The sequence below is a fragment of the Castanea sativa genome, chromosome 9 (genome assembly GCF_040712315.1).
Source record: "Castanea sativa cultivar Marrone di Chiusa Pesio chromosome 9, ASM4071231v1".
NCBI classification, from domain to species: Eukaryota; Viridiplantae; Streptophyta; class Magnoliopsida; order Fagales; family Fagaceae; genus Castanea; species Castanea sativa.
The window spans coordinates 9,162,726-9,233,926 of record NC_134021.1 but is presented as its reverse complement, the minus strand read 5'-3'; the positions used below and the strand labels follow the sequence as shown (position 1 = coordinate 9,233,926).

The following is a 71,201-nucleotide window of genomic DNA, read 5'->3' as shown; positions in this document are numbered from 1 at the left end:
CCCCATTAATGCGGCCAGGGAGGTAGGTGCAGGGTCTTTAATATGGAGGTAGCAGCCTTTTCCTAAGATATTTCTTTCACTCCGTAGCGTCTAGAAAGTATTTAGATCCCCATCTTAACCAACAGTTCGTCCAGAACACTGCCTATAATCTTCTTAGCGAATCCCAGGGTCGTCGCGGGTCTTTCCGAGGGGAGATTAGTCCTCGGACGAATCCTCAGACCTTCGCCCCGTGGGCCGACTTACAATCTTAAAGGCATTTAGTAAAAAACGGTCTGGAACTCGTCAATGAAGCCCAAGGCCCAAATACTTGCTCAGGTCCCTTTACTCCCCACATATACAATATATTTTTTTGTTAGCTTAGTACTTTAATTTATTTTTAAAAATATTTTTTTTGTACACTCTGACTTAAATTTTGCACATCTTTATTACAAGTATTTTCGACTTTAAGAATAAAGAGTAATTTTTTTTTTTTTTTGAGAAACCGAAGAAAGAGTAAATGTTTGTGAATTGTAAGTATAATTTTTTTTTTTTATAAATTTATATTATATGTGTGTGAGTGTGTTTAATATTAATTGTATACATTACTTTTTGTTATAATGTTACGAATTTGTGTAAATTATGATGTGTGTGGATGTTTGTATGTACAATATAAATATAATATAACTTTATATAATTTAATAATTAAGAAATAGATAGGGTTTTTTTTTTTTACATGTGTGTGTATTGTTATCATTTTATAATAACTTTTTTTGTAATAAAGTTAGTAAAATTCAAGAAAACAATTGTAAAGTTAATGATTGTTCAAGCATTACCACCGCACACCCTTGGTGCGATGGTCACTCCACATGTATAAGTACTTGTGGGGTGTGGGGGGCAAGAGTCGGGGTTCAAGTCTCCAGAAGGGAGTTTCGCACACATATACACTAAGATTAGGCTATAGTAGAATTTTTATCTTGTATAAAAAAAAATGATTGTTCAAGCATTTAATTGGTTAAGTAGACACGTAGTGTATAATCTATGTATGAATAAGTGTGACAAACTTAACAAAATAAAATGATCATAGACTCATAGCTACCCACATTGGCAATTGATATTCATAATGAACTATCATGTAACATTCAAAATTTGAAAACTTGTAGAATAAAATTGTAAAACTTTATGTATTATTTTTTTTCAATAATTCAATATATTCAAGTTCTCTTTTTATTAAAATTTTGTAGTGACCCCCCTAAACAAAATTTCTAGAGTCGCCGCTAATTGAGGTTCAAAATATTATTGAAATCGAAAACTAACAAGCCCTCAAAGATAGGAAAGACCCAATCCGTGAGCCAAGACCCATTTAAAATAGGTAAAAAGAAGCCCAAGCTCATGAATAGGTAAGCCTTAGGCCTTAGAGAATGAAGAAAAAGCAGAGGAAGCTTGGCCCAACCTCTGTGAGAAGAACCCCTAAGGAGCCCAAAAAGAGACCAGACTAGGATACCAAGGAGCTATCAGAACCAGGGAGGAGATCCTCAGGAAGTGCAAGAAAGAATTAGCTAGGAATTGAACAGCTCAGGGAAGCATGGTCATGGGGACAAGGAACGAAGAAAGAATTCTCATTAGCCGCCTGAAACTCAGAAGAAAAGGCTTTGGAAACAAATGATGACTTAAGAACCAACACTTATGATGGGAAGCTTGGTACCTCGGGAAAAGCAGCAAGGTAAACCATGAAGGAAGGTGGCTGGGGATTATTCAACCTAACAGGGGGGAATCTGCCTATTTAGAGAAAAAAGATAAAGGATAAGGCAGCCAAAAGAAGAGTTCTGAAAAGTCTCTCTAGAAGCCTTGGAAAAAGAGATTAAAAGTCAGCCTCTAAGACCCCCCCAAAAGAGAAAGGTCAACTGAGAAATTTTTGAAGGAAAACCTCAAAAGAAGAATATAGTGAAAAAATAAGGAAATGACTAGCCACCAATGTTGCTAACACAACATTGGTTCTGGTAAATGAAGCAAATGGAAGGAATCAATGGCACACTAAAAACTCTAGGAATGTATCGTAAAAGGGGGATCAAGCCATCAGTAAAATTCATTTAGCAATAATTAATTAGAGCAAAAAGAGCCTTTAAAAGACTCATCTAAACCTCAGAAAAGGGGAAAAAAGAGGAAAACACTGTGAGGGATCTTGAAATAAGTGCTAGAGAATACACTTGGATTCAAGGGGATTCAAACCTCACAAGTCTTAGAAGCCTACAAAGAGCTATCTAAGTCTGTGACTTTTGAACTTATTTGAACCTTGTGACATATCCTAGTGAGAAGTAAGGTCCAATGTACTAAAACTCAATATAATGACATATCACTTCATTTTTTTTAAGGATCCCTGACGTCCCTACATGCTTTTTCTTTATTTCCTTACTGTTCTTTAGCTATTTTTTTTACAATATGTATATGTTTTCATGTATGGATATGTATATGTTGTAAGGCCCATGTTTTGTGCACAACTTGGTTCATAATTAGCCCAATATAGTTGCGGTGAATCAAGTCCAGTCCACCAAATAACAAGTATAAAATCCTTTGAAGGCCTAGGATCCTTGTTTCTACTTGAGCCTAGGTACTGTCCAAAATAAGAACTCACACTATGTTATCAATAAATTGTTTAAAATGCAAGTTTTTGTAGTTTAAAATTATGCATAAAATATAGACTCATAAATCATATAGTAAATAATATCTAATTGACACAAAATTTGACATGTGTATTAAGAGTTTAAAGAACATGCAATTCAACGATCAGATTTTCAAAATATGTAATAATATTTATTTTGTTGAATAAGATTGTAATCTTAGGTTATAACCAATTTTGTAGCTAAATTTTGTCCTTTTTAGGTTCCTGTTCTCTCAATCACTGCAATCCACTCTAGGATTTATGGGTGACAATTTGATGGGAAAAAATGTTGAGAGATAAAAGGTAGGGAAAGTTTGTTATTTAACTAATTGGTAACCTGCATGATGCGCCAAAAAAAAAAAAGTACATAATATGATTTTTTTTTTTTTTTTTTTTGTGTCTAACTATGAAATTTGATCATTTCATTATAATAGTTATTAATAGGTGTTTATTAATTTTATATATGTAACTATATATGGAATTCTATCTTGTACATAGAGCTTTGTGGCTATGTCATGTGTTTTTCATGGAGTAGTCTTTTACTCTTTTTTATTGATATCTTATCTTACCTATAAAAAAAAATTTCTATATTCTACAATTTAATAAAATTTGATGTGCCAAGATTTTAATGGGGTTTAAATATAGAATGTAATTTAAATTTCAAATATATATATATATATATATAAAACTTATAAAACTGTAAAATCTCAAAAGCTTATGGGGTCAATAAAAAATTAAACTGCTTCGGTTTTAAAGATTTGGGCAATGCGCAAAAAAAATCTTGACATGAAATAAAAGTACAAAACATATGTGGTTGTGTTTTATATTTTTCCTGAATTTCTTTTATATGCATACAATCGAAGTTTAAATATGGGATACTTTGTACAATAAAAAAATACTGGAACCTCTTTTTTTTTGTTACGTGTGATCTCTCATTTCTTACACAATAATTAATTACAAGGAAAAATCCCTTAGATGGTCCTGAGATGTTGATTAAAATAACTAGTTAAAATAGTAAAAATTGTCTATTGAAAAAAAAAACAAAAACAAAAAAAGAAAGAGAAGGTTGAAAGAAACTTCACATATAATTATCGAGTCATGCACATGTAACAAGCATAAAGCAAACAAGAATGAGAAGTGGGTTGTAAAGAAGTGCTCTCCTTTTCCCTTTCATTACAAAAGCTCCACTCAGCACCAAATATCAAACCCCATTATGGAGCTATTCCCACTTCCTAGCGCTTGAGGAATGTAAGTAATGCATTCAAACTAAGGTACTTGATCTCGTACCAGATGTAGAACGATATATTTTGATACCGGTCAATACAAGTGTACCATTTTAAGTTTACCTCTATTTTGTATATTTATAGATAAATAAATATATATATATAATACTAATAAAATTTTACCAGAAAATATTATCTCAATTCCAAACGAATTATTCATGGTTTTAGACTTTAGGATCAACTAAAAGAAGAAAAAAAAAAAACACAATATAAAAAACAAAAATTTTAATTATTCATTACATACTAAAAAAAACAAATAAAGATAAGTAAATTATCATTTTACCCTTACAAAAATTCAAAAATTACAAAACTAAAAAAATAAGGTTTTTTGGTACCGTACTGTATGTACTGGTACAGTACGGTAACCTCTTCCTTGGTCAACCAATATATATATATATATAATGTAAGATCTTATAGCTGGGATCATTTGCAAACAGACCTCTTGAAATTTTAATTTAGTATTTATCCATTTATTGGTTTGAGAAATGTCCAAATTACTCCGAAGACCTCAGTCCTCGCTTCCATATGGGTCACAGAAGTGAGGATGGCCATCCTCATTGAAAGGAAATTTAGACCCCAAATTTATGGGGTACTGGCGGCTATCAAAATTAAGTTCAATCATCCTGTCAACTAAGTTTTAAACAATCAAGATAATTTAAACATACATTAGTCACCAATTGGAAAGCACTGAATCAAAATAAACAGGAGACACGTATGTGGTGACCAAGTGAAAAACTCAAGGAAAACTTTTCCAAGAGAAGAACCACTACAAGGTAACTTACCCCAAACAAGAAATTTACTACAATAAGAGAAGTCTACAATCAAGTATAAAAGTTACTCTATCTGGTAGATGGACTTATTGCAAAAACCTTCTATATCTTCAGAATCTATGAACTCTTCAAGTATATAGTCACTCCACAAATGATGCACTAGCGCATCATGATCGGGCACTCCAATAACCCTTTTAAAGATTTGATGGATGGCAGTAACGATTGGCACTTGTAATTTCAACTTGATCACACCATGACTTCAAATCTATCTAGAATAATCTCTCTCTGAACTCACAGGTTATATGGAAATAGGCTTGGATGATGTTTCTCTCTAGGGTTCATAGAAAAGTGCCTCTCCAGCCATATGAAGGTGAGTGATAACAGAGCTTTTTACACTTGATGTAGGCAGGGCACAAAATTTTGAGTAAACAGCCGACTTCAATTATCAATGGCACATCAACCCTAATTCTCGATTGAGTGGTAATCAAGTTTCGATCTACAAAAGAGCAATCAAGCCTTGCTTTTCTTGCTAACTTGAGCTATTTCTTAAAAAAACTGTCTTGAACGTGGTATAGCTTGAATGAACTCATTACAAACATGTTTGACCATTACAATTACAAGAAAATTTCATTCTTTGATGGAGATATGTGTAAGTTGGATTTGATTGATTGGCTTCTTGATTTGAAATAGTACTTTAATTTTTGGAAGATTTTTTACGAAGAAAAAATGCGGCTTGCATCTATAAATTAGACGATGAAGCAAAGGAATTGTGGGAAAACATTCAAATCAATAGAAAGCGAAGAAGTAAGCATCCAATCCACTCTTGGAAAAGAATGAAAAATGTATTAATTGTTTTATGGTTTCCTAATAACTATTATGATATACTAGATTATACAAGTGTTGATTATAAATTTGTATATTCATATGAAAAGCAATATGTTCAAAACATGAAAGGTCAACCACAAAATCAAAGTAATCACAACCAAGTCCATGTGTCAAGTAAAAGAAAGGGTTTGAGAGTTGACAAGAAGCAGCCAATTTCTAAAGAAAAATTTGAAGTGCTTATAAAATATCAAGACTTGCAACAAGTTATCGAATAGAAGATTGAAGATACTACTTGTCAAAAAATTGATGAAGAGGGCAAATAAAAGAAGGTTGAGTTTATTGTGGATAATGACAGAAATCAAGAGATGGTAATTATTAAGAATATTGTGGAAGATCCAATTGAGGTTAAATATGATGATGAGTCCATCATCCACAACCCCTAAATTCCAGTTGATTTGTTGAAGATGACTACACAATATGTTGATTTTCTTGTAGTAGAAAATTTTAATTTTATTATCAACCCTTTGTTGATTGATGTTGTAAATAAATTAAAGGTAGATGAGAATAAATTTTATGCTACACTTTATGAAGCATTCAAGTTTCAAAACCGAACCAAGTTATTAAAGAGTTCAAAGAATTTGTTTATTTTGAGCGGAAGATTTTAGATTCCAACCATCAACTCGATGATGAGTTTGTTTCAAGTGGAAAGGTATGATGTAAGACATAGTTTAATATTTAAACCGTGCAATTATTTAATTTGAGTACTTTTATGTAATTTTTGCTATTTTAAGTTTATGTTAATTTCTGTCTTTTTAACTGCTTTTAATATTGTTTAGTCAAATTAAGATTTAATATGCTTTTATAGTCGCTTAGAATTCCTAGTTGCTCTAGGTTTTGTTTTTATTATTTAAATGCATCGTAACCTTTATAAACAATTTAGTTTTCAAATCTCTAAAAATACAGACTTTACCTATATCTCATTTGAAAATTTTAAGATCTTATTACTTTGTAGATTCAAAGTACTCATAGTAGATTTTCAGACTTCCACGACATCAGTATCAAATAATAAATTTTCTCCCTCTATATGCAGAAAGTGGACACTTAACTTGTCATTTCTCGTTCCTTTCAGTCACAGAAAGTCACGTCGGGATCACTGTTATATATAGACTTGCGTGAGCAATGAGCATAGATATGTAAGTATGAGAATCCATTAGTGGGGGACAGCGAAATTGTAAAACAACATTAGTCTTTAGAACGGAATTTACATAGCTTTGAAACTTTACAACTAAAGATTATCCTCATCGTTTCTCAAATAAATAAAAAATAAGAAGGAGATTACTCTTACCAAAAGCTTTAATTAAAAAGTAGTTTTTATCTTAAGGTAAAATTCTATATTTCTAACAACCGTGGAAGGAAAACAAAATAGTGGCTGCAACTTGCAATTAGAATAGAAAAACAGGGGTAGACACTTGTGGAACTCGTGGAAAGTATGGGAGGAACAAATTAAAATACGGAAATGGGAAACAGCTGTTGGACATGGCAATCCACAGGTTGACTTGGTAAGTAAACATGTCCCACTGTATTCTCTTTCGTTTTCCTAGTAGAAAATTAATGGGGTAGCAAAACTAGAAAATAAGGGATGGTGCGTGCAGCTTCTTTCTTTCCCGAGTTCACATTCTGCTTTTGTATTTTGCTTTTTTGAACTCATTGGACCACCATGACAATGACAAGCACACGTATGCACATACTTCATGTCTCTCCGTTGATCTCTCTTGGACTTGTATGCCACGGTATAAACCATGTAGTGATCTGATGATGCTCTTTGTTAACTTAGCAAAGTCAGGGTCCGTTTGGATACTAATGAAAATTGAAAATTAAAAATACTGTAGTAAAATAATTTTTAAATGTGTAAATAGTACTATAGGACCCATTTTTAATTTTAAAAAAATGGCTGAAAAATGCGTGAACAGTATATGAATAGTGCGTGAACAGTAACTCTTGTCCCCCAGAACCTCATGCAGAGGAAAGAAAAAAAAAAAGCTGAAATGCATCCTCCCAAAATGTAAACGCTATAATTCCTATCCAAACAAACACTTTTTTTTTTTTTTTTGTCGTAACTCTTGCACAATTCTGATGTAGAAAATTGTGAATAGTAAAGAAAATCTAGCACCATAATATATGATGATGCTCTTTACTCACAAATGAGTATAAGATGAGAAATTTTAGCACCGTTAAACTTTTTAATTTTGTCATAACTCTTGCATAATTCTGATGTAGAAAATTGTAAATAGTAAAGAAAATGCAAAAATGCAAAACTGATCCTCTAACTTTCACTCTTTTTTATTTCAATCCTCTAACTTTCAGTTTTGTCAATTCAGACCTCTAACATTCAATTTTTTTCAATGTAGGATTCCGTCAAGGCTACCGTTAACTTTTAGTTTTTTTTTTTAATTTTATAATTAAAAGAAAAAAAATATGTGAAAAAAAAATTAAGGGGAACGACCTGAAACCAAAACCGAGGAATTACAACAAATTGCAAGTGAATGGCATCACCATGTAATCCTAAAAGCTTTCAATCTATCTGTTGCTACAATCTGGTGGGATCTAAAATTTGATGAACCCACCTCCCCAACAGCAAAAGTAATAAAGATGCTAAAAAAAATTCAAAAACGTGTTTATTCCAACTACAAAGTCAAATTCATGTGTAGCTATAATGGTAAGATTCAACCTAGGCCTCACGATAACCAGCTCGCTTATGTCAGCAGCAAAACCAAAATCCTAGCCGTCGATCGCAGCATCAAGTTCAACGCTATCAAGTCTAAGCTTTCTACGATTTGCAACGACGCTGATCTTTGCTTCAAATACCAACTCCCTGGCGAAGATCTCAACGCTTTGATTTCTGTGACGAATGATGAGGATCTCGAGCACATGCGAAAATTATATCTTGCACCCGGCATATATGCCGGGTGCAGGATATACCGGCTCCGAGCACATGATGTTAGAGTACGATCGGCTGCTTCGCGATTCGGCTAAGCCTGCTAGGCTCAGGTTGTTTCTATTTGCGGTAAATTCTGCGCCAGCGAGTTTTTCTACCGACGATCTGAAATCGGAGTGGCAGTGGTTTTTATTCCCCTTCTAAAAACTGAGTGATTCCTCGGTTTTGATTTTAGGTAAGGGGAACGATGACGTTGTTCCCCTTAAATGTTTTCTTCTTCTTCTTTTTTTACAGAATTTTCTTTTTTTCTTTTAATTCCGAGATTTTTTTATAAAAAAAAAAAAAAACTGAAAGTTAACGGCTACCCATAATTGAGTTTAACGGAATCTTACATTGACAAAAATTGAAAATTAGAGGACCGAATTGACAAAACTGAAAGTTAGAAAACTGAAATAAAAAAGAGTAAAAGTTAAAGAGTCAGTTTTGTATTTTTGCCTAAAGAAAATCTAGCACCATGATATGATGCTGCTCTTTATTAAAAAATGAGTATAAGATAAGAAAATCTAGCACTATTAACTATTTTTTGTCATGCTGCTCTTTATTAAAAAATGAGTATAAGGTAAGAAAATCTAGCACGGTTAACTATTTTTTGTCGTAACTTTGGCACATTTCCTGACGTAGCAAACTGTGAATATAAAAGAAAAGAATAATGAATTGATGCATTTACCGCCTCTTACATCGAGAAGTTGTGGCAAAAGAAATTGTATCGGAAGAACTCGAGAAATATGGCCTCATAGGACATGAAAGGGATAGGACCCACCATCTGTTTTGGAAAATTGTTTGTCTTGTTTGTAACTGCCATGCTTGGGTCCTCCACGTGACATAATTGCAGTACACTAGCATTTTTCATCTTATTTATAGCCCAAGCATTATTACCCTTCCTTGTGCCTACACAAAAACACTTAGTGAAAGTGTGAAACAATGAGGCCACAAAATGTTCATGTATCTGTCATCTTTCTTTTTCTTTTTTGCTCTTTCTTAGCATCTGCTCGTCTCCTACCACCAAAACAAGGTAGCTAAAGCTTCTTTTCTTACTTAATTTTCCTCTCCATTCGTTATATATACATATTTTGATTGTTATTTTTGGTTTAATAGGTTATGAGGAGGTGAAAGCTAATGGGATATCTCATGCTGCTGGGTCACTCACAGACTTGAAAGATATTTCCGATGTAAAATTACTTTATCCTTCTCTCTCTCTCTCTCTCTCTCTCTCTCCCTCTCTCTCTCTCTCTAAAAACATCTTCTATTTTTTAGGCTTTGAAAAATATAATCTTGATTTGGCTGGTCGATTTTTTGTTAATTGGGTTGTGTGCTTGTCTACAGCTGATGGGGCTAGAGGAGTGTGGTGACAATGATGAAGAATGTTTGCAGAGAAGGATGATTGCTGAGGCTCACTTGGATTACATCTATACCCAGCACCATAAGCCTTAGATATATATATATATATATATATATATATATATATATATATATATATATATATATATATATATAAAATACCCTATGAATAATATATATGTAATAATTTAGCTCTATCAAAGAAGTTGAGTTTAGATAAGAATTCCCATGTAATCCCATGTAACTATTACATCTTATAGTACTTAATTACTATATAGAACAAAGTAAGTTTGTTTCTAGTTCTGTTTTTTTTTTTTTTTTTAATGTTTATGTAACAAATAGCATGATTTGGAGAATATAGTATTTATAGACAGACTTAATCTTCTGCAATATCAAAAGATACTTAACCAGTTACTACCAAAATAAAATGTTTTGCTTCTTATAGCGAGAGAGTGTGTGAAAAGAAAGACAGAGACAGAGCTCTTGACTCTGGTTGGAGGAAAGGGAAAGACCTGGTCTTGTGATACAGTGACTACATTGACATGCGCAGATTGGCTAATTTTAAATCGAAGATCGAGATTACATCATGTTGGTAACAAATACCAAAAAAAAGTGTCATTTTGTAGACAAAAACATTGATATATTGATGACCTACATACCTCAACTCAATTTTCCAATACCTACTTTATAGACCCAGTCAATTCTCTACACTTGGCTCAAGAACTGGTTCCTCTATAATTTGTAGTGTATTAGTATTACATTCTAACATCATTATAATTCTTCAATTAGTTAGATTGAAAGAATTGCCATATGATAATGATATAATAGACCCTACAAATTATGATATAATGAAATAATTATTTTAGGAGAATGGTCTCGGTAAAGTTGACTGGGTCTATGAAGTAGGTGTGACAAATTGGAAGAACACACACAGTAGAACTATTTGATTTTTTTGGTGCAAAGTTAAGAACTATTTGATTTTGATAGATAAATTCCCCTGCGGAAACCCTATTGATCACGTGATTCTCTCAACTTTGACGTACTGATGTGTTACAATTATTGGGCTCCCACTCCTAAGCCTACAGAAATACATCACCCCAAGAGTGAGAAATCAATTTCAGCTTTCATTTTCGTTTCGAAATTACCAATGCCATAGTTAAGACTGTCCCCCATTAAAGAATCTTATCGTGCCGTCCCAAAAGTAAGGAAAAATAGGAAAATCATATAACACAACTTGCTCTCACCCACTGGCCACCACTCAGAAATTGCCATATTAATAAATTATAACACTACTCAAAATAATAATTTAAAAACTTTTACTTTACATACATCCAATGGTTTGTAAGGTAATATTGTTCTAATAATATTATTTAAGTATTATAAAAATATATATAAATAAAAAATATCGTAAAAATAGATGTTAGGTTGTTTAAACAATAAAAATTATTATTTAAACAAATTATTAAAAAAAGTGCTACGTTCACAATATTTTCACAACAAATCATAAGTGGTTAATTGTTATTGGTTCAAATTTGAACCTAACACTAAGATTACTTTTTTACCCAAACAATAACAACCAGTAACAATCTACCATTTAAAATTTATTGTAAAAATATTGTGAAAATATCGTAAACATATCATTTCTCCTTAAACAATTCAGCAAACACCCATAATAACTATGATCCTTACAAATTTGCAAATGGATTTGCCAGGAAAAACCGTACATTATAAGGGCCCACCAGATCAAAGACAGCCGAAGCCTTGGTCTCACAAAATATCGTTTGGGCAAATTCAATAACAGTATAGTGTTTCCAATGGAGATAGTCGGCAAAATCAATAACAGTAAAGTGATTCTAATGGAGATGGTCCATATTTTCTTACATATGATGACATAATAATACGGATTTAAGTAGAGAGATTAAATATAAAATATAATTAAAGCTCAATTAATAAATTATATAAGAAAATAACGAGTGTATAAAGTTGAAACCTCAAAAGCTAAGCGGCAAATCTATAAGAAATCATCCAAAAGCCAATCGTCTTCGGTTTTATTTATAAATAAAATCCATATAAAATCCAAACAGTGATTGATCTTATAATATTTTCATACATGATATGGCAAAACTATAATTGATCTCATAATATTTCGCTACATGATATGGCAAAACTATAAGGTTATTACGATTAGAGCGTCTGGGTTACAAATTATAGTATAGCCACAACAAAGGCCAAACTCGCCTACACTCCAATTCCTCCCAGACCAACCTTTTATCCAAACTCAGTACCCTGTGGTTATGTGAATATCTAAAGAATCAGGACCATATTTTAACAGAAAACTAGGCCACATCGGGCGCCCAGTGAAGTGACCTTAAACCAAACCATTCTGAAGTTAATCAAGGAGTCAAATTAAAAATCCTAAATCTATACCAGTAACTTGAGTATTTGGCCAGGGCAATTCCATAACCACAACAAAACCTCGAAAAAACTTCTAAGGAGGATCATGCACCCTTGGAATTGACACCTATAAGAAAACAACTCCACACGCATGAATTTGTGGTAATGAATTATATAGAGTTGACCTAAGCACCCAAAGAGGGAACTATCCAAGAGATAACAAAGTGAGAGCAATCCAACACCAACATAGCGTTTTTTTTTTTTTTTAAAGGAGGCCAATAAAGAATTGTTCTTAAAATTGGGGAAGTAAAATAACATTATCCATTACTGTCCGAGAAATAATGTAATTCAACAAACAATGCTCAAAACCACACCTTGAAACAAGAGTACAAAAATAGGCAACTTCATTACTATTTCAATGATACAGAGGCCATCTGCCAGCGTGGAAATTCATGGACATGGATTGAAATTCGATACTAGTGTTGCTATCAGAAGCTGGTATTAAGTGAAAAGCCACCCGGTGCTTGAACAAAATCAGAAATAGAAAAATAGAGGAACGCATCAACCACATTAGTGAAGAAAGCTGAGGTGCAATGCATTATCAGCCAATTATATGTATTTTTTTCAAACTATAAATTAAATGGAAAAACAAAAAAGAGAGAAATGAGAGCAGGAGCAAGAATTCAACAGCTCTCAGTACCATTTTGAGGCACAACAAAATTATCATGCAAGGACCATGCATGTTTAAGTTATGTATAATACACCTGGGTTTCCACTGTCAGCTTCTACTGATAGAACCTCTGCCATAAGACGGCCTCTAACTCGTTTCGAAGTGTTTATACACCCTTTTCCTGTCAAAATATAATAAGTTCCATCAGCCATACATCATAAATAAGCCATTCCATTTCTAATGAAGCAAGTTCTTTTTTCTTTTTTTAACAGGCAGGAGAGGTGATGTAAAAAGCTCAAGATGCAGTCATGGCATTTTGACTATTTTAAAACCCAGTATACATCTAGAGGATCAGGCCCACCATTTGCACTGATCTCAGGTGCAAGATCAATACATCTAGTCTGTTACATTCTTCTGCCAATTAGAGACATTTTTAATACAGTTAAGTAACATACATGTCTGGTGAGTCTGGAACCCACACACCACAACCTCACTCCCCACCACCTTGATATTACAAGGGGAAGAGATGCAATTTGAACAAGAGCTCATTGGCACCAAATAGGGGGAGGGGGGGATGGAATCTATAGCAAAGTCTCCCAAAATTTGTAAAAAGAGGAAACAATGGTGGGTCTGATCCTTCACAATGTCAGTAGACATCTAGGATGCTCTATTTGATGGCATCCTTTCAGTCCATCCTAAATAAACATCAAGCCTTACCATTTTGATACAACTAGCCAGTTCCAGGTCACGAATTGAACTTTCTGATATACAGTTTGCATGCACAATGGGGCCTTTAGCAGCACTCTCATTTGAAGTTCCAATCTCACCCTCCCTAGATGACATAGTCATGTACACTGCTGCTTTGAACATCCATTCCTCTCTTTCTTGACTGTAAAAATCTTCAAAAACCTCCCCACACAAAACACACGCACATTGACTTTCATCTGCAGGAACCATCGGCTCATCCATGACCGTTGTCTTACTAGACTCATCTACAGAACCAGCAGACTCATTGCCAGGTGGAAGTCCTGCCTTCCCAGCAACCCAGCCACTTGAGTTTGTATACCATCTCCTTGAGGGGCCAATCAAACCATTTGCCTCAGATATTTTCAACGCATGCCACTCCAAGTGTCTATCAAGACATTGTTGAAGCTTAAGTCGAAGACCACAAACACTGCACCGATGAGGAATGCCATCAAATAGTCCACTGATCACAGATGGATGGAATTCTCGGATTACATCTGACTTAAACTCCAAACCTATGAGATTTTCAATTTCCATTGTGGTGGATTGAGGCAAGGCAACAGAGCTTTTATTGGCAGGTTCTGAAAATGATACCTCATCCCTGGTAGTTGAAGCAGGGATGGCTGAGGAATCAGGTACTGAAGAAACCGACACAGAGTTGGTGGTAGTACTGAGATTTTCGATTTCCATTGTGGTGGATTGAGGCAAGGCAACAGAGCTTTTATTGGCAGGTTCTGAAAATGATACCTCATCCCTGGTAGTTGAGGCAGGGATGGCCAAGGAATCAGGTACTGAAGAAACCGACACAGAGCTAGTGGTAGAACTGTCCGGGCTCTTGTTTTGTGATTGATTAGGCATCTGAGTTGGGACTGGAGTTTGTGACTCGGTCTTAGATGCTGATATCAAACCCTTTGCAACTAATGAGCTCAAAAGGTTTGAAATTGGAATTGGATCATTATTCACAGCACTTGAGGTTTGTGCAGATGCACTATCAACAAGAGATGAAGGAGGTGGACCAGGTGGCAGAGGTGGTTGTCCTACCTTTCTTTGAGATACATCTGCAGGAGCTGGTAACTTGTTATGGGAAGAACCTAATGAAGTAGCTGACACAACAACAGGCCCTGAGGATGTAAACTGGGTTGGTGGAGGTCCACTCGGAAGGGGAGGCTGGACACCTGACTGTGATGTCATTTGCCCCTTGTCCTGGGCACTCAGATTAGGTAGGCTACCAGTAATTGAATTGTTAGACAAAATTCCAGTCTTCAAAACGGCAGCCAACAAATTAGTTCTGCTCGATTGTGCTGAAGATTCTGCAGCAAGAGTATTTGAATGATCTGATTCAGAATTTTCCATTGTTGAGGGAGTTCCAAAATCAGATACTGGAGACAGGAATGGCTTTCGAATCTCACCAGGAGGTTCAGACTGTGTGGAGTCTGCTTGTTGATCATGATGCCTTGATTGAAAAGAAGTTACTGAAGGTTGTAAGCCTCGGGGCTGTAACCTTTGCAAGTGTCCCGGCTGAACATTTGGAGACTGGAAAGGTGAGGAGTCCTGAGTATATTTGTTGCGAGGCCCCACATTCACCCGCCCAAGAAGTTGAGAAGCTTTTAAATCAGGCCGAGGCAGGGACTGAGTCTGTGGATGATCCTGCTCAGTCAAATTTAGTGACTGATGATGCAAAGGGTGCACTGTTAATGAAGATGATGGAGGATGCTGGTGCATGGGTGAATGTGCAGATGATGATGCTACTCCCAGAGATTGAAACTGTTGCTGCCCTACAGATCCACTGGAACCCGACACAGCATTTGTAAGGACTGCAAGGCCTGAGGTTCCAATATGTGATGACCCCATCTGCTGTCGACCTCCCATCCTTGATAGTGAAGAAGGAACACTTGTCGACACTCCACTGAGACTAGCAGCATAACCTTCTGATTGGCTGGAATTACGGGTCAGCCCATCAATGGAGTGTGATTGCAATGGAAATGATGATGATGACCGGTGACCAAATGAGGTTAACTCCTTCTGTTCATTGAATAACAAATCAATGGAAGCTTCACTAACCTTTGATGCAACATCATCAAAACTATGTGGTTTCCGAAGGTCATACTCAAATGCCTGCATGTGGCCAATGAAATCAGTCATACTCATCCCAAATGGTCCAGAGTTGCATCGTTGTAAAGAACTCTGTGTGTGTGTGCGTGTGTATCTATATATTAATACAAACAGATCTTTATTTCTTCTGATAACCAGACAAGGAATTGTCTGAGCAGTAATTGGTGAAGTGATAGGGCTTTTATGCAAGTTTCCATATTCTTTTTACTTTTCTTACCTTTTTTTTGTTGGCCTTACAAAACATTTCTCAAATCAAAGCAATAATAGAATCAGAACTCATTTTCAGGGTGGTCCCATTCTTGCTAACTTACCAATTTTTCTGAATCATCAGGGGTCCAACGATTTTTTCTCGAGTCATTAGGATCTTTCCTTGAGTCATTAGAGATAGTGGGTGCACTATGATCTGGCAATCTGGAGTTCACATCATCCCACATAAACTCCTCTTCCTCAGAATTTTTCCAGCTACTAGACATAGCACCGCTGCTTCTATTTGTAATACTCTGTGTTGGCTTTAGCTGAAGATCAGCATATGCAGATTTGGGTGCTCGGTAATTTGGAAGCCCATGTTTGATATTGAAACCATTCTTTTGGCTAGATATTGTCTCCACAACACTGCTTGCAGCTCCATACCAAGGTTTGTCATGTCCTTGCTCAGCAATCCTCCCACCAGTTCTTCCAGTTGCTGAGCCCAAAGTCCTTGAAAGATCAGAACTATATTCGTAGTCTCCATATGCAGCACCAACGTTCTTCTCATGAAGAGGTCCACTTAGTGCATCTCTATTAGGACGCTGAACATTCTGCAAAATTTATGACATCATGAAATCACAAAAGACAACTTATAGCACATTAAAATATAAAAAATAAAAAATTTACATACAGGTACTCTAACAGAAGGATCCATCCATGGGCGTCCTGCACTCATAGTGGCTGTTCTGTCTAGCCTTTCTGCATCCTCAGGTGAGTTTGCTACAGCCCCACTCAAGTCATTAGGAATTCCTTTAGCCTTCATCACACAAAATAGGAAAAGTAATTACTAGATCTATCCCCTCAAGTTAATTAGTGAATAACAGTAACAAGGGTGAAGGAAAAATGAGAGTGTAGAGAGCAGGAGAATTCATTTGGTAAGTGCATTCATGAAGCATTTTAGGATGAGCATAAGCAAGTGAAGTCACAAACCATGCTATAAAATCTCTCATCCTTAATCATATCTTATGTTATTATATTGTTAAAAACGAAGGTATTTCTACAAAAATGACTAGTTTTCGTACCCTTGTGTACATGACGTAGTTCTTTCAATAATATCATTACTTATAAAAAGAAAAATCACTTGACATTTAAATTTACAGATATGTCAATCACAGGACAAAGTATCATGAATAAGTCTGTCATGAGTCCCTGACTGAAAGAAAATCATTATGATGTAAACTCCAGCATCACCGAAAAAGCAATAAATGCAAGTCAAAGATCCAAACAAGTCTCATCAAAGTGCAAGAGGGCTACTTGTTTGAACAGAAATGCAACCTTACATGTCAGATGCAGAAGGCCATATTCAAATTTAACATAGGATATGGCCTTACAAAGTCTCGTCAATGCATGCATAGGATAACCTTCCACTCAACGATGGAACATAAAGTTACAGCGATGAAATACATGCATTGGAAAAGCAAGACAGAATTATGATAGTAAACTCCAAAGTCTAAACTTAAAACACGACTCCACATACCCTGCTGGACTGCTGAAGGCGCTGCCTTTCTAAATACTTAGGATTTACATGAATGCTATGTGGTGGGCGCTGAGACTGAGAATCAGGCTTGGATGTTGTGGTAGCTGCTGAAGCTGAACCATTGATCACAGGAGTGAAGCCAAGTTCTTTCTCAATCATCTGAAGTGTCTGAAGAGGGAAGACGCCTTTCCAGGTTCCAAAAAGATGTCGCATACTTGAGTGTACAGGAGGGTCTACTTGCCTATATGCCTTGCAGAAAACCTAGAAGTGCAGAAAGAAGTGGCAATTACCAAGTAATATATAATAAAAAAGGCAAGTATTAAATCTTGCATCTTAAAGACAAAGAACTATTTTTTATTTGATGAAAGGCACAATACTATTGGATGATCGCTTGAAAAGAGAAACAAAAGGGAAGTTAAAATCTCATTCTCTGAAAATATGTTATTGACATTTGTAAAATCCAATATTGATACTCATAATATAGCATGGTCAAGCTTGAGAAACGCCTATGCTTTATACATAATACACACGCAGCATTCCTTTTGATAAGCATAACACCTAAATAGAAAGGCTACAAACAGAATAAATACCTCGGGCAGTCTGGCAGCGAAGTATTTTATGTAATCCCTCCCGATATTCTTTACAATACTGTCTAAAAGATAGAGCGATGGGAGCTTTTGATCACTAGGGACCTGCAAGTTTTAATTATGATTAGTTACAATATACAAGACAAATTCCTTGAAACAATTAAGTGGCTACAATAACATAGCGCCTAATTCCTCCCCTCTCCCCCACCCCCCCCCCCCCCCAAAAAAAAGAAAATAAGAAAAGTAATAGGAAGAAAAGAGACTTGAAACATCTAGCTATCTGAATCCATTAAAGCCAAGGGAAACTAGATCAACAACCAACACACAGCAGGTAACATCACATCTCCCTAAACCCACTGTTCATTGAAACCATTGGTGCAGCTACAATGATAGTTAACCTATGTAAATATTAATAAAACAAACATAGAAGTAAAGAAGTTCAACAATAAGGAAACCTATAAGAGCAATTAGAAGAAACAACCAAACCCTTTTAACTTTAACCAAGAATGAGGATCACAAATGGAAATCCTTAGCAGATACCAAAGTAAGTATGAATATTTCCTGATAAAAAATCTTGTAAATTCCCAACTATAGTCTCCCCATGCTGATTTAGCATGTTAACAATGAATAATTCATATCACTACCACTGAAAATATTCAGTCCCACTAACTTCATCTGATATATATTTTTGCTTTCCCTATATCTCTGTACCTTACAAAGACTAAATAAACCCATTCCAATCTCCCTATCACAAAGAAACAAGTAAAGTTTCTACCTGCTCCTTTATGTAATAGTAAGAAGTACCCATACATCTTGTCCTCTGCCACGACCACATAATGTAGCAACTGAAGCAGATCCTCAACAGCAGACCTAGAAATCTGTACTTGAGCATATAATCTATGCTACACCATGGGTGGGGGGTGTGCGCTTGAAAAAAGTTACATTTAAGGGCTTTGTAGGATGTTGGCCTTACTGGACTAATTGACCAAGTACAAACTCTGAATATGAGCGCCTTTAAGCAATAGATTTACTTCATGGAATGTTGGCCTAGGCATCAAAATGGAATGCAGTATGTCTTACGCTTGATCATGACTCCCCAAATAGATTCAATATATTGCCTCAATCTTTGAATAATCAGAATTTGAATGAAAATATGCAACACCCACCAATCCAAGTACATCTTCATCAGATTAATAATAATCTCTTCTACTTTTTTTGTTACAACACTATCTTTATTTACCTTAACAAGATTACTGCTCATAACAGAAGTAATGCTAGCCAAAGATAATTCAACCTGTTCCATATTAAATCTCTTGCAGGGGACATAACATCATAATTCAAAAGAGACACTAAACCTTTCACACATATAGTTCCCATAATCAGGACAAGGAACACAAATGACAAAGAAGAAGAGCAACAACTAGAAAGTGACAAAAATGTCTCTGGCAGCTGTAATGGTTCTATGCTTGTCAAGCAATGCTGTAAATTTTTTGGTAAAAGCAATCATAAAATAAACAAGACAGCATTATTCCACACAAAACTCTTAAGGATGGAATAAATTGCTTTCGGGCCAAACCTTATACAACTTATATTCAACAATAACCATGTTCTCGTAGAATGTTGGCCTTCTTTGCTTAGCATCTTATTTAAGAAGTTCCTGAAAACTGCTCACCATCCACTCTACTCTCGTGCAACTTATCAGATGCTACGCATGTGGCCTTCAACTTAAGAGTTGGCAGACAACCAAAACATCATAAAATGGAACGCATCACAACTGCTTGAATTGGAGAAAAATTGTATCCCAAAGAAATTACACGAGATATACAACTTACAATCCCACATCGCACGTTAATTGCAAACAAAAAGCCTCGAATGAAACAATACATCATTCTCATCCCATTCACTACTCATCACCAATAAATACAAGCTTTTACAGATACCCATTCAAACACATTTTAAAAAATAAATAAATGAACTAAAAGGGTTCAGGCTAAGATTAAGTTGATTTTGGAGTCAAAATCACGGCTTTGTGAGAGCGTAAACATTCAAGAACAACAAACTGCAAATTACTTCAAAAAAAAAAAAAAAAAACCCATAAGCATTCCATTAAACCCATCTTACATTTACAAGACTAACTATCACTATCATCTTCATTTCACTAAACCACATCGAAATAACGCACATCACAACACTTTAGTACTCTATAACTATATTTACTATAAAGTTGTTTTTTTTTTTTCCCTTCTTTTTCTTTTCCTTGTTATATCCAAAGATATCTTACAATTCAATTCAAACAACAATTGGCGCCATAACCAAAAGGAAAATTCGGAGTTCACCTCGAGAATGTTGTTGCAGACGGTGGCGGCCACGGCCTTCGCGGCGTGTAGATTCTCGCCGGCGATTATAGTCAAGTTGGTAATTATCGGTTTCGAATTGAAAGTGAGCTCAGCGAGCGCGGTCTTGTACTGACTCACCAGCTCTTGATGCTGCTGCTGCTGCTGCTGTTGCTGCTGCGACTGCGACTGTGTCTGTGACTGTGACGGTAGCTGTGGCTGATAACCCCCTCCGCCTCGGCTCGAATCATTGTTCTCCGAATCCCTATCGCCCAACCGGTACCTCGACAGCACCACCGGATTCGCCGCCACCGGCCTCTGCTGCGGCGGAAAAGCCCGGCCGTTCGGGTTCGGGTTCTGGAACTCTTCGGCCAATCGGGGTTTCTTCAACCCTGGCTCTCTCGATCTATCAAAGGATCTACGCGAGCTCTCCATCTCCATTACCGTATAACCAAAAAACCAAAAAAAAAAATCGAAATCCAAAAAAAAAAAACCCTAACCCTAGCTAAATCCACTATTTATTTAATTACATAATCTTAATCCAAAAAAAAAAAACATTAATAATGAAGAACATCCAAACACTTTATACCACCAAGGCGGTCGTGTATGTATGACTAAGAAAATTTCAAATAAATAAATAAAATAAAATAAAAAAAGATTGTAGACCTAAATTGTACAGGATTTAAGGGAATGAAAAAACTGTAACTGTGAGGAATATGAGGGAAACTGAGGTGTGAAGGGATTGAATGGAGATTGGATTGGATTGGAGCTTGTGAGGTTGAAGGGGTGATTGGGAATTGGGTGAGGGTTTGATTGAGAATTAGTAACGGTTAGAAAGAACGAGGCGTGAGAGAGAGAGAGAGAGAGAGAGATTACATTAACAGATAGTGAAGCTCCGTTGGGACAGCTAGCTTAAAAGTTTCAGGAATCGACCAAACAAGGGTTTCATTTTTATATATGTATATATATACATAAAATGAGGATGATGTTGGTGATTTTTTTTTTTTTTTTTTTTGGAAATGCGAAAGAGCATGGCACACCACCATAAAGTATGAGGTTGTTTGAGTTCTATACCTAAAATTTTAGGATTTAGAATTTATCTTGTGAAGTTATATTTTATTTGCATTAATAGTCTCTTCATTCATACTTTTTGGCAAATGTCACATAAGTTTTTCATGCATTATTAATTATTGGACGAAGTTTAGTTATAAAATTGATTGTAACCTAAGAGGCTAAACTATAACCTTACTTAATATTTTTTTATTGAAGATAAATTTTAACAAATTTACAATTGAATTGCATTTTCTTCTTATATCTTTTATACTTGCAAAATTTCTAAAAAATTAAAGATCAATAGTTATATCACCAATAAATTGTTTAAATTGCAAATTTTTCTAATTTAAAATTATGCATAAAATATAAGCTTATAAATCATATAGTAAATAATATCCAATTGATACAAAATTTGACATGTGTATTAGAGCACCCACAGCAGATGTGTCAAATGTGCCAAATGCCAAATATTTGGCACACCAAACACAAAAAATACCTCCCATCAAATGTTCTATATGTGCCAAATTTTTACCATTTGTGTTCATACCGTTGCAAATTTGCAACGGTACAGACACAAATGTCAAACCGAAAAATATTATTTTATTCGACTTTTCTCTTTCCTCTCATTTCTTTATTTGATTTTTTCTCTCTCTTCTCAGAATCTGTCTCTCTCTCCCAAGTTCCCAACCCGTGTTCTTCCTCTTCTCACAATCGGACGCGAGCAAGAAGAAGGCGGCAGTGGCCAAGAGAGGAGGAAAGGCAGTCGCGACTTCGTCGAAATTTGCAGTCACGACGTTAGATTCATTAACGGTGGTAGATGGGTTTGTTGGGTTTGCCGCGGTGGTGATCGATGGTGGTAGATGGGTTTGTTGGGTTTGCCATGGTGGTGATTGATGGCGGTAGATGGGTTTGTTGGGTTTGCCATGGTGGTGAATCTCTCTTTTGGGTTCATTGATGGTGGTAGATGGGTTTTAAGAGCGGCCAATGGTTGGTGGATTTGATGGTTGAAGGTGGTGCTTGGCGGTGTGAGCTTGAAAGTGGGTTTAGCTGGTGATAGGTTTGGGTTTGGCAAGTGATCTCACCCTCTTCCCTCTCCTCTTTTTCCGCCTTTCACTCTGCCTCTCTCTAGTTGTGGGGGTTTTTTTTTTTTTTGCTGCAATTTGGGTTGATCTGATATTGGTTAGTAATTGTGGTGGTTGGTTTGTAGTAGAGGTGTTGTTGCGGCAGTGGATATTGGTGGCTGGTGGTTGTGCCGTTGATGTTGTTCTTGTTGTTGATGATAATGGGGGAGGAGATAATATATTATTTTAATGTGTAGTAAATATTATTTTAATGTATAAAATTGAATGATAAAACATATGATAAATGGGATGTTGTAAAATGATGTGGTAAAATAATAAAGTAGGCCTTTGGTGTGGCAAAATGACATTTTTTTTGCCACATCTGATGTGGATGCTCTTAAGAATGTAAAAAACATGCAATTCAACAATTAGATTTTCAAAATATGAAATAAGATTGTGGCTTAAGGTTACAACCAATTTTGTAACTAAACTTTGTCCTTAATTATATCAATAAAATGATGTCGAGTCATTTTTATCATGCAACATTATTTTTAATTATTTAATTTTTTTTTTAGATATGATAATATTTAAATTCTATAATATTTGCTCTACGATAATTGGTCTTTATCATTAGATCAATGCACCAATTGATTTTTTTAAGCAAAGATTGTACACTATTTTGCTCCCTATTCATGAGACATTTTCAAAAACCCATGGACCAATAGTTTGGTAGATGAAGCAGCTTGAGACTTCTTGATTTACGACTTGTTTTTCAAATCCATTGAACAAGGGTGTACATATGTTAGGTCAAGTTGATAACTTCCCAACTCAACCCAATCCATCACATATGTACGAACTAACTTTACCCACCTCACATGGATCGAGTTAGGTTAGTAAGTTGTGCATACATGTTTTATGTCTTGTAAAATAATTAAATTTTTATTATTTATCTAAAAAAATTCAATAAATTAGTACAATTCATATGACATGCTTAAAAATTCTAAAGCCATCAAAACTAATTCTCGAAAATAGCAAAATTTATCAAATAAAAAAATTAGAATAAGGATAGTAAAATAAAGTTATATAAATGATGGGTCAGGCTGGGTCAAATGATTTAAAAAAATCATCAACCCAAATCTAACCCAATTTAAAACTCAAATAAAAAATACACAACCTACAAAACCAATCTAAACCCAAAATAGTTTTCTTGGGTTGAGTAAGTTTCACTGGGTTTGTTGGTTTAATGCACACCCTTACTTGAACTCATCACCTCCTAGAGGTCTCACATGCCACATGATGGTGTGTGTCATATGTGGCTAGACATGGCAAAACGGGTTAGAATTTTCTAACCCGACTCGAAAAATACCCAACCCAAACCCAATTTGTTGACCCGAAGCAAACATGGGTTAACCCGTTACCCGACCCGTGTTTTTTGGGTCAACCTAACCTAACTTGCAACCCAACCCAAACCCAAACCATTTTTTTAAAACGTTTGTTTTTTGGTAAAAAATAAAATAAAATAAAGACAATATTGGTTTAATTGTTTGTTGTGAGTTTTAAGGAAACAATTGAGACATTTATATAATTGCGTGCAAAGTAATTGAAAGATGAATGGTTAAGCATTCATAATAAGTAAATATTTTTAGATATTAAATAGCAAAATACATGCCAAAATAATCTAGTTACAGTAGAGTTAAAATCATAAATTTAAAATTGTAGACATGTGTGAGAAATATTCACAAGTATGAAAGTAGTGAAGCCAAAGTATCAAATTAGCATAAATTATGAATACTTAGACCTATTTTTTAATAATTTATGTCCAAAATATACGGTTTTTCAAAATAAATTATGATATTTTCTAGAATGTGTGTTGCTTAACAATGATATGATATTCATAAAAAGAGACCATGTATAAAAAAGTAAACAATCAAACTTGAATGTATATCTCAAATTGAAATAGAGTGCCAACCACAATTGATAATAGATTATAAAATTAATTTTCAATATTGTAAATTTCTTATATTTTTTTATTCTTTGTCAAATGAGTTATCCAATAAGTTATTTGTAATTTTGTTATATATTTTGGGATGTTGATATTGTGTAGAAATAAAATTTGTGTTTTTTTTTTACATATTTTTGTGTTATTTTGTTTTAGATAGCAATGTTAGGATTTGTATAATTTTAAAATTATTGAATACGTATTAATAAGTTCATTCTTGATATAAGTGATGAATTCAAAGTAATGCATTTTACATCAAGTACTTTGTTGCATGACATTCCAAATGGCAAATACATGTTGATTTCTATATATATTAAAAAAAAAAATTGCATGTGAAAAATACAGATCAACTCGACCCAAACACGGCCCGCCCTGCCTGTTTTGCCATGTCTCTATGTGGCGTTTTGGATGTTTGATGTATGTGATCCTTATCATTAGACTATTCTACCCCCAACTCATGGGCCAAATTGGGTTGAGAAATTCCCAACTCAACCCAACCTATCATATGTACAGGGACAAACTCAGGTGGGGGCTAAGGGGGCTCGGGCCCCCCGGGCCCAAGAAAAAAATTAGTAGCTAAAATCTATAAAAAAAAAAAAAAAAAAAGGAAAAGACTTGGGGCCCCTATCCTAGTCGGCCAGGCCAGTCAATACTCAAGAGCCCATTTTGGATAACAAGTTCTTAATTCTTAGTGATAGTCTCTGTTTGGACTTTCTTACTCTTTGTTTGGTGACTCTGTGTTGGCAGTTACAAGTTTGTTGTAAGTTGCTTAAGCCTTTGGGCTTAGGAGACTTGTGACCGATGGCTGTCTTTTGTGTTTCTTGCCAATCAAAGCACAAAAGTTTGAATGGTTGTGCTTTTAAACCAAACAAGTCTATGCTAGTACTTGCCACCTTCTATTAGTCATGTTCTTCTTTTTCAGTTTATTTTTTTATTTAATAATGTATGGTAAATTGGTAGGATATATATATATATATATATGTGTGTGTGTGTGTGTGTGTGTGTGTTTATTTTTTTGAGAAAAAAAATGGCATGAGATAAAGTTGCAGTTAGTATAGTTAAACAAGTTTTGAAACAATTGAGATGCACCTGTGTCTAGCAGTGGTTTTTCACTTGTTAGTGTGCACTTACGACATTCCAACAATGTTTTTTTTTTTTAATCATTCCATCAATATTTACTGCTAATTTTCATTTGAATTGTGATGGGTTTTAAGTAAATTGAAAATTTTGTAGTTTCCAGGTAGCAGATTTTGTTTCTATTTCTAACAAGAGCTATAGTTTAAAAAATTTTCTATTTATTTAGGTTGATACTTTCTTCTTATTATTTCTCTTATCCAAATTACATCATCCACAACAGCTACCCTTTCGGAAACAAAAGTTTCTATTCACTAGTAGTGATTCACTTGCGCCTATTGTTAACTCAAAATACTAAATTAGATAAATTTATATATTGAAAAGAAGTTATAAATTCTAAATTTATAATTAAATGCATCATGTATATTACCTAGATTCTAGTATTTGTCTTTAATTAATAACAACAACCGTTTGTGAGATAATATATATGATTCTTATTTTATTTGTAGATCATGAGAAAATCAACTACAATGTTTGATTTTTTTTTTTTTAATAAAAGATTCAAATTCTTCAAAAGTCAACTTAAGATTGCCAACAACTAATGTTGCTATTCCAATTCCAGAAAATGTGGATGTTCCAATTTTAGAAAATATTCATCCCCCAATTCCGCAAAATGTCTATGTTCCAATCTCAAAAAATATTAATTCCCCAATTCCAGAAAATGCCGATATCCCAATTCCGGGTAATAACCACATCTCTCGAACAAGATTTCAAAAAGTTGATCTTGATTCTTTGGATTATGATCCCGAAGTACGCAAACAAATATGAGAATATCATGTTAATCAACGTGATGAAATTCAACAGGCTTACATTAAAAATGGTCCACACCAACCTCGTCTAGAGAAATACAACCAAAGTGGAAAACACAATCGTAACTTTCAAGCTTCTTGGTTTGAATATTATTCAACATGACTTGAATATTCTCATGCGAAAAATGCAGCTTATTGTCTACCTTGTTTTGTCTTTCATAATCCAAATGGGGTTGTGAGACAAAATACATTTATTGTTGATGGATTTAGAAATTTGACGGAATCTTTAATGTTATACATTGAAAAGGATATAGTTTTGACATTTAGTTTGGATTCAATTATAGATGATTTTGAAAATTTGAAAGAGTGTTGAGTTCCCTTTTTATAGATGATTGTATTAAAAAATAATAGTGTTTCGTGTCTTTTGTTTTGTTAGTAGATGATTGTAAGTGCACAATTGCACCTAGACCCAAAGAAAATTATGGGCTCAGGCCCAATGAGCCTTAAACAATGAAATTTGTAGAGCGTGGGCTTGAAATCTAGATTAAAGGTATTGAGAACTTGATAACAGGCTTTGGTGTGCAAACACTTGTAAATAATGAATGATAATTGCCAATGAACCTCCTCGGACGTGAGCCGAGGACTACTGTTATATTATTTCTCTTTCTTTCTTTCTTCCAGATTACAATTCTTCCAATCCCCCTTTAGTTACAGACTGACTCCCTTTAAATACTTCATTTCCTGACACTTTATCCACGTGTTGCTCAAACCCCCTCCCCCCTAGATATTTCTTCCCTTAGTGCCTTTGAATAGTGACCAAAAGTTTCAGCTCTACTGTTCAGGGGTCACTTCCCCATTAATGCGGCCAGGGAGGTAGGTGCAGAGTCTTTAATGTGGAGGTGGCAGCCTTGGCTCGTGATACTTTTCTAATATCGGTGTATCTAGAAGGTTCAGGGTTTCCCCCTCTTAACCAACAGTCTTTCCAGAGTTCTGCTTTGACTATCGTACTGAATCTACGAGTTTTCTTGGGTCTGTCCGAGGAGAAACTCATCATCGGATGTGTCCTCGGATCCTCGGCATATGGGCCGATCCGCAATACTAACAAATTTTTAGCCCAAGAACAGATCGGACCTCCTTACTAGAGCCCAAGGGCCCAAATGCCCGCTTGGGTCCTTTTACTCCCCACAATGACTGTATCTTAATATATTAAGAAACAATGATTTTTGTGTATTTGTCTTGGTTGATAGTTTATTAATACTATATTGATGCGTATTTGAATTTTTTTTTTTTCGCTTATCTCCGGCCCCCAAGCTTGAAATGGATCCGTTCCTGATATGAATAGAAAGTAGAAATTGACTTGACCAAATCCACATGGATCAAATTGGGTCAATAAATTGTGCATACATGTTTTATATCTTATAAAAAAAGTGAGATTTCATTAATTATCTGAGCACCTTTTTCAATACATTATTACAGCTCATATAATATGCTTAAAGTTTGAAAGTCATCAAAACTGATTCTCGAAATAGCAAAATTAATCAACCTAAAAACTATATAAATAATGGTAATAATTTTTTTTATATATAAATAGTGGGGGTTGGATCAAATGGATTAAAAAAACTATTAATCTGACCCGATTCTAAAAACAAAATTCAAACACAACATACAAAAATAAATCTGAATCCTTAGCATTGATTTGAGTTGAGTTGAGTCGATTTTGTTGGGCTGGCCGGTTTGATGCACACCCCCACTTGAACTCATCACCTCCGGTTAGTATGTCATATGTGGCGCATCGTCCTTTGGACGTCTGTGACCGTCAAACGATGGAAATAGAGAGAGTGCTGTGGACAAATAATATTAATAACTGGGCTGTTTGGGTTATATAATACGTGGGCCAGCTTACCTTTAAACCTTTCGGCTAATAGGAGTGCTAAGCTTGAGAAGAAGATTCTTAATGGGTTTTGGTTACATGAGGATAAGGATGTGGATATGAGGATTTGTTTGATTGGAATATCATAATAAGGATTCAAAGACCTGACTGAGCAATTGAACCAAAGTTAGCAAAATTTTCAGTTAAAGCAAGCAAATAGAGCATAACATTCCAAACCATAAACTCCCTACTTTCTACCTATTTGCTTATTTCCCTATATTTTCTGAACCCAATACGAACTCAAGAAATTATTAGGTATATTAGGAAGAATACTGATGTGGTCATTTTTGACCTCTCAATCAATAAAATATTGTTATTTATGCAAATGTGGCATCGCTTGGTAATTTTTTATTTTTTATTTTTTATTTCTTACGCTGATTAAAAAACTTACTCATATATTTAGATAGATAACATCATTTTATTGGTTGGGAGGACCACATCAATAGTCCTCCCAGGCGAACCTAAAAGTTTTTCCCTCCACTCCTCCACACACACAAAAAAGAAAAAAAAAGAGAGTAACCAAACAGAATACAACACCACAAAAAGCTCAAAACTCACAATACATGTATGACCGTATCTCTCTCTCTCTCTCTCTCTCTCTCTTACACAATACACACTTTTTTTGAATTTGATTTTTGAGTAATGTTAGAAATACAGCCCAATTCATACCCAAATCCACACTTAGCTTATGTGTCAACTCTTAATTATATTTCTGCCTTTTCAGGTACATGTGGTAGACCCATGTAAAAGTGTTAAAATCCAATCAAAAGTTAACATATAAATAGTATTTGAATTTAGGTGTGGATTAAGGTGTGTCCTTAGTATTACTCAAGATGAGTTTCTTATTTTAGTTTTTTTTTTTTTTTTTATAGTTATTCCTCTCCATGTGAAACATGACTCCTAGTTCTAGATTGGCTTCTGCTGTTGTGAGTCGTATGCACACTCACTTCACGATCTCTCATTCGTTCCATGTTTAGGAAATGGTCATGACGCTGAGATCCCACAGATTCTTCTCGGTTTGGCCTTGAACCTACCATGATTGAATAAGCTCAAGAGTGTTCAAATATTCCCACAGACGGCGCCAATTGTAAGGACGTAAATTGGTGCAAGGCCCAATAGGTTTAGGCAAAGGCACAACAAGCCCACAACAATGAATTTGTTAGAGAGTGGATTTAATATTGAACGTTCAGTGGGTCAAGTAAGAATCACTACGGGTTAGTTTAGTGCTGGAATGAACGAGAATAACAAGTTGAAAAGAAAAACACTCATCGGTCTGAGGATGGTATATTCTTGTATTTAGCTCTTAGACTTGCACAAATATTCAAGGTTTTGGTTACAAAGAGGTTTTCTCTCTTCTTTTTCTCTGACCCCCTTCTGTAAGGGAATCATTTCCCTTTTATACTCCTTTCCCTCCACTCATCTTAGTCTTCCACCTGTTAATCAAGTAACTAATCTCCTTGATACTTGTCTCATCAGAGCCTTTTTGAAATCTTTGGTGGGTAACTGTAAGGCTAGAAATCATTGTTCAAGTATCACCTCCATATTAATGCGGCCAGTTGATTAGGTGTAAAGCATTCAATGTGGTAGTAGCAGCTTTATTTCTATATATTTCTCAATTCCCTGTTAACTCTCCTCTCTCCAAAGCTTATCCTCCTTCCAAGCATGGTTGCCCCCTTCCCAGTACTTGTTGGGTGATTGGACTTCAGACTTCCACTCTATATTCCGAGGAGGTTTGTCTTCTCAGACAATATCACCTGCTTGTTCTGACTAGCTCTCGGCTTCGACCTGACGACTTACTTGCCTTTACTAATACTTGTTTGTCCTCGGGCACGGCCCACGACCCAATACCCTTATCTGAGCTATTTATCCCCACAAACATTATGTGAATTTGGGTGTGGATTAAAGTGTGTCCTTAGTATTACTCACGATGAGTTTTTTATTTTAGTTATTTTTTTGTATAGTTTCCAAGAGCTAAATTGAAGAAGAAGAATTGACCACTTAATTTTATATATATATATATATATATATATATATATATATTTTTACTAATTAATTTCTTAAAAATTTAATTTGGTTGTCTTGTCATTTACATGTATGGATTAAAAATTGAATAATCTGTGTTGTAATTACAAGATTTTCTCATTGTTTGACTTTTGTCTTATTGTTCTATTTTTTTCATATACATAATTTCCAATTGGGCTCAGTTCACTCTTTTCCCAAAAGCCCATAACAATCACCGGCCCCCAACAAACATACCACGCATTCTCTAACCAAAAACCCTAGCTTTCATATGCCTAAAACCTGGTACCAAGCCAAACCTCTAGCTCTTCTTGCTTTGCTTTGTTCACCATGTTGAAAGTAAAAACTCCGAGAAATCATAGGGTTAGGCGCGAGCTCGAGAAGCGAGCTCCCAAGCTCGTCGAGAATGGGAAGAAGACGCTGATACTTCACGGTACAAAGACTAGTGCTGTGTTGAACGAGGTTTTGAAGGAAATATACCATTTGAAGAAAGGAAAAGCCGTCAAGTTCAGCCGCAAGAACGAGAACATCAAGCCTTTTGAAAACGGTGGCGAAACCTCTTTGGAATTCTTCTCTATGAAAACCGATTGTAGCATTTTCGTGGTAAGAGCTTAGTTTTTGAATATTTGTTATGTGGGCATTGATTATTTTCTCTCAAAAAAGATTGTAGCATAAGATTTTCATATTTCTAGCTTTGTTTTTTCATATTTGTTATGTGGGTATTTATTAATAAAGGGTATTAAGCAATTTTTTTTGGATGAATAGAATTTTAGGAGAAGTCTATGTTGTTTTTGATTTGTTAACGTTTGATTTTGATTTTTGAGATTCTGTTTGCCCGTTTGTCTCTGTGAATTTGTTCCTATGTGAGGTCACTGGTTTAGCATAATTTGGGATTTTATGTATGTTTGGGTTTGAAAGGTTGGTCATTGAGAATTGAGATAATGTTATGGGCATTTTACTCGAAAGTTGTCGAATATACACAACTTCGCTTTACATTTGTTATATGGTTAGGAAGTGTTTTTTGAGCTAGAATTCATTGACTGTAGAAAAACTGAATTTTAATGCACATATACTAATCACATGATTCGCATAATAGACTCTGTAATTCAAGTCATAATGTGTTTAAATGCATACCTCAAGATGGTGGATGTAGTGAAAAAGGGTTAACATTGTCTTTTGCTTTATTTTAAATGTGATCAGCAAATGTATGTACAGAAAATGACTGTTTTTCTATAGTTTAGTTTGGAATGGGATATTGTGCTGTAAGAGAGAGTATTTCTATGTTGAAATTGCTGGTGTGTTGTTTAACATGGAGGGCTAAAACTGGTGGAGTCAAGTGTCTCCTTTTCTGTCATCGATTGAATTTGTTTATCATACCCCATTAACAGCCTTGTATTTAAAGTGATGTGATTATATTGCATTTTTGAGCTGTATGATTAACCTCTGTTTTGGTTGACAGTGTGAAGCTTCTGTGTTTGTTAAATGGAGATATTGAAGTATCTATGTGCTTTTTTCTTGTAGAACCTTTTATTTTCCCTCTTTTGATCCTTAGTAATTCAGAAGGAAATCATATGAAATTTCCCTCTCTCCCCCTTTAAAAGCTGCCCATTGCTCCTATCAAAATAAGAAGTCCAATGTTGAAATGCTACAATGGTTATTTTTGCTTCTGTTGGTCAATTTCTTGTATTGTTACTGTAGCATCTTTTTTGATGTATCCAATCTCTGGTGACTTGCAGTATGGTTCTCACTCAAAGAAGCGACCCGATAATCTTGTCATAGGTAGAACTTATGACCACCACATCTATGATCTCGTTGAGGTTGGGGTTGAAAATTTCAAACCAATGGAGTCATTCAAATACGATAAGAAATTAGCTCCACTGGTTGGATCAAAACCTATGATTGCTTTTATTGGAGAGGGATTTGAGAATGTAGAAGAGCTCAAACATTTTAAAGAAGTTTTGCTTGATCTGTTGCGGGGAGAGGTGCATTTTTCTGCTGCCCTTGTAGTTTGCACATCTATAATTTATGAACTAATTATATTAATAATAGTGTGGGTTTGATACATGCAGGTTGTGGAGAATTTAAATCTTGTTGGGTTAGACCGTGTGTATGTCTGTACAGCTATATCTTCAAATAGGGTGTTTCTTTCTCACTGTGGACTGCGACTAAAAAAGTCTGGCACAAAAGTTCCGAGGATGGAATTGGTAGAGGTTGGCCCCTCCATGGATCTGGTAGTTCGTCGACATCGTCTTCCTAATGAAAGCCTTAAGAAAGCAGCCATGAAAACAGTCAGGGACCAGCCTAAGAAGAAGGTTGACTAAACTACTCCCATAAACCTTTCTTATTTCGTTTTCTAGGAAGAAAAAAGTAACATGTTTGTATTGGGGTCTTGGCAGGTGAAAAATGTTAGCGATGACGCGGTAGAGGGCAAGATTGGAAAGATATATATTCCAGATCAGAAGGTAAGAGGAAAATTTATTCATTTAGCAGTGATTGCATCAACTATCAGATACTTAACTAGTTCAGAAGTGAAATGTGAGACTTGCAGAGATTGTGTAGTTTAGAGAAGTTAGCGGCACATGATAGCCACCTTCTTGTTCTCCTCTCCAATCTCTTCTCATTTGGAAAGATTTGGGTATTTGTGGGAGACACAGCTTCTTTCCACCCTTGGCTGCATGAGCAAAGCTGTTATTTTCTGAAGTATACACCCCATTATGTGTATATTCTGCACTAGATTTACTTAATTAAGATCCTCATATGTATTACTACAAATTGGTAATTGTTTGTTGTACTGTTCATATAATTTTTTCCCCCTGTTGCCATTTAGGTTGGTGAAATGGCTGTAATTGACAAATCCAAAGGTGTGAAGAGAGAGCGCCGTGAAGCTAAGTTGAAAAAGGGCGATCAAGGGCATGCATCAAAAAAGCAGAAAGAAGATTCAACATAAAGCTCCTGCAGCTGTAGCTTTGCTTTTGGGCCAATGTGCTTTTTGATTTAGAGGGTGTCCAAGGGTGAAACAGATATAAGGGGCATGAGATATCTCTCATTCCATTGTTTCTTAGCTTATTTTCTTTTGTTGTCTATTTTGGTATTTACTCTAGGATGCTTTATACCGCTTATTTGTATTTTTTTCCCCACCCAAATCCACATAATATTATAAGCGATGAAACGGAAAAATAGGTGATGGTGGCCTAGATGGCATGATTACAATTTTGTATTTTACTTTGTCCAGGTGCCGGATAAGCTTTGATGCCAAGCATATCTTAAGCTGCTAAATGTTGCTTCACAAGTGGAGTTCATAACATTGTGTTTTATTTTTGTTTTATCTTTTTGATAGGACGTTGTGTTTTAATTTGTTTCTCATAATGTTGATGTCTTGTAATTTTCCTTCTTAAAATGCCCGACACACCCATTCTTTTGTACTGTATTTCGTCCTTATTTTGCCGTGGTCAAAATTTTATGCCCTCATTTTGGAGTTTTTTGAGTTGAATATTGCAAAAAATCAAGTTTGAATTTCGGTAATTACATTACCCAAAATTCTTGCTCAAAATCCAAAGCTGCCCAAATGATTAGAGGCCAGAGGAGTGGCTGAGAGGAAAACAGCAATTGTGGCAACCAAGTTGCTAAAATTGTAGGGGAGGAGAGAGAATTTAATGGGAATTGTGGCAGTTAAGTTGCTAAAATTGGAGTAGAGAAAAAAAAAAAAAAGATTTGTGGCAAAGAAGTGATCGACAATTGGAGGAAAAAAAAAATTATGGATGGAGTTGCCGGAAATTGGAAGAGAGAGATGATGATGCGAAGAAAATCAGTAGGTTGGATGTTTCAGACTTGAAAGGACTACTTGTTGCCTTGGTGGCCTGAAAAAGAAAGCAAAACAATCAAAGGTGACCGGGGTTGCCGGCCAAGAACCCTCTGATGGCAAAGTTAATTTTCTTTCTATAATTTCGAAATTCCAACTTTTTGGGAAGAATGTCGAACGTACCTTTGTTTGGTCTGAATGGGCGTTTATATAGTGTCCTAAAGACAGTTATCAAACTTGTAACCTCCCCTGGATTTGATAAGGTGTGAGGGTTCAGAGATAACTTCTTCAACCGCTTAGAAGTTATAATTTTCCTTACAAAACGATCACTGGAAGTTATGCGTGTGATACGGAGTTGGTATATTCATTTAGGAATTTTTCCCTAAGTGTCATAGGCCCGTCCAAGGGTCCTCGTCCAAGGAACCTCCAGTTAGGCGCATCTTGCTTCCAAGCGGTCTTGTTTCCTTCTAGACGATTTCCCAAGACGAGGTTGATAGTTTTCTTTGGACGACATGACATGGTGGCAGAACTTTGTCCATGCAAAGCTTCGCCCACACCTTACCACGTGGACGGCCTTATCCTGGACGAGGTTCTTACAACCTCCGCCTTCCTGGTTTTGTCTTGGACGATCTCCATGGACGAAGCTAGAGTTGTATTTTTTTTATACCCCATTAGTTGCTCCCTTGTCCATGGGTTGTCCAAGGAGTACATCAACTGGCGTCATCTTTTGGACGCGTGTCATCACAATGTATGCCACGTGTCGCAATTTCGTTGGTTATTTGTCACGTTGATTTAATTTTTCGAGGGAAGTGCCACGTGGCATGCTCTGGTTGGTCACGTAACTGGAGATATCATTTTTCAACGCCTATAAATAGTGGAATTCTTCTCGTACCCTCTGCATTTTCTCAAATTTTCTTATTTGACATCCTCGTCTTAGCGCCTCGTTTAGAAGTTTTCCAGCGTCCCTAGTTTTCCACCGTCTAGAGCCAGGTATCTTCTTTGCACTCGTCTTTAAGTTTTCCTTAAGTTTTCAAGATGTCTGGAATTGTCGTATCTTCGTCTAGTAATAGTGTCGAAAAGGAGATAGACGAGTATCATAACTCTTCTAGCTATAGTGGTTCTAGTTACACTAGTAGTAGTGGGGGAAATACCACGGACGAGGAGTATACTTCCGGAGTTCCTGGGGTTACTCTAGAAGTCCTTCAAGAAGAACTTAGGATGAGAGCAGCGTTTGGGTCTGGGGCTGGTCCGTTGAGTGCTCCCCCGTCTGATCATCAGGACGAGGTAGAAACCATCTACAGTTGTGCTATGGGAGTCCCTTCTAAGACAGATGACAAGAAATTAGAGTCTCTTAAGAGTTGGTATCAGATCCCAGAGGAGCTGAATCCTAGGTTGGCTATCCGAGAAGAATGGTGCTGCCAACCTTGTTTTGGTGTAGGAGTTTATGAGGCCTATTTTTTAGGAGGTCTTAGGTTGCCTCTTAACTCTTTTGCTAGGGGGTTACTCACTAGGTTAGGTTTAGAGTTGTGTCAATTTAACCCCAATGCATGGAGATTAGTCGTCTCTATGCAAATTTTGTGGAGAGAGGTGTTTGAAGGGGACCGTCCCCTCACAGTGGACGAGTTCCTTTTTTGTTACAAACCCTCTGAAATTAGTTAATCCCGTGGTTTTTATCAATTTACAGCCAGAGGGAGAAATTGTAGAATTATTAAGTCTTTGTTCACGTCTGATAGGAACTGGAAGACGGAGTTTTTCTTCGTCTCAGGTTTCTGGGCAGGACACCCTGTTGAGGTTAGCAGGGATCCATTTGCCCTTTATACTGGAGAGTTAGGGAACCTTTGTTCTGAAGGTATGTTTATTGCTACGCATTGTCCCTTGTTGCATGTCACTTTATAATCATTTTAACTTTTAACTCTTCCTTGCAGGTGTTAGACGACCGTCCTTGAACAGGTTTTACCTTGGACGAGTGCAAAAGGCTCGTCTTCACTCTGAAAGGGATTTCCATTCCTTGGTTACCCTTCAACGCCTTGCTACTTGGGGACTTGGTCCTGAGCCTTCTCCTCAAGCCACAGCCCACGAGCGCACAATCCGTAGACGTAAGTTTTTACTTGTAGTGATCCCTTGTCTTTTTTTTTTTATTTTATAATAATCCTAACAAATTTCTCTGCAGGCTACTATGAAAGAGAACAAAGGGAATGAGGTAGTGGGCGAGGTCGTAGGGCTAGAGGTTCAGCCTCAGCCTCGTCCTGCCCTGAGGGAGTCTCAATCTCGTCTTACCTTTGAGGACTCCCAACCTCGTCTTCCTACTGGGGATAAGAGGAAGAGCTTGCCCAAGGATCTAAACTTGGAAGACCTTCCAAGTCGTCGAGGGCACAAGAGGGCAAAGCATAAGACGTCTAAGCCCGGGATTGTTAAGCCAAGCACTACCCCCTGTCTCCTATGCTCCTCCCGTCCAAATCCTTGACGAGGAAATGCCTGAGTCTGTTGGCGTCACCCTTTCGAAGGTCGTCACTCCTGCCCCATCTCAGCCTCGTCCTAAGGTTCCCATGAACATAATTGAGAATGAGGACTTAGCCTGGGAGAGGTTTGAAAAATCTGTGACAGAGGAGGATGTGGCCGCTTTCTATGACATGTCCTTAAAGGAATTTGAGCACTCTGCTGTCCATGATCTCTTCAAGGTATGTAATCCTATGTTTTACCTCGTCTTGTCATTTCGTTGTGGCCATTATTATTATTTTTTAATTGGACCTTTAATCGTGTGTAGGCCATGTCTAAGTTCATAGCAGCGTCCAGACAGGCCACAGAAATAGACAAAGAGAGGGCCAAGCTTGAGACGAAGCTATAACAAGTTAAGGACGAGTGTAGAAACTAGGCTGAGGTAGTGGGCAAAGCTACGAACGAGGTTAAGGAGTTGAAAAATCTTGTCGAGGAGCTGAGGGCTAACATCGTCTAGATCATTTTCAAAAGAGAAATGACGAGCCCAGTACCTTTCTCAAGGACACCAAAAAGGCAGCTGAGGAGGAATTCAAGGCTTCCAGCCAGTTTACTGATCTGTTGGACAGGAACTATGCTGCTGGCTTCGAAGACTTCCATATGGAGGCTATTGAACGTTTCCCCAAGGTAGATTTTAGCCTTGTCAAACTTCAACTTGGCGGTTCTGCTAGCTCCCTCCTCCAGACGAGTTCAAAGGACGTCAATATTGAAGACTATGCCACTACGAAGCCCCTTCAGGACGACCCTAATGCTGACGCCCCCTCCATTTGAAGACGAGATTTTTAACTAAAGTGTTTATTTGCTTGTTTCCCTTTGATTTGGTCCATTGTTTTTAGGACCTTTATTAAAATGTATTTGAAAACAATTCTCTTGTCCCTCATACTTTGGACGAGCGCATTAATAGTTGCCTTTTAAGGCTTACTTTGTAAGGGTTTTTGGACGGTGGTCGTCTACCCTTTTTAAAGCTTTAATGAATGTCTATTTTCATCCATTATTTTTATTGCATGGACGAGCTTTACCCTCTATCACTGCTGTTATTGCTTGTTTTAACTTTAGCCTTATTGATACCAAGTACTAGAGGGTCGTCCATATGCTTTTCTTATGGACGCTGTTAGAGGTTCGTCCATGTACTTTTTTTTTTTGTTTTGTTGTGGATGACCTGTTTGCGTATGGATGATTCAAGATAGCAATGATGGTCGTGTCAGACCTTTATCTCATCCATGGGTTTGACTTGGCATTTGCCTTTTGTCAAGACGCTAGTGTTTGACTCGTCCTAGAACACCTGAGTGTCTTGGTCAGATGCTCGTCCATGGACTAGTGCTTCACTGTATGGCCTTTTATGCCTTAACTTATATTTTTTACTTTATCCTCGTCTTGAAGAAAGCTTATAAATGTTACATCCCTGCGTCCAAAGATTTTCATTCATCTTAGGCTTTTGCCCCCCTTGTGGGTACTATTATGGAAGTCAAATTTATGTATTAAATACATTAGAAATCCAAACTATATTATTATATGAACATTGTCCACAAATATAGCACATGCTTAGAATACTTAAATACATAACCTCGTCTTTCACAAACTGGTCTGTAGAAAGTGCAAAAGTTTAGGAACTAGTACACTTTTTATTCTTAATACACACCATAGTAATAATAAAAACACAACAGCAAGTATTAGGAATCCATATCTGTAACCTCGCCCTTGGTGAATCTCGTCCAAGCTCATTACTGATAGTACCTCCTCAGGTGCTCCACGTTCCAGGGGTGCTCTAACTTTCGTCCGTCTAGAGCTTCCAGGTAGTGTGGCCCTTGCCTTTTGCAGTTGATTACCCTATAGGGTCCCTCCCAATTGGGTCCCAATTTTCCATGAGCTAGGTTCCTGGTCGCCAAGGACACCCTTTTAAGGACGAGGTCCCCGATGTTGAAACGCATGTGTTTTACCATGGCATCATGCTGCCTAGCCATAAGATTCTTGTACCTTGCTGTCCTTTGCTCCGCATCCATCCTTACCTCGTCAATGAGATCGAGGTCAAGGCGAAGTTGTTTCTCATTTTCTCTCTCCTGATACTTTATCACTCGGTTAGCCATATGAACTTCTGCCAGTATGACGGCTTCACTTCCATAGGATAGCTTGAAGGGGGTTTCTCCTGTAGAGGTTCTCACAGTCGTCCTGTAGGCCCAAAGAACACCTGGTAACTCATCTGGCCATATCTCCTTTTCCCCCCTCGAGCTGAGTCTTGATGATTTTCAGCAGGGATTGGTTCGCTACTTCTGCTTGTCCATTCGCTTGTGGGTGGGAGGGTGAGGAATAGTGATTCTTGATTCTGTTCGCAAAAGTCCTTGAAGGGTGTGTTGTCAAACTGACGTCCGTTATCTGATACTAGTACCCTAGGTACTCCGAACCTACATAGAATATTCTTCCAAACAAAATTTTTGACATTTTGCTGAGTGATTTTTGCAAGAGGTTCGGCCTCCACCCACTTGGTAAAGTAATCAACCCCTATTACCAAAAACTTCATTTGTCTGGTTCCCGTGGGGAAAGGACCTAGGATATTCAGTCCCCATTGTGCAAAGGGCCATGGGGCCATCATTGGGGTTTGGTACTCTGACGGCTGCCTAGGGACGTTGTTATAGCGCTGACACTAGTCACACACCTTGACATAAGCCTTAGCATCTACCTGAATTGTAGGCCAGTAGTAACCTGCACGGATGACCTTATGGACAAGCGATCTTGCTCTTGAATGATTCCCACATGCTCCTTCATGAACTTCCCTCAAAACATAGTTTGACTCGTCTGGAGCCAAGCACCTTAGCTAAGGTTGGGAAAAGCCTCGCTTGTACAACACTTCATTTATGAGGACGTACTTGGCTGCCTTTACCCTTAACTTCCTAGCTTCATCCTTGTCTTCTAGAAGCCTTCCATCTTTAAGATAGATTACTATTGGACTCATTCAATTTTCTCCCTCTCCTATTTGCTGTATGTCTGGAAGGTTTATGCTTGGCATGTATTGGACTTTGTCGTACTCATCCGTTACTCCTCTTGCCGAAGCTGCTTTCGCCAAGGCATCGACTTCCATATTTTCCTCCCTAGGGAGTTGAACAAAACTTACTTCTGAAAATTTTCGTGCAAGTCGTTTCACTTTGCTGAGGTATTTCTTCATTCGATCTTCCTTAGCATCACACATTCCATTTACTTGGTTGATGACTAGCTGAGAATCTCCTTTGACTATTATCGACTCCGCCCCTAGGGACTTAGCCAATTCCAGTCTTTTGAGTAGAGCTTCGTACTTAGCCTCGTTGTTGGTGGTTTGATACTGTAGATGAGTAGCGTACTTCAGTTTATCGCCCTCTGGGGACTTAAGTATGACTCCAATTCCTCTTGCATATAGTGTGGACGATCCGTCTACATTGATAACCCACCTTTCAACTCCCTCGTCTTTGTCTAGCTCGTCCTGGCTGGGGGTGAACTCTGCAATGAAATCTGCTAATGCCTGCACCTTTATCGCGCTCCTTGGAAGGTATCTGACATCAAACTCACTAAGTTCCATAGCCCACTGTATTAATCGTCCAGCAACTTCCAATTTGTTCATTGCCTTCTTTACGGGATGATCCGTCAAGACGTTGATAATATGAGCTTGGAAATAATGCCTCAGCTTCCTGGAAGCCGTAATCAAGGCAAAAGCTAGCTTCTCTATCATCGGGTATCGTCCTTCCGCTCCTCTCAACGCACGGCTTGTGTAATAAACTGGTTTTCAGATTCTCCCTTCTTCTTTGACTAATGCCGAGCTTACTGATTGTGGGGAGACCGCCAAATACAAATACAGCTCTTCTCCATGTACAGACGGACTTAGCAATGACGCTATCATGAGGTAAGTCTTCAAGTCTTGGAAGGCCTTTTGACACTTGTCCGTCCACTCAAATGCCTTCCTGAGGACTTTAAAGAATGGTAAACACTTGTCAGTAGCTTTTGACACAAACCTGTTAAGGGCGGCAACTCGTCCGGTAAGAGACTGGACTTCCTTGATATTTTTCGGCTGTTCCATATTCAGTATCGCCTGGATTTTGTCCGGATTTGCTTCAATTCCTCTGTGCGAAACCATGAACCCTAAGAACTTCCCCGATGAGACTCTGAAAGCACACTTGCTTGGATTTAATTTCATGTTATATCGCTGAAGTGTGTCGAAGGTCTCTTGAAGGTCATCTAGATGCTTTCCCTCGTCTAGGCTCTTTACCAACATATCATCCACATAAACCTCCACATTTCGCTGATTTGAGGACGGAACATGTGGTTAACCAGTCTTTGGTAAGTCGCCCCTGCATTCTTCAGACCGAAGGGCATTACCTTGTAGCAAAATAACCCTTGGCTACTAATGAATGAGGTCTTTTCTTGATCTGTCTCGTCCATCTTTATTTGGTTGTAGCCTGAGAAGGCATCCATGAAGCTCAACAACCTGTGACCTGCCGTCGAGTCCACCAGTTGGTCGATGCGTGGCAATGGATAACTGTCCTTGGGGCAAGCCTTATTTAAGTCAGTAAAGTCCACGCACATTCGCCATTTGCCGTTGGACTTCTTTACCATGACTACGTTCGCCAACCAGTCTGGATAATAAACTTCTCGGATGAACTTCACGGTAATCAACTTTTGGACTTCTTCTTTTATGGCATTGTCTCACTCAGGAGCAAAAACCCTCTTTTTCTGACACACTGGTTTGGAGTAGAGACACACATTCAGACGGTGAGTAATGACACTTGGATCAATACCCGACATATCTTCATGACTCCATGCAAAGAAATCAAGGCTTTCCTTTAAAAACTGGACCAAAGTATGCTTTGCCTCTTCTTCCATGTTCACTCCAATTCTAGTGAACTTCTTGGGTCTACTCTCGTCCAAAGGGACATTTTCTAACACCTCAGTGGGTTCGGCTGCAATCCTTCTCTCGTCTATGCTCATTGTCTATACATGCTCATCCATTGCCAACATGGCTAGGTAGCACTCTCTGGCTGCTAACTGATCTCCTTGTGCTTGGCCCACCCCGTGCTCGGTCGAGAATTTAACAGACAAATGATAGGTAGAGGTTACCGCCTTCCAACTATTCAAGGTTGGCCTTCTAATAATAACATTATATGATGATGCATAATCAACAACAAGGAAGTTTACCTCTTTGGTTATCTGCTGGGGATACGCTTCAACCACCACTGGTAATGTGATGGTGCCCACAGGCTACACCTTCATTCCTCCAAATCCCACCAGTGGCGAATTCACTGGTCGAAATTGATCTCGTCCTAGCCTCATTTGCTGGAAGGCGGGGCAATACAGAATGTTTGCCGAACTGCCATTGTCTACCAACACCCTCATGGTCATGTAATCAGCAATGAGTAGGGTGATGACTATCGTGTCATCGTGTGGGTGGTGAACTCGTCCAGCGCCCTCGTCTGTGAACGTAATGGCTTGCTCGTCCTCTTCCCTCGTCCTGGGAGGTCGTCCAAACAGTTGGACGTTTTGCACCACCTTCAGGTATGTTTTCCTCGACTTGGATGACTGTGCAGTCGAGGTTCCTCCGATAATTACTCTTATTTCTCCAAGTGGGGGTCGTGATGACTCCTCCACCTTAGCTTTCAGTTTCTCATCTCTCTGGTCTCGTCCTAGGAAATTCCTTAACTTTCCTTGTCTGATGAGATTCTCTGTTTGCTGCTTCAAATCAAAACACTCGTCCGTGTCATGCCCATGGTCTCTGTGAAAGCGGCAATATTTGTTCCTATTGCACTTGTTAGGATCTCCTTTCATTTTATCTGGCCACTTCAAGGACGGATCATCCTTGATCTACATAAGCACCTGCTCTAGTGGCATATTCAGGGGGGTGTGTTGCTGATTTCTTGCTGAGGAACTTGCCTTCTTACCATCCTTGTCTTTTTTCTCGTCCACCTGAGCATTCTTTGGACGAGGACCCTGATCTGAGTAACGCTGGTGACCTGCTTCCGAGCGCTCTGCTCTCTTTCTCTTCTTGGCTATGATAGCGTCCTCAGCATTTATGAAATTCTGGGTCGAATGGACGAGTTCGGCCATAGTCTGTGGTTCCTGCTCGTAGAGCTTATCAATGAATAAGTCAGAGTTGACCTCATTGTGAAAGGCGACCAATAACAACTTGTTGTCCATTTCATCCAATGTCAAGGCTTCTCTATTAAATTGGGTAATGAAAAACCGCAAACTTTTGTTTTCCCCTTACTCTATAGTTAGCAAACTAGAAGAGGAACGCTTGTGGCGTTGCCCTCCAATGAAATTATTGACGAACAACTTACTCAACTCCTCGAATGAGCCCACGGAGTTTGGGGGTATTTTGCTGAACCACACCCGTGCTGGTCCCTTAAGTGTGGTAGGAAAAGTTCTGCACATAATCTCGACCGGAACCCTTTGAAGGTGCATGGTCGTCTTGAAAGTAACAATGTGATCACACAGGTCACGATTTCTATCATACGAATCCAAGGAGGGCATTTTGAATTTCGAAGGTAGGGGGTGACTGTTGATGGAAGCAGTGAAAAGGGAGTCTGTTCGGTGAACTAAATCATCCACTGGGTTCGCCCGCCTCATGTTCTCCTTCATCTCATCCATGGCTTTTTTCATCTGGTCCATCTCCCTCTCCAAGTGTGGCACTCTTCTTGAAACAGTACCCCTGGTCTGATTTTCGAACTCAACATTTTCTCCTCCACCTTCCTAACTCTGAGCTCGTCTTTCTGCGTGCCCATCATGACGCTGCCTCCTTAGATTGATCTCCCTATTCAACTCCTGATTCTGACGAGTCAACTCCGCCATAGTGGCAGCCATGGACTGTATATGTTGAACAGAAGGCGGTTGCATGACATGCGTTGATTGATGATTGTGGAGGGGATTACTAGAAGCATCCCTACTCTCCTGATGGCCTGGGCTGGTAGCCCTTGATCTTGTTCGAACCATTCAGCCTTTTGTCTAGGAAAGGCTAATCATTGAAAACAATCAATCGAAAGAAAAGAAAACACTTTTCCCACAGACGGCGCCAACTGATGATGCGAAGAAAATCAGTAGGTTGGATACTTCGGACTTGAAATGACTACTTCTTGCCTTGGTGGCCTGAAAAAGAAAGAAAAGCAATCAAAGGTGACCGGGGTTGCCGGCTAAGAACCCTCTGATGACAAAGTTAGTTTTCTCTCTATAATTTTGGAGTTCCAACTTTTTGGGAAGAATGTCGAACGTACCTTCGTTTGGTCTGAATGGGCGTTTATATAGTGTCTTAAAGACAGTTATCAAACTTGTAACCTCCCTTGAATTTGAGGGGGTGTGAGGGTTTAGGGATAACTTCTTCAACCACTTAGGAGTTACAATTTTCCTTACAAAACGGTCACTGGAAGTTATGCGTACGATACGAAGTTGGTATATTCATTTAGGAATTTTTCCCTAAGTGTCATAGGCCTGTCCAGGGGTCCTCATCCAGGGAACCTCCAGTTAGGCATATCTTGCTTCCAAGCTGTCTCGTTCCCTTCTAGACGATTTCCCAGGACGAGGTTGATAGTTTTCTTTGGACGACATGGCATGGTGGCAGAACTTTGTCCATGCAAAGCTTCACCCACATCTTACCGCGTGGACGACCTTATCCTGGACGAGGTTCTTACAACCTCCGCATTCCTGGTTTTGTCTTGGACGATCTCCATGGACAAAACTGGAGTTGTATTTTTTTATACCCCATCAAGAGAAATAGGCAGTTAGGTTTCTGCAACGTAAAAAAAATATTTTACCAAAATATATGCAAAATAGGTACATAGATTCTTATTCTAAAAAAAAAAAAATACATAGATTATTATTCCTTCCGTATAAAACCTGCTATGCATAGCATTAAATTTCACACCACATAGATAGGTGCCAGTGGCTTTTTAGACCGAAATAGTTTAGTGCTTCTGAAAAAAATTGTGCCAGATATGTTTGTCATGAAATTTTATTTCAACTTCATTTCATCCTGTAAAAGTAATAATTATACGTCCTAGTTGTGCATTATTACTTCTATGGTCTCTTTTTGTCTTTTTATTTCTCCTCACCGATATAAAATATATCATCAATATTTGCATCTTCTTATAAAAAGTGTTAACATTTCTCGTATTATTTCACTTACTTCTTACTGTTCATCACTTTATCACTCTTCTACTTTGCTCTATTGTGCACAACTTAAGATTGTAAGTTTTGCGTTAATGTGAGTTTTTTGCTTTGCTTTATTAACTTACAACTCTAGAAACTAACAAATTTATTATTATTGTATAAATATATGCTTTGTAAATATTAGAAGCTAATACATTGTAAATATTTATATTAGAGTTAATATTGTTTGTATGACTATGATTGTGATTTTTTTTTATAGTGTATAAGCACATTAATCATCTTCTTTTTTTCCATAATTTTCTCTCTTCGACATGCATGAATAGGTTCTACAACATATTCACATATTAGCATAGAATAAGAATCTTTATTCGGCAAAGAATAAGAATAATTTTTATTACATAGATCTCCAGTAAAAGTTGTTCAAACCCGACTAACTAACTATTCTCTCCTCCAATTTTTGCTCTTCTTTTCCCCTACAATTTTAGGAACTCCACAATTTTTTTTCTCTCCTCCAATTTTCGGCAACTCCATTGCCACAATCCTTTTTTTTAATCCTCCAATTTTTGGCAACTTTATTGCCACAAATCAATTTCTCTCTCTCTCTCTCTCTCCAATTTCGGCAACTCCATTGCCACAATTCTTTTTTTTTTTTTTCTCTTCTCCAATTTTGGCAACTTGGCTACCACAATTCCCATTAAATTTTCTCTCTCTCCTCTCCTCCAATTTCGGCAACTAAATTGTCACAATTGCTTTTTCCTCTCAACCACTCCTCTAATCATTTAGGCAGCTTTGGAATTTGGGCAGGAATTTCAGTAATTTAGTTTCCGAAATTCATTTCTCTCTCTCTCTCTCTTCACATCATTTCTCTCTCCTCTCTCATACTTTTTCTTAGAATTTCGGCAACATCGTTGAAATTTGCCTCTCTCCTCATTTTGTCAAATAATTTTGAGCATTACCCATATTACAAATAAACTTGATTTTTTGCAATATTCAGCCAAAAGACTCATTTTGTATATTGATGCGGAGGGTGCCTGTATATTACCCATGTTAAGCTATGGGTGACTTTAAGTCGAAAGATTGTTATGCTAAATGTTTGGGCTAATAAGCCATGTTGAAAGGCTGGAGATCTGCATGTTTTATCTGTCAATATGGGACATGGAATTGTAAACTGACACAAGCCATGTTAGTGTTTAGTTAGTTTTTTCTTTTTCTTTTTTTCCCCAATGAGGAAGGGAATTGAACTCAGTTTTTTTTTTTCTTATTAGTAGATTTGGACAACGCTATTGGATTTAGAAGACTCTTGGCATTTTACAACAGCATTAATCTACAAGACTCTTGACATTTTACTTTGATAGAATTTTGCTTGAATGTGCACTCTGCTTTAATTTCTATTTTAATATATATATATATTTATATATATCTAAAAACTGAAGCATAGGCCAAATGGACTGAAGTAGATAAAAATGGACCAAATATAAGATCAAATGGGAACAGGGTAGACAGAATAGCACCAAAGTAGACTGACCGAAAAGGATTTAAAGGGACCGAATAAGAACGAACAAATACATTAGGACCAAAGTGGACATAATAGACAGAATATGATCAAAATGGACCAAATAGAACCAAAGTAGACCGAAGAGGATAGAATGGTCTGAATTGGACTTTTGAATATTTCTTATTTTATTGCATTTTTAGGGCTCATATTTCTAATTTCTAATATCTATTTTATTTGCATTGTTTTGCTCAAAAAAAAAAGTTTAGCCTAAATACAATAAAATTTCATACTTTCAAACCAAAAATTAAGAAAAAAATTTGAATTTTTGAGCTAAACTTAAAAAGGCAACCTATAAAAAAAATCAATTAAGGCCCAATTAGTCAAAAATGGATTGAAAATGACCAAAATTGAACGAGCGGATCAAATTAGATCGAATGAGACCGAAGTAGACCTAATTGGATAGGGAGAAAAAATTATCTTCAACATTTAAATAAATAAAAAAGAATTATACATTATATTATAATTACAAAATAATTATTTATTTTCATGCATCACATAGATCTACATAATAATAAAAAAACAAATAAATAAATAAAAGAACAATGGAAATTTGATATTTACAATTTTGTGCGGATGGAATATCTTTTCTCCTTTTTTTTTTTCCTCTATTTTTTTTCCCCTTTTTCTGAGTGGGTGGATGGGAACTCAAGCTCATTCAAACTTCTCTCTTTTTACAGATTTTATTTTTAATTTTTTGTTAAGAATCTTATGCAGATATTTCCTGCCCAAGCAAAGCATATCCTACATATACTTGGCCCCTGTCAAAGAGACCAACATGATGTTGGCAACATCTATCTGTACTAAACTTTTTTGTTTTTGTTTTTTTCTATCTGTACTAAACTAATAGCCTAATAGGACTATAGGAGCACTAGAGCGATTGGTCACCGACTCTCACTAGATCACACATCTTTAGAATTAAAGAATGATTCCCCCCACCTGTCCCACACGCTCCCACTTTAATAAATCAAATAGGTTTCAATTGGAGATGGTCAAGCATGACCTTGGCCGACATGTAAGTTTACGTGTCCAATTTATCTAAAAGTCTCTCTTGGACCAAAAATCTGTAGCTCATACATTAGCAACTAAAACTAAAGTATACAATGTTGGCACCAAAAATATTGCTCCTTAAAAGTTGTGAGCTACTAAAAGTCAAGACATCAATCCATACCATATGCGGAAAATTCATCTATCATTACAAGATTGCTGCTTAATAATTAACCCATCAGTATCCTCAGTTAAGCAGATTTGTCAGACCCAAAAAAACACTTGCTCTAAGAATTGATATTCCCAATGATTATCCCAGAGCACCTAGAAGTTGTCAAATTCTGAACGAAAGTGTATGCAAATTCAACTTACCAGGACCATCACAGGCTACTATATTTTAAGTTCGATGTTTAGTGTAGTAATAAAATGTTTACTCTGTGGTTAAGTTTAGCAGGAAAAAGAGAGTCACGAGTAAAGAAATGAAGATCAGGAAACAACATTTTTCACTTTCTATTGACATGATTTATTGTGATTAGAACAACATCATTTATACATTTATACATCAATTCATCACTAACGACACTTTTATTTGCCGATCACAACATGTCATGTCAGCTGTGAAAAAAAATTGTGTCCTTAGACTTATGGAGAAACAAGATATGCCTAACAAAAGTTCTCTTTGATAATCTCTTAAGTCTGAACATAAAAACATACTGTGATTTCCTCAGTTTGTTTCACTACTTTCATAAAGCTAAGATTCAAGGCTACAGAGTATAGCTAGAGTTTAAGGAGTTGGGGGGAGGGAAGTCCTTGAAATGAACTAAAGTCAAATTAGTAAAACACAAAATTCCCCCCAAAAAGCCATGAAGATGGATTTACATAGCCCCAAGTTCTAGGATCATTCTAGGATCACGCAGGTGAGAACTTGTGAGTACGCAACTAGAGGACAAGAATCAGCCACTTTTATGAGCAGGATATCTTAGCAGAATGCAATCAAGCCCGTAGAAGCATGTACTCTATCCCAAGTGTCACAGACCTGCATTGTTCATAACTTAAAAAAGTATTTGCCAGCAAGCAAAACCTGCAATACTAATGCAACTTGTTAAATAACATAATCTACTTAATGAAAGAAAATAAATCGGCCCGAACTAGGTGGAAAGTTCAAAAATTAATCAGCATACTAGGAGTACTAAGATTCAATTTGGGTGAAAGCAGAGAATCAAGAATAAAAAGAAAATGAATACTGAAATCAATTGAATTCTATTTATAAATAATTTTTCAATGATGGTTGATATGTTCAACTAAAGCTAACTCGGATCCACAAGGGCAGAGCAAGTGCAGAAGCAATTGAAGCCCTATGGATCCCTATTTTTAGATATATCATCTTTGGGCTGGTCATCTTGACTCTCAGGCTCATCAAAAGAGGATTCATCAGCAGTCCACTTATCAATGCCTAAACCTCCTGCCACTTGCAAGGAACCCAAATCCCAGATGTCTGATAATCCACCAGTCACTTCCAACTCTGGAACTTCATAGTTGATTGGAGTACCCCATAACTCACTACTAGAGCTAGGCATGACAGTACTGGCATCAAAACCCATGCTCCATATTTCCTCTTGTTTAATGGGGCTTTCAATCCCAGGAGATAACTGAGAAAAAGCCTTCTCCTCAATTATTTCTTCAGGATAAGAGACCAAATACTCAGTATTAATCTCTTCTGGCGGGTTTATGACATTCTTTCCTTTCGGATCTTCAGTCCTGAACCTCGATGACCCTTCTCCCACCTGCCCAGGAGTTTTGGCAAATCCCTGCAATACTGCAAATTCATCTGACATGGCTAATTCAACTGATTCAACATTCTCAAATTGAAGTGGTATGCTTTCAGCACCTAAGCCCATTGCTTCTAGTGTAGTATCCATAACTGGTGAGAGGTAATCCTGAGAATGTTCAACGGGTGGATTTAAATCTAGGCCTAAAGAAGGTACAAAGGGGAGTCCCCAATCTGGTTGGTAATTCACAATCTGCCCATCCATGGAAGAATCTGACTTACCAATTTCATGTTGATGCTGCTTCACAAACTTCCTCCTCACTCGTGGAGAATCAATTTCTCTTTGTTCCTTCTTTTGCTTAAGCAGGTCTAAGAATGCTGGGTTCTGCAGCATCTTTGCCAAGAAAGAAACCATCTGCTTCTGTCTCTGCTCTGCAGACTGGAGCCTCTCATTCACTGCTTCCATATGGTACATTGTTCCTCGGTGCTGCTGCTGCAATTCAACAACCTCCTGCATCATTGTACTCCTTTCCTTCTTCAATCTCTCTATCTCACTGTCCAAACCAGACCTCCCTGCTTCAGTAGAAGGCCCAGTATAGATCCCAATCTGTTGGGATTGATGTGATTTGCGCCTCTGAATGTTCTTCAAGAGATGTCTCTTCCCTCGCCGGAAAGCTTCATTGGCAAATTCCCACCTATCAGTATCAATCTTGCGGAACCCCTGAATAACCAAAGTGATTCAAAATGAATGAGAATGAACTAAAACTCAAGAAAGCAAAATATAAATATGATGATTGGCATCATAAATAGTTCATCAATAATACAATTTGAAGCCGTCAATTTTCACGTCTAGAAGAAGCTGGATCGCACTATACAATCTGTAAAATCATAAAACTTCCTTAAACATAAAAGGAGGTGTCAGATGATAACATGTAGAGTCTTGACTAAATAGCACAAATACAGATTTTTTTTTTAAATTTTAATGAACTTAAAAATTCTACCTGCAGACGATGAACTCCCTACTCCGGTACACACTCAAGAGGGGAAGATGTTCCTTTCTTCGGCGATGTGAAGATTAAAACATGCATCCCTTAGCCCTAATTATAAGCCGATGAAGGAATATCCTTGTATCACTTATAAAACATTCAGCATACGTTTCATGAATAGAAAAGTCATGCCTAACATGAACATGATCCTGAGAAAGTAGACCTCAAGATAAATTTTACAAATAATTCCAGAACCCGACTACCAATTACCTCTCCCAGACTTAGAAGTGAGAGTTTTATACACTGAGCACGACATTTTTTTTTAATTCCAATTCACAAACCCAAATCAGTATAAGAATCAAAATCAAAAACACACACGCATACACAAGAAAAAAAACATGTAAATGCAAGATACTATACACATAAAAGAAACTACTCCAACCCAAAATCCGGAACAACATAAATTGAGAATTTATAATATTCATCAGCAAACCCTTTAAAAGTTCAAAAAGCCCACATATACAAAGATTATATACAAATTTGGCCTCTCAGTTACAATTAAAAGAATTAAAGAACAATTAGTCAATTACAGACTTAACATCAGTGATCAATCTAAAACCAAGAAATACACAAAAACCAAAAAGAGTGAGAGAGATAAAGCAAAACATTTACATACAGATGACACCAGCCATTACAGGTGGTGTGTGACTGCAAAAAAATACCCACATAAGTATTAAGCTGGCGAACAAAACTGGAGAAATTGTTGTGCTTGAAATTCCTAGGCAACACGACCCTCGAAAGCTCCACCGGGTCCCACACCACGAAGCTCTCTCCACTCGAACTCCACGATATAATCGGGTCGAGCACCGGGTCATCCACGAGCTCGAAAGTCTTGGTCAGAAATGGCGGTATTGGAATCTCCTGTAACCACCCAATCGGTTGAGGAACACTGATATTATTCTCAGCCTCTCCTCCGCTACTCGACTGTACAGTAGTTCTTGGCGCTTTACCAGCCATGAATTCGAACCCCATTAGAGAATCGTCAATGTTGGAAACACTAGCTGTGGAAAAAGAAGACGACGACGTTTCGGGTTGTATTGAACTAGTCGTAGTTTTGGGTGGTTCATCTTTAGGCTCCATAATCATATAAGGTTTTTGTTTTGGCTTTTGGCTTTTGGCTTTTGGCTTTGGTTTTGGTTTTGGTCGAATTGATATGAGAGAAATGAAATGAGAGCGTTGAAGAGTCGAGTTTATGTGTATATATATATATATATATATATATATATATATATATATATAGGGGATTGATTTACCGACAACCTGGGTTTAGTTAATAAAAATCTAGAAGAATCGAAAGAGATATTAAGTCGGTGGAGGTTCACCTTTGCTCGTTTGTCGTCTGATGATCCGATGGCTACTGTTGCTGTTGCTGTTGTTGTGTTGTAGATTTTGCCGAGACATTTTTACTTTAGGTATATATATATTTAAGGTTTTGAGATTTTGAGAGAGATGAGATGAGAGTATCGCCGACCTCGGGGTTGGGGAGGATTTGCAATTGCAGGTTCCTGGGCAGTTACGCTTGTTGAAATGAATTCGTGTGGTTTTGGAGACAGTTGGGGACCACTACTGGGCTAGATATTTTTGTCACTTTGGATTTACTGTTCTGGTCGTAATACTTAGGGATGAAGCTACTTCTCTAGCCAATGGGAGAGATTAGGGGAGGTAGTTTCCAGATTTGGGACTCTCTCTGTTGCCACGTCAGTATTACATCAATGGGAGAGGATAATTAAAAAATTTGGAATAGTATTAATCAAATAGTAGTACCCAAAAAAAAAAAATATTACACGTTTTTTTAATAAAAATTTTATGTTTTTTATTAGATTTTTTTTGGGGGGGGGGGGGGGGGCTAAGGGAAAAAGGTTGGGAATGAGAGTAACGTTACTGTATTAGCCATGATTTTAAAACCAGAAGTAAAATCGGGTTTGACTTCAATTTTCGATTTTTGACCGGTTTTTGGCTTTTTATTGTACCGAATTGGCCTCCAGTTTCCCGTTCAACTGGTTGAATCGGCTGGTCCAGTCCGATTTTTAAAACATAGATATTAACATCTTACTTGTTGGGCTAAGCGTGCATACAAGAGAATCGATGAATCATAATTGTTATCCCAACCCCACAAAAATGCTAGTAAACATCGGGTGTATGCATGAGGTTTTTTCAAGCTCCACCCCCTCTTACTAGTTGGGAGTAAGCTTGATGACCACTAGACCGCTACTGTTTTTTTTTTTTTTTTTTCCTTATGATCCTATAATGAACACAACATGTATTATACATGAATCATGAGTCATGACAAATTATAATGGATTAAAGTCCAACGGTAAATTTTTTTTTATTCTTATTAGAACACACACAAAAATAGTAATAATAGTGTTTTAAATCAGGTTTATAATACATTATATAACCAAAGTACAACTACAAAAGGGCATAACCTTTGTAGTTATAGACTGAGATTATAAACACAGCACTAAATTGTTGTGCACTACATAGTAATAGCAAAGGAAAGTAAGTTTTTTTTGTCCTTGTCCGGTCTTGGTTTTGTTTTTCGTTCAAAGTGGATTAGGTAAAGTTGGGTGGATGGTGCAATTAACTAACGGCTACTGCTACTACTAGGATATTGCATTGAGTACAATTCACTTACTTTCCCTTACAAATTTTTTTTACTTTTTACTTCTCTAAACTTTTTTTAATCAATGGTTAAGATTGCAGCTATTAATCTCAACAATTCATAGTAACTGCACTTAATCTCAATTCGATTTTTTGATTAAGGTCAGGTGGGGACCGTTTGACTTGTAGACACTAAGACAAGTACTCAATATGTCTTCTTGTGATTGATAAATATTTGGTTACCTTTTTTTAATTAATGGTTGACATTAAAAGTTACTTTTTGAAACTATCAATCTTAACCATTTATAGTAACTGTACTTGATCTCAATCTAGTTTTTCGATTAAGGTCGGGCGGGGGACCATTCGACATGTAGGCACTGAGACAAGTATTGCAATATGTCTCCTCGTGATTGATAAATATTTGGTCACCTTTTCAGCCCTTAAATTCTCTATTAAGCCACCTTTCAAAAGAACTAATTTGTCTTGTTCTGCCAAATCCAACGCTCGTCGTTCTTCGTCTTTTTCACTGTCTGTTTCTTAGTAGTTAGTAGTTGCTTGCACTAGACTGTCACAGAAGCTTTGCCCTGCTATGGAAGACATTGTCGAAAATTTTCAAATCTTCGAAAATTTCATTGTTTACTTTGGATATTTCGTTCAATTCAATTCATATTATCATGTCTAATTGGCTATTTACAAAAATAATGTCACTATTTAACACCTACCTTTGCTAAAAAGAGAATCTGCATTTCAGATTTCTCTTTTATCCCTCAGGTAGTTGCAATTTTTGGCTTCATGTGATTCACAATTCAACATGTCTAACTTTTTTATTGGTAATAAGTAATAACTGAGTATTGAACTCATAATCTCATCCCCTATCTTGCTAATTTATATGCTAGTTCATTTTTAATTTTTAAGAAGATATAGGCTAATTCAGCATGCCTAACTAATTTGATTACCCTAACTGACTTGGTTTTAGTATTACAAGTGAAATTAGCATAATACAGTGTCTGGCACTATCAAGTTAAAAATAATTAGAAATGATTTAAGCAACCAGCCTCCTTTACCCAAAGCTAGAAAGTTTATGAAATTATAATATCTTTTGCATATTGCTGGAAAATTTATATGAAATAATGAAAATAATCAAATGTCAAAAGATTTCTTCAACATTTTTGGTTTCCCATGAGGCGTAACCCCCTTACGAGGAAGGGTTAAAATTTGCACCAGGCCTGCGAGCCCAAGAGGCCAAGACTACCTTTCCTCAAGGCTCAAGCAATGAAAAAATGTTTGTTTCTCATGGAAAATTGTTTTCAGGAAATATTTTCTAGCTTGTAATCCCCATTTAAAAAAGAAATTAAACACTTGTATTCACAATGCAAATATATAGCAAACAGTTTCTATGACAAGCCTAGGCTAATGTTCTGATATATAATATCCGGCAAAAAGTGAAATTATTAAAAACTGAGAGTAATACTTCCCCATCTCACATAACAACAGATTTTATAAGTAAAAGTTATGATGGACAATTGTTTCAAGCATTGGATTGGACAAAAAACCGAAGAGGAGAGTGATTTACTATTTTTTGGTTCCACTCCTAATGTTATAAATCATTTAGTAAAATTAGTTAATTTTATAAATAATTATAATAAACTTATAAGTTTTTCTATTTTATTTTGGCAAAATATTGTTCGAAAATACTTTTGCTTCCGAACTTATGAGGGAGATTTATAAAGGCTTAATTTTGTTAATTATACATTTTATATTTGAGATTTTACTCCATAAAGAATGAAATTAAGGACGGTGACTAATTTATAAGTATAGTAATTCCTTATATATGTTCTTTACATTATTTTTGAGTTGTTTTGTGAGAAAGATTTCTTGAAAGTCCCACATTATAATAATGAAAAAGAATGACATTTCTTCATCTATAAATACCATATTCCACCAAGAATTTTAGTTTTAATTTTAATTTTAATTATGAACAATACAGCTGGCTTTATTGTAGGCAAAACATTCATTAGTCTAATGTTGAACTAGCTTTTGTATGGGCATAACACTCAATAGTTCAATGTTTGGTTATAGTTTACGTTGGCTTAACTTTTAAGCTTCTTTTTTAACAAGTAAAATATTTTTATTAGTCAAAACAGTTAAAAGCTTGTTTTGATCCCTTATGACATTTTTTTTTTTTTTCTGGTCTTTAATGCAAGGCCGAACCAGTCAAGTCAGCTCACCATTGAACCGATCGAACTAACTGGTATGATCCCATTTCTAAAACCTCACTATTCATGTGAGATGAGAAACAATCACTCCCAGAGTATTGCATAACTCTTAATGACAAAGACTTTGTGATAATTTTACTGTTTGTACTTTAATAGGTGGAGAGGAAAAACACGGACCTGCTAACTAATTGACTACATTTCACAATTGGTAAGTATATATACATGTGAAGACTGCTCATCTGGTGTACAATGCCGGCAAAGCTGCTTCCCAATTCCCATTAACTGATTCTAACTCTTTACACACAAAATTATGAAAAGAATTGTACAATTTTCCTTTTATGGCAATAGAATGAACTAACAAACAATATTCTAGAAGGCAGTCTTGCTTTGCGTAAAAAATAGGGTTCTGAATACCAATTAGAAGAGACATGTACAACAGTGGTTCTGCAAACAATCACACAAATACAATCATTAGAAATATGAAGAATGCAACTTAAGCAGAGACAAGAAAAATTGACCAATCAGGGTAGAAATTGCTTGAGATTGTGTTCATCCTAATTCCATTACACCAAAAAGGAATCTGGAAAAGGTATAAGAAGATTGTGTCCCAAACCTTTTCCTTTTTTGGGTGGTGCTGGGAACCCCCCTCCAAAAAAAGAGAACTAAAATGAAAACTACATATATTGTTGTGTGTGGGATGTTCGTGCACTCATGATTGTTCCCAGCACCACCCAAAAAAGGAAAAGGGTTGGGACACCTCAAGACTTCCTACATTGATATCATATACTGACAAGAAATAAGCATAAGATTAATCCCCTACCATAAACAGCTCACACATGAGACAATATCGTATCTCAATTTCACTGAACATCACAGCCACCACCAGGTAGCTGCTATATATACAACATACAATTACCCATACGCACGGGCCATTCCCAATAGATGTGCCATGCACATCACTAGAGGAAGCCTGAAGTTCAGGCTGCTCCTCATAAGCATACCTTTCTGCTTCATTAACTGCCAAGACCTTTACAGGTAAAAGGAAATGCAGACCTGGAATCTCAAAGCAAGTTGAAATTTTGAAGCTGCCTAAGATTTAGGCTTTCCTCGTTTTTTCCCCCCAACAAAACTGGTGACATTCTCCGCTACAAGGAGCTCTATGATTTGTGCACCACTAAATATTGGTAACCAGAAGCTGAAGTTTTAGGCGCACCTGAGGCAATCTGAACAGCTTGTGTTTCATGTCAGATATCATCAAATCTCATAAGAATGCTGTATTATGTGCATGAATAAGACAGTCTTCCAACCCTTTAGGTAAGTAAAGTCATGTCTGAACGACCTGGTTGAGGTGTGGGAGGTTTAATCAATGGCCTCAAAGATTCCATTATACTTGCAAAAGAAGGACGTTTCCAGGGCTCACTGCAAAACCATTTATTAATGAAAAAAGGTTGCCAAGGAAACTTGTGGACTAAGAATAAATAAATTAGAACGTTAAACTCACTTGGCCCAGCAAGACTCAATCATTGAAGCGATGTGGGGATTCAAATCGCGTGGAATCTCAAGCCTTTTTCCCTTAAAGCCAACAGCTGCCACAACCTAAAAGACAGTACACATCAAACTGTCTGACCAAACCAATGAGCTAAGGCAAACATATTTGCCTGTATGTGCACACTACAGACATTAAAGAGTAAGAGAAAAGGGATGAGGTAACACAAGTTATCTACATGATCAGTAGACCCAATATGCTTTTATTCCATAACATAGTTATCCTTTGTAAAAAAGTTAGAAATGCACCAAGATAAAAACTTAATCCAGGGCTGCTGCATCATAGCCAACCTACTTTAATATCTGGTTTAGGAAAGATTTAATCAGCTTTATAGACAACGTTTATATAGAGCTTAACATGTGTGCATAGAACTGTAAATGAACCGAGCAGTTATTAAACAACTCGAGCTTGGCTTGGAAAAAAGCTTGTTTACGTTTGTTTATTCAACAAATGAGCCAAGCTAAAGCCTAAGTTTAGACTCGACTATTAAACAAGCTAAGCTCAAACATAATAATGTGCTCATGAACAACTCGTGAGTTTGAAGCTCGATTAATGTAATATAACATGTTTATATGTATAAATGTTAAATATATACTCATATAGACTTAAGATTAGATTATGTAAGCTTGTAAATATGTTCATAAGATATCAAATAATTACTTTTAATTTATTGACAATATAAGTAGTCCATTTTGTAATAAAATTATATACAATTTTTAACAATACAAGGTTGATGAATCTGATTTTTATAAGTTCATAAACAAAATTATTCTATTTGATTAACTCAACTAATAGAATTTCAATTATAATTTAGTTATTAATTATTAGTATAGATTTGTGAAGGGATAAAAAATTTTATCCGTAGTGTTTACAATATATGGGAAAATAATAAGTTAATCAAGTATCTCGTAAACAAACTTGCAAACTCGAGCTTGCTGAACAAAAAAATGAACCAAGCTTCAACATGCAATCTATTTTAGTAATGCATTCGAGCTCAACTTGTGTGAAAAAAATTTAAATGAACAATCTTGAACTTTTAATACTCAGCTCAACCCAACTCGTTTACCGTGCACAGTTCCAATATGTCTTCATCATGAAGTCTCGCATACTTAAAACAGAAGTTTTTTAAATGAAATAAGTATTGGTCAGATTTTAGTGTCCCCAGAAAATACTTGTATATGTTTTGGACTTGCTGTTTACTAAATGCCTTTACAAATTAAGGTTCTTCTATAACTTGGACCCGCCTAGCACTAAAATCGTGCTCTCTGGCTTTCAAAATTTTTGCAATCATCAGTTACTAAGATGTTGTACAAATCTTAAAACCTAATACTAATATTCCTATACTAATATTATATATTATAATGGGTAAATTACAACTTACACACCTGTGGTTTGACCGAAATTTAAGATGCCTACCTGTAATTTGAAATTTGACATTTTACCTACTTGAGATTAGTTTAGTTGGAATTCCTTAACCCACCTCTGATAAAAAACATGACTGAATATATGATTTTTTTTTACTTTTATGTTTCTCTCCTCCAAAAACATAATAAACATAAAAATACAATATCAAATAAGATAAAATTAATAAAAAAAAATCCAACAGAACACTTGCATTATGGGATTTCAAACCACAGATAGACAACTTAAATTTCGGTCAAACCTCAAGTGGGCAAAGTGTCAAATTTTAAATCCAGGTAGGCAACTTAAATTTCAGCCAGCCAAACCATAGATGAGTAAGTTGCAATTTGCCTTATTATAATTAATAATCAAAATTAGAAATAATAAAAACTGTGTTGTGTAACTTCATTCAAAAAATGATATTGAATCACTTTAAAATTGGAAAATCGTTTCTATTTTTGATTTTGATCTTTTTTTTATTATTGTATCAAATACATTGTGTATTTTTGAACAAAGAGTGACCTTATATTATACTAGAATCTCCCTTTTCTTACTTTAACAATACTTTATTACTTTCCCTTTTCCTATGTGCATTTCAAGTTATAGAAGCAAAATATGAGTACAATCATACTCATACACTCCTACATTCACTTTCCGTGATTTGACTTTATCAAAAACAAACTACGACCTGTGCTGGATTTAAATCTCATTGTATTCTTTAGGCCTCTTTGTGTGCTTTGTACATGAAGTAGTCTCTTTTTTGATAAATTTATCTTTACCATTTTAAAAAAAAAAAACAAAAACAAAAAAACAAACAAACATACCTGTGCTGGATTTAAATTACTCCATGGCTGTTGCAATGTTGCAAGCTCCCACAAGATTATACCAAAGCTGTAAACATCTGATTTCTCATTTGATGGCTCATCACGAAGAACTTCTGGGGCCATCCACTCAGGCTAATGACATAGAAGAGAAATAGTTACATTTCCTGTGTTAAAATAATATGGCTGATGCCTTCTTAACATAATAACCAGCTGAAGTATTGTTGTCAAGTTCAATAGAACATACCGTACCAGCTGCTGACTTTGATGACAGAAATGTGCTTGCCTTTAGTCGGGAAAGACCAAAATCGCAAACCTAAATGAACAGCCATTCAAGCAGTATGAGGAAAAGGTAGAAGCAATCACCAAGTATAAAAACAAGGAGTCCTCTACAAATTACAGCTTCAGCTCTAACGGATAACACCAGAAATAGTCACTATAAACTATACTGAGAATCTGAGCAGATAACAACAATAGGGTACAGAATATACTGTTTCCCATTGAAAGACATAAAGTTGGCCGCTTGTACAGGCTCGTATCAATAAAAATAATAATCCTATGCGAGTCAAAGGAAAATAACGGCAACAAAATTATGGTGCCTGGCTCATTAATCATTAACATGAAAGTTGACAACATACTTTACAAGCTTGAAAACTTTGCACTCCTACCTTCACTGTATATTTTTTGTCAACCAGAAGATTTGGAGATTTTAGATCTCGATGAACAATGGGAGGGTTGCGCTTATGAAGATAATTCATTCCCTTTGCCTGAATGAAACAATGACATATCATTTAGCCCAGAAGAACCAAGACACAGTTGAGAAAATGATGACAAAAACAACAGTGATGATGATCTGAATGAGAAAACAGAAGAATGAACAAATGCAAGCCTTTGAACACATACCACATCATAAGCCATGTTCAAACGACGCCTCTCATCCAACATCTCTCTTGCACCAGCCTTATGCAAAAGTCGATACAAGCTACCTCTGCACTTTAAAGTCAATATTTTAATTCATTGAACAATCTAAACCCCTTAAGTAGATATGAAGGTTTAAAAAAACATTACAAAACCTTGATAAATATTCTGTTACTATGGATAAGTTTGGGGGCTGAGTGACTGCGCCCATAAAGAGAACAATATTCGGATGCCGTAGTCGTTTCATTATGGCAACCTAACAAACAAAAAAGTCCAACCACATCTCAAATCAAGGCTCATAAACATAGAAAATGTGATTAGCTTTCTCAATATTAGAGCAAAATTTGTTCAAGTTCTTAGCCAGTACATACCTCCCTCAAAAATTCTTTATATCTTTCAGCATGAAAGTCTTGTTCCATGAGAATCTTCACAGCAACTTCCTGGAATATAGATTTTAATTTAATACATATAATGCATAAGTGGATAATAACAACAATATATTAAACATTACAAACAACACAAGAAACACAAAAAGATACAAAACAGACCACATCACAAACATTAGCTTAAAATCGAACATCGACAAAAAATATTGGAAGGGAATTTCACATCAAACATTAAACCCCATATATGATAAAAGACACTGGAGATGCAAATACAATGCATTATTCTCTCTCTCTCTCAAAAAAAAAAAAAAAACCAGAATCAAATACAATATCAGGATGTGCCTCTCAGCAGCAGCAGATGCATAGCCAGTATATATTGTAAATTATTATAAACAGCTCAAGAATTTAGAGCTGCAACATTAGGCATGTGCCTTAATGACACAACTACTCATTTGAGAATGTTTTGTGCCTCAATATGCTACATCATGCTACTACGCAGGCATCATAAATGTCCGGTTAGCAGCATCAATTTGACATAGCAGAGACTATTTCCTCGTATATTATTATTACATAATGTAGGTATAAACACTGACAAAATTAATATAACAAATAATCTTAAGGTCCAGTATCATGTTCTTCACCTCAATTACTATTTATAAGTAACACATACTAAAAATTTCACAATTTTGTGGACTTCATTGGATATCTATGCATGTATGTAGAAGCTCTCACCTACATAGGCACGTAATTAGTTCCCTCATCAAAAGTAGTATTTTGATCTTCAACCTTACCTCTAAACCCCAAAAGTCAATCATATATTACACATTTCATTTGCAAATACAGTTTGATGTTCTCAGATATAGATAAGGCTTGATATTTCTGAATAACGGTCATTTGATCTCCAGATTTTAAATAGAAACATTATAATTGAGGGATAAGTTGCTTACCGAACCATGCCAGTCACCACGATGGACAGTTCCAAAAGAACCTGAAAAGGAACCAAGTTGATTCTAAGTATTTCCTTGTGCAAAATTATTGCAAAAAATTGCATTGCACATGAGAGGTATATGGCCTCTCTATTCTGTTCTGTTAGACAATTATCATGTTCACATATATACCTGCTCCAATTCTTTCTTTTAGGACAAGATCACTCCATGGAATGTCGAATTCCTCTACCTCAATAGAAAACTCTTTACTTGGTTTCCCAGAAACCAGCTGAGCTCCCTCACTGAATCTCGAATCCTTAATTGTATCCACCCTCATATGCCCAACAGGTGGGATATGTTTAAGACGGGTTGTATCTTTGACAATGGCTGTTGAGTGTGTAATATTTTGAGAAGGATTACATGATTGGAACATTTCAGAATCTCGATCCTGAGCGCTTGATTGAGAAACTTTTGGATGCAGAGGTAAGTGAGAATTTTCATCATTATCACTTGAAATCAGAGTATTGTTGTTTTTGTCTGTGTACTTCCTCTCATACTGCTGAGGATGCATGAAAAACCCAGGATCTTCATTAACAACACTTCCTGTGATAATTAGTCAATGAATTAGAATTATTATACAGGATCAAAACCATAATACAAGAGCAATCATTTTAAACTTTACTACACTACAGTATAGTTATTACCACAGCTATATGAGAGACCATAACAAAAAGGGGGAAAAAAGGCACAACAAATGTGCTGTAATGTGCTGCTAGATAGCCAATGAACTTAAGCTCAATTGGCACCTCCTCCCCTTGAAAGTGCTAGGTGGAGGATGAGGACGTGGGTTCAAGACCTACTGGGTGCGTATGTAACTTACTGATAAAAAAACAAATGTGCTACTAGATAATGAACAATCTTTTTTCCACTGCAGAAGAAGTTGAATGAGTCTAGAATTATCAAAAGGTGCAAGTGATCCACACCCAAACTTTTTACTTGTCCTTCTATGGTAGAGAGGCTGAGATATAAGCTAACATCTTCGCTCACTTACATTCACTTAGGACTTCAGAAGTTAAATTTTAACAAGGCACAACAAAAATTTTATTAAGTTATTAATATCAATAAATTGTGAATCAAATAATTATCTGCACAGGCATTTGGCCAAAAAAGAAAAAACCTACTTATCCGTAAAGCCAAAAGTACTTATCAATGAAATACAGACTAGTGTTGAACCAAGTATCTTGAGTCACATTACAAGGATACTACCAACTCTTTTCCCCTTGGATTTATTAATATATATTTAATAAACAAATGCATGCTCTCTAATTACCAAAACCTGGAGCTCAAATTTGAGTTCCCTAACAACCATCAAATTGAGTTCACAAGCCATCCAGCATCAGTGTGTCTGCAAGTTATCATCTGGATTAAATATCAGAACATTTATACCCAAAAGCAGATAATTTTCCATCAATTCCTCATCATAAAAATAAATGGCCTTGAGCAACCAAATACCCATCCCATCAAGTATTAATAACTTTTTCATTAGGTATTTCAGATCTTCCTTGACTTGACTTTTTCAGGTGTAGAACGAAAATAAAGTTGGTTTTCACTATAAAAAACACGGGGGAAAAAAAAGTAGAACATATATAGAGGAAACAAAACCTGAAGATAAATAAAACACACATAAATAGGAGCTGCGAGCGTAAGTAAAATGGGACATAACCCTATGTAACTGTTCCTCATATTCCTTTATATGGCATGCCACATATAGCCGGTAAAGAGTCCAACATATTATTGTCTAAGTGAACCGTACATAACTATTGATCACATCCAAGGCCTAGAACCCAACAACAACAAATGATAATCACCTTATACAGTAGATTGTCCCATTAGAGCCTCTAATGCACACAAGTTCTGAAGCACAGTGAAAGGTCGAGAAGAAGAGACAAATAACAGATTTAAGAAAACTGCATAAAAAACTACAATGAAAGCTACCCACAATTGTTCAATTCTTATTGCCAGGTGAGCATATATATGCCCATTAGAGAATTCTTTTGTAAACAGTTAGCTTACTACATAACCCTATCTAGTTGTTCCTCATATTCCTTTTATATGGCATGCCACATATAGCCGGCAAAGAGTCCAACATATTATAGTCTAAGTGAACCCTACGTAAATTTTTGTTTTTTTGATAAGTAAATGAACCCTACGTAATTATTGATCACATATCCAAGGCCTAGAACCCAACAACAATGAATGAGAATCACCTTATACAGTACATTGTCCCATTAGAGCCTCTAATGCACACATGTTCTGAAGCATGGTGAAAGGTCGAGAAGAACAGACAAATAACAGATTTAAGAATACTGCATAAAAAACTACAATGAAAGCTACCCACAATTGTTCAATTCTTACTGCCAGGCGAGCAAATATATGATCATTAGAGAATTCTTTTGTAAACAGCTGGCTTACTACAGATTGATCAAAAGGCAAATTACAATATAGAAAATATGAACAGCCACAACACTAAGGATTAGCAGATCATTATAGGGAAAAAGATAAAATTAAAATTCAAGGACAACTTGCTACAATATGAACATAAAGCTTACATTGTTACTTTGAGAACACTAACCTGTGGAAGCATCATCAAATACGAGATTAAGTGATTGGCAGTCCAAGAAATACTGTTTGGCCAGTGCCCTAAAATCAATGGTGGGTTCAACTGGTTTAAAACGTGGAAAGCGCAATGGTGAAGATATTGAGATGGAAGAAGGACCATTGAGCAAGGAATCAGGCTCACATAAGTAACCTGGCTTCCCAATCAAATCAACCAAATATTCCCTGAAATATACAAGAAATACCTCATGAAGTCTCTAACAATAGGATAATACTGAACTATAAAATGGAGACTGCACAAAAATATAATATGCGTGCAGGGACAATGTGTAATTAGTAAAGGACCTTAGGTAAGTTCCTTATGTGTTGTACCTTAAGTTCCCCAATGAAGTTCAACTATGTGGCTGCATTGTCCAATAAGCGACATGATTGAATTTAATTGTTGTTAAGGGAAGGTAACACTGTTTGTACTTCATTGGCCAATGCAGTCATATGACTGAATTTAATTGGTGAACCTAAGGTATAACGCCTAAGTAATTGTACATAAGTTTTGTCCTTAGTTATATATATATATATATATATATATATATATGGATTTTAATAAGTAAATTTACATATGCTATTAATATCATAAATCATAAATAAACCCGGGCAGGTGCATATTTTTTCCTTTTCCCTTTTGTTTGGGGGCAAGATTGAAACAAACTGAAGCAGGACACCCAATGCATGAATAGTTTCCCCACAATAGCTCCTCTAGACAATTTCAAAATATTAGATGACAAAAATTTTCAGCAGAAATTCCAACCTCATAATTCATGACCAAAAAGGAAAGTAATACTAAATTCAAAACCATTACAAATTATTCTATAAGACCATAACCCAACTTGATCAGATTAATCTTACGCTCATGTTAATTGTGAAATACAAACATGTGCCCACAGGAACAGACTCACTGTCACAGAAGGAATAAATTCTGCAACACTACAAAAATAGATAACTTACAGTCACAAGAGAAGTTGCATAACATATGACTTAAACCCAAGGAACACAGTTATAAATTGCATTACTAAGTCAATAATAGATACAACGAATACCAATAAATCATACCTATCAAGCCCAAACCGGACAAGACAAGAGGAAGCATCATCTCTTGTGCAGTATTTACAGCCTTTGGCTATTCGACACGGTAGGTCAATTGTGTCAGCTAGCACCTGCAAAGATCATATTTGCACAGAACCCCTCAATTATATTAAAAATAAACAAACACCAAAAGCCACTAAGAGTTGCTAATGCAGTAGCTAAAAGGGTGAATTGACAACTAAATTCCTTGAATACATAGTAAAAAAATAATATATTAACCTTTGTTGCGTCAGTATTGCTATATAAGTTTTGTTTTGAAAAATTGTAATAGACCATCCAAGTGTGGAGTATGTCAGAATGTGCAGTATTAACATTATGTAGTAAGTTGTGTCCTAAAATGTCTGAGACTACATAATAAGTTTTCTAGGAAACTATCTGGAATTTATTATATGTCTTAGACTAGTCAATCTCTGTATCCCTTATAAAGTTTTCTATAAAAGATTGACTAGTCATTCTATTATAGAAAACTTAGATTATTCCTATAATTACTCCATTTTCTGCCGTCTAGGCTTTCTCTATTGTTTTACAACAAAGACATCAACTTTGCTGCCTTATTCGGGCCACATCAGTTGCACACAGTTTCTTTTTCTTTTTTTTTGGTAAGTATCAGTTGCACACAGTTTCACCAAAGGGAAGAACAAATTTTGAACTTTAATCAAGATACATAGCTCTAACAATAAAAACACTTAAAACTTTCTGAGCAAGGCAAAATGAATAAATCATATATAGATTGGGAGCTTACTTTAAACAATATAGCACGATGTCTGCATAGGCCAACAGATAGGCTACCTATTGGAATAACAACAGATCCTAAGCAATCTCTTAGCTCATCACTGCACTCCCTCCAGATGGGAACAAATTCATCTTCTCCAGTGGAAGCTGAACCCCTTGTGATAGCAATAAAAAGTTGGTTACAAATGTATGATGGGAACAAATATGTTCTGGGAATTTGAGGACAAAAGGTGTAGTTCAAACAACTCACCCCATACGGTTGCAGATAAGCTTTGCAAGCTGATCAACAACCTCTTTTGTGGTTATGCAACTACCAGAAATGCCGAGGACCCTATTTTGGAGTTCCTTTAAGCTTGGATCACCACGTCGATCAATCAAAACCACTTCAATAGCAGAATCACTGTTTGGATCAACAGATTTTAGTGATTCAATTGATGGAATACGACCATACTCTTGAAGATCAGTGCAGACAGTCCAGACATATGGATCCATCCCATGAATCAGATAAAACCCATCAGGAACTTTGTCGAAGTATGACAGGCAGCCATTCACCTGATGCAGGTTAGATTAATAAAGCAGGATACTCAGTGTTAGACGCATACATGTCTTATGTCTGCAAAACATAACATGTATCTACAAAATCAATAATTTGATTGTGTATATATCATGGGAAAAAAAATAATACTTAGAGCCTGTCTGGTATTGCATTTACAAAGGGAGAAAGAACTTTACTAGTTCTTAAAGCTCTTTAGCAAAATTTGTCACACCCACACGGTTGGCAATTTTGCTAAAGAGCTTTAAGGACCCCCTGATGGGGAACATAAGGGGAAGCCACTGTAAAGACCTATAAGAGGAGAGGGAAAGCCGGTTCTAGTGCTCAAGCATGAATTTAGGGCGTTTCTTATTTTATTGTTTATTTGCTGCCAGATCAGCTTTAATTAAGGTCTACTAGAATAAGGCAATTTGATAATTTCCAGAAATCTGGAATCAGCTATCCTCGGCTGTACCAAAGGCCCATGAGGCTTATTTTCTGTTTTTAGTCATTTTCCTATTTGGTTTAGAAGTTATTAAGACCTTTTTAGTTTGTTATTAGTAATCATGTTCATTATAGGAATAAATTATTTAGAGTCCTAGTTCGTCTAGGAAAGGATTTAACAATAGCCTATATAAAGACTTTATTGTAGTCAGCAGCTTATTTTAACCTTTGAGGGTGTAATTGCTTAGGAAAGCCTAGGTGCAATTGCAGTGTTTTATTTTTATCAAAAAATCGATTGTTGTGCTAAATTCTAGATCCTACATAACCCCCTCCCCACTTAAAGCTGGAAAACAGGTTTAAGCTAAAGCTGATTTTTTTTTTTTTTTGATAAATAAGAAAGATGTACATTGAAAAAGGCTGCTTTATGCAAAAAGAGCACAAAGCAGACCAGAAAAATTACAATGGAAGAGAAAAAAGAAGAAAATTAATTACAAAGAAGAAGAGAATTAGGGAACAAAGTGAAAGAATTACTAGATGTGAGTTCCCAAGCCCTAGACCAATCAAACAAAGAGCTACTAAAAGAAGCATGCAGCTGGTCTCCCAAACTATCCATATCCTTAAAAGTCCTCCGATTACGCTTCCTCCAAATACACCACATTAAGCATAACGGAATTGAATTCCAAATGCTTGACGAGTGCTTCCCCAGCCAATTTCACCAACCAAAGAGAATATCTGAAACTGTTCGTCATAAGACTCATGGAACCCCAAACGATTTAAAAACAAAGCTCCACAACTGATGAGCCTACTCACAATGAAGTAACAAATGATCACAGTCTCCCCACATCAAAGACACCTAACACAAATCAAAACCCCTACGCCTCAAGTTGTCACCCTTAAAAATCTTATCCAAAGCTGCAGTCCAAACAAAAAGAGAAACACATAGAGGGGCCTCTACTTTCCTAACACTTCAAGGAAAGACGATAGAGAAGGGACCTCTCAACTCAATATAAAACGAACGGATATCAAAATCCCCATTCCTCTTCAACTTCCATCTCATACGATCCTCATCTTCTAAAGAAGGTGTATTGGATTCCAAGATATGTGAAGCAAATCCACCATTAAATCCAACTCCCAGTCATTTAGATCCTGAGTGAAACGTGCATCCCAGCCATTTAGTGTCAAAGTTCTTTCGCAAATTGCTTTAGCTTTTAATAAAAATAATGAATCAACATAAATCGCTATGCTTATTTTACAAAATGATACTCAATGCCCACCTATTATGGGAGAGAGAGAATAATAATAATAATAATAATTAAATGAACATTGGCCACTAATTGAATTGATTGGGTTTAAGTATGAAAAAAGTATGAAAATATAAAGCACTCTTATTATGTCTTCTTTTGTTATATCTTAAATCTTACATCTAAAAGCTCTTTATCAAGTTTGTTACCAAACAAGTATAACAACTTCAAAGCACTTTATCACTATAATTGCCAAATACCTCGAACGCTAAATCTCTTTTTAGTTAAAGAAATTTATCAAAAGCTCCACAACTAAAACTCTACTTCCTACATCAATGCCAAATGGACGCTTAAAATCTTGTTTCAACCCCAAACAGATTTATAAGCCTCATTCAATAGACACAGCCAATATCTATATTATTACATTAACCCAACCCCCAACCTCAATAGTGAAGGGGCACATCTGAACTGTGTCACACTTCAAATTTCCATAACTCTCCCATTTTTCCCTTCCTAACAATTGTCCAGTTTCTATTTTGAGGTTTTATATAAAATATTTAATCAGGATTCGCTATAAAATGTTAACTTCTACATAAGTGAAGTGTTCAATATCTACAGTCAGGAATCCACAAGACAATTCTATCCTTGAAAGCAAATTCGACTAGTTCACTTTAGTAAACCCTCCACCCCAACCCTGCCTCTCTCTTTGTTTAATATAAGTTACAAGCTCCTATTTGCTTTCTCTACAGAATACCTACCAAAACCTGCAATTACTTAACATAAAAATATAGATATACATATCAAAAATGGTAAAGTCTTTCTTGTTTTCCTACTCCTTTAACCACATTGAGTATCAAATTCGGGCCTACAATTCCCAAAAGAAGAAAAATTAAAATTCACTTTCTAAGGCTGTTGATATTGATTTCCCCGTAAAAATTTACAATAAAACCACTCCTGCTCACTTCAAAGATAATCGAAGGACAGGTTAGTTTTCCTAGAGCAGACGCTTATATTTCTATGGTTTATGCTGCTCCATTTTGCACTTGCTCTCTTTCCCAGAAGAAGCTTTAGATTAGATTACCACTGCTTTAATTCAATCTTGAAATCCAATGCTATCCAAGGTTTCCTTTTCCAATCAAAATGTAAATGATCATGATCTCTGCAACTGCATTAACCTAAGTAGTTTTTTCCCATACAGTTCCCTCACACACACACGCACATACTCTCAATATTTCTCGTTGCATGCGACAAAAACGTTTTCAATGAAGTCCTCCCATCTTGCTCTGTTGGTTTGGATTTGCATTTTTTGCTAAAAGTCGAGTACTAAGTTGTAACTAGAAAAGGCGAGGCTTTAAAAAGTTGTACATAAGCAAATGAGCTAAATAAGCTCCGAAACTAAAGCCAACCCAATTACACCATCTTTTATTCCCTTTTTCACACAGCAAAACCTTATGCTAATACCTCATAACAGTTAAAACAAGCATTTATGTTAAACCCATGATTCGAAATTCCCCATATCAATGCGCCCACAAAGTTAAAGAAATCTAACTTGGCTAAACCTTTTGCTAAGCATTCAATTCAGTGACTATAGAAACAACTACGCTTAGTAATCATAAAACAAAAAAACAAACTGAAGCAAATTACCCAGTAACGATGAGAAATGGCCACAGCGGAACCCGACCTTGACACCGATTCGTCAGGCACGGGATCCAAGAAATTAGGGTCATCGGCACAAGTGGCCTCCGACGAGAGCCGCAACGCCAAAGCAAGCTGCAATTGGTAACTCTCCTCCGTCTGCTGGGCCCAGCTCTTGCCAGAGGAGGACCCGCCGCAAGTGTTCCCCACCGCCTTAGCTCTAAACTCGCCGATTCTGAAAACGTCGTCGTGCGTGTACCCTCCCAAACCGTCGATCTCGTTCGCCGCCGACGCGGAAAGCGTCGGCGCGTAGTACTCGCCAGAGAGCGAGCTCTCGCCGAAGCTACTCCCACTCGATTGCCTCTGAAGCCCTATCGACGAGTACAGGTTCCCGATCCGATTCCCTCTGTGATCACCAACCGCGTCCCAATCCAACGGCCTCTCCGCCTTCAACTTGTTGTTGTTCTTCGACTCGCCGGACAAAGAAGACTCGTAAAACGATGTCGGAGCTCCGGCAGCCGACGTGGCGTACTGGTCGTCGGGGACTTGGCTTAGCAACGTGTAGTTCGATCTTCTAGCAGGCATTTCCATCGAGATCTTCACAATCCAAAATCTCCTTCCCCCCTCACAAAACCCTAGAATCCGCCATTGTTGAAGGAGCGAGAAAAATGAAATTGCGAGGTTTTTGAAGTCTCTTTCTCTCTCTAGAATTTTTGGTAGACGAAGTTTCTCTCTCTAGAATTCGATTGTCGGAGCGAGAGAGAGGAAAGCGGTGATGTTTTATTCGGTGGCGTAATCGTAATATTCTTTTTGTTTTTTTCTTTTTCTTTTTTAAATATACAATCAATTTTAAATTTTTTTTATTCCTTTTCGGTACGTATCGGATACCCGATACGCCCGATTTTTCGGTCACGCGGCCGTTGGACTTTCCTGTTTAGGACCTTTAGGTTAGTTAGTTTTTTTTTTTTTTTTTTGGAGAAACAAGGTTGGTTTGTTTTTGAGCATGTGTGTAGCTAGATTTTATTGTAAACAATAGTCTATTTATGTATATAGAAGAAAGATATATACATGTGTGACAATATTCCATATATGGGGACCATATCACTGCAATTTTTTCCTTCTTTTTCTTTTTTTAATTTTGTTTTTTTTGACTCTATTCATTGTACTTGTTGAAGTATATATATTGTACTTTGATTCTCCAAAAAAATAATAATAATAAAATATAAAAATTAAGTATAGTACTACTACCATTTTAGAGAAAATGTTATATATATATTTTTTTTTTTTGAGAATCTAATTACTGTATAAAATTATAATACAAATTTTTGTGTCTACTTTTTGTGCTTCAAAAATACCCCTAAAAAGCCACATGAATTTTTTATTTGGCGAAAACTAGTAAATACAAATAAATAAATAAATAAATTCATAAAATATTTGAAATAGAAGGATTTTTTTTTTTTTTAGAAGATGAAATGGAAGGACTTGGTATTTTATTTTGTAAATCTAAAAAAAAGTAACCCTTTAATATATTTTTTTGTTTATGAAGAAACCCTTTAATATTGTTAATTGTTCTACTTGATAAATAATAATTAATGCCATACAATGGGCTTAAAATAAGCATAATTATTCAACTACTATACCTTTACAAAATTAAAAGGCAATTCATAATATCAAATTTGTTACACCTTAGACAACTTTTTTTATAAAAAAAAAAAAAAAAACTCAAACAAACAAACCAATGTAAGTTTACGCTTTAAAAAAATTGGCCTTCAAAACGTTAATAAAAGAAAAGAAAAACTTCTTAACAATAAAATATCTTCTTTTTTTTCCTCTAAAGTACTGTTCTATCACTTCTATGTACTAAGCTACTTCTAATTTCTTTAATTAATGCATATCCAAAAGCGAGTTTGGCTTCCCCTAGTTTTTTATAGC

General features: G+C 36.3%; 5 protein-coding genes across 8 annotated transcripts; 2 read left to right on the top strand and 3 right to left on the bottom strand.

Moving 5' to 3' along the window:
- The first annotated feature begins 9,364 nt into the window (after nucleotides 1–9,364).
- LOC142610922 (putative phytosulfokines 6) lies at nucleotides 9,365–9,984 on the top strand. The gene is made up of 3 exons (XM_075782906.1): nucleotides 9,365–9,520; nucleotides 9,604–9,677; nucleotides 9,832–9,984. The coding sequence occupies exons 1-3, from the start codon at nucleotides 9,430–9,432 to the stop codon at nucleotides 9,937–9,939; spliced, it is 273 nt and encodes a 90-aa protein (XP_075639021.1). The 5' UTR covers nucleotides 9,365–9,429; the 3' UTR covers nucleotides 9,940–9,984.
- A 2,554-nt stretch (nucleotides 9,985–12,538) lies between these two features.
- LOC142609644 (polyadenylation and cleavage factor homolog 4) lies at nucleotides 12,539–21,341 on the bottom strand. 2 transcript variants are annotated; one of them, XM_075781281.1, is made up of 8 exons: nucleotides 20,413–21,341; nucleotides 18,080–18,181; nucleotides 17,490–17,750; nucleotides 16,644–16,769; nucleotides 16,078–16,563; nucleotides 15,064–15,769; nucleotides 13,628–14,964; nucleotides 12,539–13,091 (listed from the first exon to the last, which is right to left on the bottom strand). In XM_075781281.1, exons 1-8 carry the CDS (start codon nucleotides 20,848–20,850, stop codon nucleotides 13,077–13,079), a joined length of 3,471 nt encoding a protein of 1,156 aa, XP_075637396.1. In that variant the 5' UTR covers nucleotides 20,851–21,341; the 3' UTR covers nucleotides 12,539–13,076. The 2 variants fall into 2 exon arrangements, with proteins under 2 accessions (XP_075637396.1, XP_075637395.1); XM_075781280.1 differs by having other exon boundaries at nucleotides 13,628–15,769.
- Nucleotides 21,342–30,576: 9,235 nt separating this feature from the next.
- On the top strand, nucleotides 30,577–33,715 carry LOC142610864 (ribosome production factor 2 homolog). The gene is made up of 5 exons (XM_075782828.1): nucleotides 30,577–30,957; nucleotides 32,091–32,336; nucleotides 32,424–32,666; nucleotides 32,751–32,816; nucleotides 33,182–33,715. Exons 1-5 carry the CDS (start codon nucleotides 30,685–30,687, stop codon nucleotides 33,299–33,301), a joined length of 948 nt encoding a protein of 315 aa, XP_075638943.1. The 5' UTR covers nucleotides 30,577–30,684; the 3' UTR covers nucleotides 33,302–33,715.
- Nucleotides 33,716–47,835: 14,120 nt separating this feature from the next.
- On the bottom strand, nucleotides 47,836–51,679 carry LOC142610847 (heat stress transcription factor A-3). 2 transcript variants are annotated; one of them, XM_075782801.1, is made up of 3 exons: nucleotides 51,343–51,513; nucleotides 50,781–51,310; nucleotides 47,836–49,789 (listed from the first exon to the last, which is right to left on the bottom strand). In XM_075782801.1, the coding sequence occupies exons 2-3, from the start codon at nucleotides 51,198–51,200 to the stop codon at nucleotides 48,656–48,658; spliced, it is 1,554 nt and encodes a 517-aa protein (XP_075638916.1). In that variant the 5' UTR covers nucleotides 51,201–51,310; nucleotides 51,343–51,513; the 3' UTR covers nucleotides 47,836–48,655. The 2 variants fall into 2 exon arrangements, with proteins under 2 accessions (XP_075638916.1, XP_075638915.1); XM_075782800.1 differs by having other exon boundaries at nucleotides 50,781–51,679.
- Nucleotides 51,680–55,105: 3,426 nt separating this feature from the next.
- On the bottom strand, nucleotides 55,106–70,012 carry LOC142610341 (serine/threonine-protein kinase CTR1). Of its 2 annotated transcripts, none has more exons than XM_075782147.1 (16): nucleotides 69,279–70,012; nucleotides 65,668–65,969; nucleotides 65,428–65,572; nucleotides 64,653–64,756; nucleotides 63,562–63,770; nucleotides 61,122–61,532; nucleotides 60,951–60,991; nucleotides 59,989–60,057; nucleotides 59,773–59,873; nucleotides 59,603–59,687; nucleotides 59,368–59,466; nucleotides 58,947–59,015; nucleotides 58,703–58,834; nucleotides 56,433–56,527; nucleotides 55,985–56,350; nucleotides 55,106–55,375 (listed from the first exon to the last, which is right to left on the bottom strand). In XM_075782147.1, exons 1-15 carry the CDS (start codon nucleotides 69,858–69,860, stop codon nucleotides 56,242–56,244), a joined length of 2,553 nt encoding a protein of 850 aa, XP_075638262.1. In that variant the 5' UTR covers nucleotides 69,861–70,012; the 3' UTR covers nucleotides 55,106–55,375; nucleotides 55,985–56,241. The 2 variants fall into 2 exon arrangements, with proteins under 2 accessions (XP_075638262.1, XP_075638261.1); XM_075782146.1 differs by having other exon boundaries at nucleotides 56,145–56,350.
- Between the last annotated feature and the right edge of the window lie 1,189 nt (nucleotides 70,013–71,201).

What these genes read in the sequence shown, in the direction of transcription:
- LOC142610922 (XM_075782906.1), top strand. Translation starts at nt 9,430, where the DNA reads ATGAGGCCACAAAATGTTCATGTATCTGTCATCTTTCTTTTTCTTTTT. An exon ending in TCTCCTACCACCAAAACAAG is followed by an intron (nt 9,521 to 9,603) that starts GTAGCTAAAGCT and finishes TTGGTTTAATAG; the next exon opens with GTTATGAGGAGGTGAAAGCT. An exon ending in ACTTGAAAGATATTTCCGAT is followed by an intron (nt 9,678 to 9,831) that starts GTAAAATTACTT and finishes GCTTGTCTACAG; the next exon opens with CTGATGGGGCTAGAGGAGTG.
- LOC142609644 (XM_075781280.1), bottom strand. Translation starts at nt 20,850, where the DNA reads ATGGAGATGGAGAGCTCGCGTAGATCCTTTGATAGATCGAGAGAGCCA. An exon ending in TCTGCAACAACATTCTCGAG is followed by an intron (nt 18,182 to 20,412) that starts GTGAACTCCGAA and finishes TAAAACTTGCAG; the next exon opens with GTCCCTAGTGATCAAAAGCT. An exon ending in TCGCTGCCAGACTGCCCGAG is followed by an intron (nt 17,751 to 18,079) that starts GTATTTATTCTG and finishes CTGCACTTCTAG; the next exon opens with GTTTTCTGCAAGGCATATAG.
- LOC142610864 (XM_075782828.1), top strand. Translation starts at nt 30,685, where the DNA reads ATGTTGAAAGTAAAAACTCCGAGAAATCATAGGGTTAGGCGCGAGCTC. An exon ending in CCGATTGTAGCATTTTCGTG is followed by an intron (nt 30,958 to 32,090) that starts GTAAGAGCTTAG and finishes GGTGACTTGCAG; the next exon opens with TATGGTTCTCACTCAAAGAA. An exon ending in TTGATCTGTTGCGGGGAGAG is followed by an intron (nt 32,337 to 32,423) that starts GTGCATTTTTCT and finishes TGATACATGCAG; the next exon opens with GTTGTGGAGAATTTAAATCT.
- LOC142610847 (XM_075782800.1), bottom strand. Translation starts at nt 51,200, where the DNA reads ATGATTATGGAGCCTAAAGATGAACCACCCAAAACTACGACTAGTTCA. An exon ending in TTCGCCAGCTTAATACTTAT is followed by an intron (nt 49,790 to 50,780) that starts GTGGGTATTTTT and finishes TTGGTTATTCAG; the next exon opens with GGGTTCCGCAAGATTGATAC.
- LOC142610341 (XM_075782147.1), bottom strand. Translation starts at nt 69,860, where the DNA reads ATGGAAATGCCTGCTAGAAGATCGAACTACACGTTGCTAAGCCAAGTC. An exon ending in ATTTGATGATGCTTCCACAG is followed by an intron (nt 61,533 to 63,561) that starts GTTAGTGTTCTC and finishes TAATTATCACAG; the next exon opens with GAAGTGTTGTTAATGAAGAT. An exon ending in GTAACAGAATATTTATCAAG is followed by an intron (nt 59,688 to 59,772) that starts GTTTTGTAATGT and finishes TTTAAAGTGCAG; the next exon opens with AGGTAGCTTGTATCGACTTT.